Genomic DNA, 72,089 nt, shown 5'->3' with positions numbered 1-72,089 from the left:
GATTATCGAAAACATATATCTAGCTCAAAGGGGCTAATATTTTCACCTTAAAATGGTTTCTAAAAAAATAAAAGCTGCTTTTATTCTAGCCAAAATAAAACAAATAAGTCTTTCTCCAGAAGAAAAAATATGATCAGACATACTGTGAAAATGTCCTTGCTTTGTTAAACATCATTTGGAAAGTATTTAAAAAAAAAAAAATAAAAAATTCAAATGGTGGGCTAATCATTCTGACTTCAACTAGATATACTCTACATGGTCTGTTGAATTTCTTGGTTCTGATTGGCTGATAGGTGTGGAATAAAATTGTTTAAATCATAGTTAGTTCCACATACAGTGCTCAGCATATTCGAGTACACCCCTCACAAATCCATCTTTTAAATTCATATTTTTAAAAGGAAGCTATACAACATTATATTTGTGGATATACATTAGATTAGTCAGCTCTGAAGCCAAATCTGGAGCTTATCTTACAGAATAACCTACGATTACAGTCTAAAAAATTAGTAATACCCAGATTTATGTTAATATAAAAATATTAAATACAAATTTTTGTTGAAATTTTGTAGTTTGTAAATTTTTGTTGCAATATTTTACTTGAATTTAATTGTATTATCTTTCAATTTCTAAATATGTTTGGTGACTAAAATATAATTTTAATAAATATATCTGTTTAATAAATCTGTTTTGTTTAAATGCACCAAATACATTGCCTATATTCACTGAGAAATGAACAAAAATATATATTTTTAAAATGGGGTGTACTTAGTTATGTTGAGCACTTTATATATATATATAACAAAACAAAATACAATTTCTTTCTGATATATATATATATATAAGCATAAACGATTCACAATTCATGATGCACAGTTGGCACAACAAAGCATGAACAGGAATCAGAAAGTAAAAAGCTTCTCTTGCTGTAGCAAGATACAAATCATATCTAGACAGATTGTGTTCACTGTGAACTGACAGCAGCAGTTCATTCACACTTGAAAGCTAATTCATTATCAATTAGAAGTGAAAATGGAGATGGGTGGGAAGGATCCTCGAGAGCCTGGCACCTGTATATTCCTCACCTGCCCTGATGTGCCAAGGTGATGGCTAAAGCTCTTGCTGGTGATTTAGGAGGCGCAGTGTAAACAGGCGTTTCACTCCCCTGTCTTCCCAGGGACTCCAGACCCTAGAGGTTAATGAAGCGTGAAGTGTGAAAACTTCCTGAGATGGGATGAGTTAAATAGTGTTTCCAGATGTTAAGGCAACACTGTCCAAATCTATTTGTAAGTGTCGACCCTTTACGGGTCACAAATAACTCTAGTTATGAGAGAGATAAATAAGCTCCCCTCTGACCATTTATCCCAACTACCAAAACTAGCAGCTCCTTGATCCAGCTGTTTCCTTTCAAATATACTGCTGTATTAAAAATGGATTCTGTGAAGCTAATGTATCCCATCACAGCTCACTGGAAGGTGTAAATGCATTGATGTTCTCAGTAAAGAACTTGTTAACATCAAAATGACTTCACATAACGGTGAAGTGACAGTTTGAAGGGCTGTTGTAAAAATCCGCAACTGGTGCTGGATTTCAGAATAAAGACGTCTGTTGCTGGAGGCTTTAGCACATGCTGACGTTTTGAATTCAACATTAACTATGCCTTTCATTATTATTTTTTCCCCTTAGATCACTCGCAGCTTTTCTGTCTTGCAAATAACCACCACCACCACCATGCTAACTTAGCAGTGCAAGGTCAAACTTTGTTATGAGGATTTATTAGGTAACTTTTGTCATTGATTTGGGTCAAGCCCAACATAGCGGGACATGAAAGCGATTGCCAAAGGGTGTAGTTAACCCTGGGATAATTGGTAATTATTTTATACCTTAAACCGCATTAACCTTCCCTATTTCATACGGAGAGGACGCAGTTAGTCAGATTCATAAAAGAGCCGCTCAGCCTGACGTGGAAACACACAGCATCATAAAGAGACATCTCACAGGGAGAGAATCTCCTTCAAAACAATCATTCCTTTCAGGTGAACTCTGAAAGACAACGTGTCAAAGCTGTTTCTCTGAGCTACTCCAGAGAGGCTCTAAGAAGAGCTGTTTTTTCATGATGCAAACAAAAGGTACAAAAACAAGGACAATGGTGTCATTTAAAATCCAGTTTACAATTGAAGTTTTGAAGTTTGCACAGTTAAAAGAAGACTGAAGAGTGTAGTGTAACAGCCCAATCTCTAAACTATTACACAAATTAACCAAAAGTGGCTAACTTGTAATAAAATATGTGGTTTGTCTTAAGAAGTCCCGTCCCTAACCCCATCCTAAACATAACCGTCTCTGAGGGGGAACCAGAAAAGACTACAAATTATACAAATTATAGCTATTAAATACAACAGTGAGTTGGCATATGAACGCATTGGGCAGATGAGGTCAGTGTAGTGTTTGATGGCCAAAGATTTTCTGTCTATAATTTCATGCAGTTAGATGATGTTAAACATGTTTGCTATTTTAAGTTGGTAATTACTAAATATTAACATATTTTAAATGCACAGCAGTATAAGCATTTCTTTTTTAAGGAATAGTGCACCCCGAAAGGAAAATGAATCCATTGTTTCCGTCTCCATCTCCTTCATGTTATTTTTAAACCTTTATGATTTACTATCTTATACATAACATACACACACAATGATATTTTGACGAATGCTGGTTTATGGGACCCATTGATTTCCATGGTAGGAAAATAATCACCATGCAAGTCATTTTTTACCAACTACCAGCATTTTTTCAAAATATCTTCTTTTGTGTTAACAGAGGAAAGAAATTCCATTAGGTTTTGAACAAGTGAAGGGTGAGTAAATAATGACATTTATTTTTGGGTGAACTATCCCTAAAAATCTTGTGTGTTATACTTGTTTAGGGTATGTGAACATGCCAATGATTAGAAATTCTGATATTGTGATATGAATACAGTTTTAGAAGATGGTTTGAATAGCTTTATTTCATGGTTTTCTGGGGAGTCTATCATTATTCAGGTACAGAAATTGATTATTCACAATGCAAAAATGCTTTTCTTACTTTGTCTGGTCTTATTTCTAGTCCATATATTAAACAATTATTAGATTAAGTGAAAATATTGTTTTTTTTACCGTCAGAATAAATAACTGAAATAAGTTTTTCTGTAAAACAAGCAAAATGATCTGCTAGTGGGGTAAGTGAAATAAACATGTTTTTGCTTTGAAAATGTAGATATTTGGACCAGAAACAAGACAAAAATTTAACCCAGGCTCATTCTGTAAATTTACCACTATATACATTTCTGTAGAGCACCAAATATGTCCCAGGAGCTACGTTTTTGGCAGTTTTTTTTTTTTCGAGAATCAACCACAGGTTGATGTATAGGTTTTTTTTTTTACTAGTGCCATTCACACTTGCTGTTCTCACATTAATCCACCAGAGGTTGTTGTCAATTGACTGACTGACCTACCGGCCCACCCTTCTCATTCCCTAAACCCAACCAATAGTGTTTTTTAAAAGCACAGAATGACCCACCCATCCACTTCCTTAAAAAGCAATCCAGATAAAGAAAAGCCCTCATCTTTTACCACATTTTCAGAACAGCATTATACCGCCCCGTAGCATTCGTTTAAAAGACGAAATGCAGCCATACATACTTCTAGCTACATACTTTGCAATCTCCGGAAATGTATATATATATAGGGCTAGGTTTTCAAAATGGGCATATGTTGCAAAAATTCTAAGTAAGATTTTTTTTTTTGCATAAATCATATAAATTCCACAGAAATACACTGATTAAATAATTATTGTGTAACTCCTGGTCAATTATAATTATTAAATGATATATTGTGCAGCCCTAACAATAATGTACTAAACTATATATATTTTCTCAATTCATGTTAAAGTTTCACACATAAAACACAGTCTAAATAAACCCCATTAACATGGATCTACTAAACAAGGATGGGTAGATTGATACTGCTGTATAAACAGACCAAACGCAGAGAGTTATCTAAGACGAGATAGACAGACAGACAGACATAGACAAAATAAAACTTAAAACTAAAAATGTTTAAATGTTACTTTTTTCTGAACACCCAATCAGAAATTCCTTTTAAAATGCTGACATTTACAGTACTTTGAGAGAACTTGGGATTTAGGAAAATGCTGCTTTAAAGACGTTTTAAAGGTCAAAATGTGCACATTTTATGTTTTTATTTGAATCATAATTATGTCATAATTATTATCATAATGTTATCAATTTTGCAAAATATATTATTTTAAGCTTTTTTAATTATCTCTATATAATGATGAAATAATCACTGTTAAAGGCCAATATGTGATGTGTATATGGAAATCTTTTTTTTTGCTAAAAACTTTAATACAAAAAAAGTATTGAAAAAAACAACAAAAGTATTACTATCTAATTTCAAATTCTGGTATCCCTCATAAGCAGAAAAAAAAAACTAAAATGCTGTATTAAACTCAGGCCCGGCCCTAACCAATTTGGCACCCTAGGCAAGATTTCAGGTGGCGCCCCGTCACATCGCAGTAAATTCCACTGCTAGTGTAAAGTCATAAGAAACTAACCAGCTTTTTGATCGACTACTACAAGCTGGGAAAATGTCAGATATATATGCCAATGCAATTAAGATTATTGCTGAGTAGATCTATTGTTTACACATTTGCTTGAGGAAGGAATGATGGGGTAGTTACATTAATATTACTATTTTCCAAAACATCTATGCCCTTCCATAACATTAGCTGACGTTAAAACTAACAGATAGCACTATAGCTATTTAATGATTAGCAATGTTATGTCATATCTATCAACGTTGGGATGTTAAAATATGGGACAACAAATAGCTTCAAATGATAGAATACATAGCAAACAATAGAAAATATTGACAATAAAATATAAGGTTTAACCTATTAAAATCCATGGCCTATACAGAAATTAAATAAAGCTATAAAATCTATTTAGCTTTTAATTGTATTTGCATATTGATTAAAGTTACTATAGTTACTTAGTGAAAAGCAGCAAATGAATCTTTCATTGTGTTTTGTTTGATAACAGAGGTGTTAATGTAAAATGCACAGATCTATAATGAATGAATGAATTAAGCATTCGACTACTTTAGTAACTGTTGTGCTCATTTAAGAGAAAATTAGTTGTGTTTAAAATAAAACAAGCAGGATAGAGCAAAAAAAAAAAAAACAAAAAAAAAAAGAAGCACTTTTCCGACGGTCCCTTAAGGAGAGCTCCATTCCGTGCGAGCTCAGCTCTCCCGGCTAAACGCATATCCCAGGCTAAACGGAGCAGTGCTCGTAATATCGAGTGAAAAAAAAAGAAAAAGACAGCTGTGAAACATAACCAGCTTTGTCTTTTTGTAGGAAACACACTTTAGATCTTTTTAGGGTAAGAGGTTTTTGAGTTATTGGCATCTATCACTGAATGTGTGTCAGGAATATTGAAAACAAAACCAACTTAACCCCGCTCATTTCTGGTGCCCCCTGGATGTACAGCGCCCTTAGCATTTGCCTATACTGCCTATGCCACGGGCCGGCCCTGATTACACTACATGGTTTCCGCAACATTCATTCTTCCATGGCGGGGCACCACACCATAATTCATCCCACCACGACTACATTACAGCTTCTCATTCAAAACATTCAGTCATTGTTGTAGTTGCTTTTTTATTATTATAAAATTTGGGTTATAATCACACCAAAACATATTAAAAGGTAAGTGAATTATAACAGTGTGAAGTGTTCTGTAATCGTAGTAGTGCTGCGCGTTATTTGTTAAACCCTTTAAGGTGACATGCTGACTGACTGACTGACATGTGCGTGATGTGTCAGGCCAGCGAACACAACGTAGCTTTCAGTTAACATGAACAGTTTCTATAATTATATTTTATTTATAGATAAAGTTCTGTGGCTCTGCATACAATGACTTTATCTTTACGTTGATGCATTAATGCCGCTCTGTAGGTCTATTGGAGACATTCATAAATATTACTAATCCAATAGCAATATCTAATATTCCAAATCTAATAGCTAATCTAATAAATGTTGGACACATACTTGTTACATAAACAAACTATATCACACTTCAGCAGCATTTATTTGAAAGCGCACAAGAAGATCTGCGCTTTAGCAGCTTGTATTTGAGGGCGTGCCAGAATTTTTATGCACAAACAAAGGAAATCGCACTCATGACATTTCTCAATTTGTTATTGAAGTAACACCATAGGCAGTTGGTAGATTTGTGTAAAAGGCCTGCCCCTACCGCCACAGCTGAAAAAAAATCCTAGAGAAAACACTGCTGTACATATCAATGTAGGCAAGTAGTTGTCAATGTAACCAATAGACCTTGGTAGGGTTGCACCAGTTGATCGTAAGTTCTTTCTTAATCTGGAACGTAAAGTTCACACTAGGGGTTTAGTAACATTTGTTCTCGCTCCGGTTGCACAACATGCTCTTAAGGCAAACCGTAGGTTGTAAGCTCTTCGTAAAGGCATGCATAGTCGCACTGAATGACATAATATCCAACAAAAAACATTTAATTGGTTGAACTGCTTTAAAATTCTGCAACTAATGCGTCTATATATAACTGTCTTATGAAAATGAAATTATAAATCAAATTTTTAATGTACATTACATTATAGTCAGTCACTCATAACAGACAATCGGCCCAACACCCATGTTTGTGTGTACACATGGGTGTTGGCCCGATTGGAAAACATTACTTCAACAACGTTTAAAATGAAGACCTGTTTAAAATGATTGAAGACCTACAACACAATATTTCTGTGAATTTAAGACTTTTTTAGGCATAACGTTTTGTTTTTTTTAAAATGTAGGACATTTTGAGACTTTTTTTTTGAGACACCCTGATTATACTAAACTGTAAGTAATAGATGCATGTTGCATAATATATCTTTTTCACAAAATGGCATGCTGAGGTTACACAGGGATTATCTCAATATCTTTTTCTGAAAAGTGCATTTTTAAACACATTTCAAAGCTTTGTTTAGCAGGATATCCTTTAGAATGGCTGTTGGATGAAAAATGGACTAAAGTCTCAAACCCTAATCTAAACATTACTATGGAGTTTGTGAATCCATGTCTACTTTAATATCCCTCAGTTGCAATTACATCAAAAGCTTTAAATATCATCTAAAAAGCCAGCGATTTCCCAGCTATATCATTAAAGCAAAATTGCGAAAGCTTTTAACACAGCTTGGCCAGTAACTCAGACTTTACATGCGCATTACCCAAGGTTTAATCCTTAGGTCTCCCTGCTTATACAGACATTCACTATCCCATTAGGGCTCAGAAAGGCTCAAGGACAGGACCCCCAAAAACTTGATCACCCTTAAACTCCACTTTTTCATTTAACAGTGAAGAAATAGCCTCTGACTGGGTTTGAAATGTCACTTTTCAACGTGTCTGCTACTACAGTCCTGATGCTGGCTCAATCAATCACATTAGAGCAGTGGAAGTGGGGAGATGTGACAGCGCAGAAACACTTCAATACAGACGGTCTCGTCTGTCCGAGAGATCACCTCGCCATAAAACAAAACAGGCAAAGAAAAAACACACTCGAACGTTGTCTTCCAACCCTATAAGTGAGTGTGATTAGTTATAAAGGATCGTATTGCTCAATGGCTGGAAGAAAATTAGAGACGATAGTGGAACTGAATCAATACTGTTTACCTCTCTAAAGTGTGACCATATCTATCAGTAGCTCCAGGTTGCCTCTGGATTGCTTTTATCCAACACTGTATTGGCGACCAGGGGAGAACCTGAGGAAGGGAAGTTTTAGGACATAACACTAATTTCGGTGCTATTGATAAGCTGCTCAGCCATTCAAAATAAACGATTAAGGCAGGCAAGAATTAATTAAAGCACCAGCAATACCTTTCAAGACGGATGCACAGCTAGCAACGGGGCATTCATTTCCCGCCAACAAATCATGATTCCTCTAGTCTTGCTAGCAAATACAAATTCAATTAGAGGATACATATATAAAGCAAATGTCAGGAAGGTTTTTAATTCTTTTCTGGAATAACACATGCATTTGCTTTACTGTAACGCGAGTTTCACCACATGAATTGGAAAAGTCATATTGGACAATAGTGTGAGGACAGATTCATTGTTGATATACCGACTCAGTAATTAACTTGGCCAAACAATTGTGCTTCCGAAGTAGCTTATCAAAACCTAGTTCATTTATTTGGAATAAAATACATGAGCATGAGTGAGGAGTGCGCACGGATAAACACATGGAAGGAATTTCCAAATATTTAGGCTATTAGGGAGGATTTTTTTTCTCTCTCTCTCTCTCTCATTCTGTCATTCACCAGACTAATTCCCTGCATTTGCCAAATTGGAGCTGCTCTTGTGTACGGCATGTGTTAATATCTGTTGCCAGTGATCAAGAACAAAGAGAATTTTCTTAAAGCAGAGTAATCACCTTTATTTGTAAATGAGAAAATATGAGGGCCAGAAATTGTCTATGGGAAAATATTATAAAAACTGTTGTTTCAGATAATTCATTACTAACAGTTTGACTTTTTATTCTTATTATTTTTTAGAAATATTGTTTATTTATTATCTATTAAATAAGTTTAGCATCCTTAAAATCTTTTAATTTGCATAGAGTCTTAAAAAATTAAGCTTTATAAAGATTATTTATGCAAGATTATATTCATAGTGACACCAATGGAAGAGCCATTTTGGTTCCCCAAAGAATCCTACAGTAAAGAGTTTTTAAAAGGATCATTTTAAAGAACATTTTAATAGAAACTTTGCTCACTGAATTTGAATGTCCAATTCACAAACCATTAACAAACCCTTAACTAAGACTGTTATCCTAATAAAGTACTAATTAAGTGTTTATGAATAATAAGGGGAACTTTTAAAAAATTCCAGTAGAATCTACAGTAACTTACTGGCACCAGTCAGATAGTAATAGCTGTTCGATAGTTACATTTATTTACGTATATGTACATACAGTGTTGAATATCTTTATTGTAAAATATACATTAATTTTCATTATCTTACATGCAACATTAAAATACAGTAACATACTGCATAACTGTCCAACAGTAAAATTCAGTTCATATTACAGTTTAGTTCACTAGTAAATCAATTACAACAAAATATTGTATTTACATTTAGAGCCCCGTTTATATTGCTGTATGTGTATATACAGTATTGTATATATTAACTGTAAAATATACAGTCATTTTCATAATGCAACATTAAAATACAGTAACATACTGCATAAATGTCTTAGTAAAATACAGTGTATTTTACAGTTACAGTTCAGTTAGTAACTTACTGTAAATCAATTACAGCAAAAATACTGTATTTACATTTACAGCACCATTTATCTTGCTGTATATGTATATTCAGCTTCACTGTAACATTTACAGTACTGTAATTTTCATAATGCAACACTGAAAGACAGTAACATACTGCATTGCTGTGCTACAGTAAAATTCATTTCATATTACAATTCATTTCGCCAGTAACTTACTGTAAATCAATTACTGCAAAAATACTGTATTTTTTTTCACAGCACTATTTATCTTACTGCATATGTATTTGCAGTATTGTATATCTTTACTGTAAAACATACAGTAATTTTCACAGTGTAACTTTTAAATACAGTAACACTGCATGAATGTTGTACAGCAAAATACAGTTCATATTACTGTTTAGTTTGCCAGTAACTTACTATTAATCAATTACAGCAACAATACTGTGTTCACATTTACAACACCATTTGTCTTGCTGCATATGCATATACAGTATTGTATATCTTTACTGTAAAATATACAGTAATTTTCATAATGCAGCATTAAAATACAGTAACATACTACATAACTGTCCTACAGTAAAATTCAGTTCATATTACAGTTCAGTTCACCAGTAACTTATTGTAAATCAATTAAGCAAAAATACTGCATTTACATTTACAGCACCATTTATTTTGCTGTACGTGTATTTACAGTATCTTATATTTTTACTGTAACTGCATGATGCAACTTTAAAACACAGTAACATACTACATAACTCCTATAGTAAAGTACAGTTCATATTACAGTTAAATACTGTGTAATTTACAGAAATCGTTAACAGTGTAGTAGTCAGGTTTAGATGTTTAGTGAGATCAGGGATGTAAAATAAGATAATATTTTTCTAAGTGCTAATAAACAGTTCATATCTTTACAATAGATAGGTAATAAGCTAGTGGTAAATGGTGTAAATTGTTACTTAAACTAAAGTGATACCACAAATACATCCACTACAACATTTTGATGTTAAAGGAACTATCAACACCAATAAAGAACCGTCATTTGTAAGAGAAAAACATCTAAACAAACTGATGACTTCTTCCTCCTTTTGCACAATACAAGATTAACATTTAATTTATCCCATTACAGCACAATTGCTTTGAGATAATGATCCAGTTGTCCTGCTGGGCTCATTTGAAGACTTGAATTGCAAAGGTGAATTACTTGCATCCCCAGTTTAAAAGAAAATAAAAAGGGTAGTGACGGAAAACTACTGAAGGGGAGACATTAGAAAACAACACAATTAAATTATGACACCTGACACTTAGACCCTACCTCTGTGTAAAATCCTAATAGACTGGCTGTGGAGAGTGAGATGCTGTCAGACGATTAATGTGTGATCACACGCATTAGCACCGCTCATATTCAAAAATCCTCCCATGGAGCTTTTTTGTGCTTCAAATGAGGACATTAACACAGACTACCTCAAATATATTTCACAAGTTTTAAATAACTATGGCACCAATGGCAAGTGCCACAAATGGTGTGAGCGATGATACACAGATGTTTACGACACCTAATGCCTGGAGATGATCTATAAAGTATGTCTAGTCGCATGTGCAAACCTACAGTAGATGCTTTCTGTTGTGCAAAATAAACAGGGAAAACTGAACTAGTGGCATTTGATGGTTAACCAAGTCTAAATGAAATGCCGTTAACAACTATTTCATGTTTGATAATGCCATGTACACTCCACTCAAATCTATTTTTTAAATATCATAACAGTAAGCTATACAATATTATAGTTTTGATTGGTCAGTACTGAAGCCAAATCTGGAGCTTATCTATCTTCGCAGATTGTTTTTTGCTTGAATTTAATTGCATTATCTTTCAATTTCTAAAAATGTTTGGTGACTTAATTATTATTATAATAAATATATATTTGTTAAATAAATCTGTTTTGTTTAAATGCACCAAAATACATTGCCTATATTCACTGAGAAATGAACAAAAATATACATTTTCAAAATTGGCTGTACTCAATTCTACTGAGCACTGTACATGGTTAATAAGAACAATAAAGGGTCTTTATCACATCTACAGTGAAATAAAGAACTTTTAACATCAAACATGTCAATAATCAAAAAGTACTAGTGATTAAATCTTCTCCAGATTTTTAAAAATAGTTTTCTTACAAGTAAAGTTTCACAAACTAATTTCGAGAGGAGCACGTGATATGATTGTGCACTGCTGGCCACTCATCCGTAATCAGTAATAATCCAATCAGAATGATCCTAGCTTAATATAAATGGATCACTTTATTGCTCTATCTTTTTTTTTGGAAGAATCCCCTCTTCCACCCCATCTCCTCCTTTTTCTCCCCTTTTAAAGGGGGGAGCGATCGAGACCTACCTGATCTCGGATGCCCTGATATGCTTATAGACCGGGCGGGAGCCCTGGGCTCAAATATTTCCGAGCTCAGGGTTCTCTCCTGGGACAGCATGCCAAACCTGCTATTAAATGCCAAGCATATCTAAGTGGGAACTCTTGAAATAAAGGTCTTCATAGCATTTTTCCCATTTGCCCCAAGATAAAGTGGTTGTTTAAAAAACACTATTCCCCCTTGATTTTGAGAAAGGTTGTTTCTTTCAACAAAAAAATGCTAAACTAAAAAGATTCAACGAAACCTTTTTTCAACAACAACAACAACAACAACAACAACAACAACAACAACAACAACAACAACAAAAACAAAAACAACAACAACAAACTAAATATAAACAGTAAAAGATTATTAAAATTAGGGAAATAAAAAAATAAAATAAAAAATAAAATAAAAATTCACTTAAAAATAAACAATCACTGTTGCCTCGCAGCAAGAAGGTCACTGGTTCAAGGCCCAGCTGGGTCATTTGGCATTTCTATGTGGAGTTTGCATGATCTCTCCTTGCTAGCATGGGTTTCCTCCAGGTGCTCCGGTTTCCCCCACAGTCCAAAGACATGCGCTATAGGTGAATTGTGTAAACTAAATTGGCCATAGTGTACGATTATGACTGTTTCCCAGTACTGGGTTACACAGGGCATCTGCTGTGTAAAATATGATGGATAAGTTGGCGGTTCCTTCTGTTGTGGTGACCCCTGATGAATAAAGGGACTGAGCCGAAGGGAAATTGATGAATATTGTCATTGATGTACTATGGGCCCTATTGTAATGATCTAGGCACAAAGTCTAATGCATAATGCAAAAGCATTAGGGGCATGTCCGAATTTACTTTTGCTATTACAAAGACAGAAAAATATGAGTTGCACCCTGTTACATGGTCTAACAGGGTTGTGCTTATTCTCTTAATGAGTTAAACCAACCAGAGTCTCATCTCCCATTGCCTTTAAGAGTGCATCGTGCCATGGTGCATTTGCTATTTACATGGGGGACATTGTAAGTGGGAAAACGGAATGCTTCACTAGCGAGAAAACAGTTTTTCAGACCATCTGCAGTAAGGCAAGGCAAGGCAAGGCAAGTTTATTTATATAGCACATTTCATACACAATGGCAATTCAAAGTGCTTTACATAAACAATAATAAAAGAAACAAGTAAAATAAAAATAAAAACAAATAATAAAAATGCGTAAAAACAAAACAAAACATAAAAACAGGTAAAATGTGATATAAAAGAATGAAGAAGAAGAGAAAAACATGATAGTGCAATCTGTCGGACGCAGCACAGTGCTCATTCAGTAAAGGCACAGCTAAACAGATGTGTTTTCAGTCTTGATTTGAATGTGCCTAATGTTGGAGCACATCTGATCATTTCTGGAAGCTGATTCCAGCAGCGAGGGGCATAGTGGCTAAAAGCTGATTCACCCTGCTTTGACTGAACTCTTGGAACTTCTAGTTTATATGATCCTAATGATCTGAGTGATCTGTTAGGTTTGTATTCAGTGAGCATATCTGTGATGTATTTAGGTCCTAGGCCATTTAGTGATTTATAGACCAGTAATAATACTTTAAAATCTATTCTGAATGTAACCGGCAGCCAGTGTAAAGACCTGAGGACAGGTGTGATGTGCTCTGATTTTCTGGTTCTGGTTAGAATTCTGGCTGCAGCGTTCTGGATGAGCTGCAACTGTCTGACTGTCTTTTTAGGAAGACCAGTGAGGAGTCCATTACAGTAATCCACCCTGCTGCTGATAAAAGCATGAACAAGTTTCTCTAAATCTTCACTAGAAACAAAGCATCTGATTCTTGCTATGTTTTTGAGATGATAGTATGCTGATTTACTAACTGCTTTGACATGACTGTTGAAACTCAGATCTGACTCAAGAGTCACACCAAGATTCTTGACCTTATTTTTTGTCGTTTGACCTTTAGTGCCAAGGTACGCATTTACCTTGAGAACCTCATCTTTGTTTCCAAACACAATCATTTCAGTTTTCTCTTTGTTTAACTGAAGAAAGTTTTGACACATCCAATTGCTCATTTCATCAATGCATTGGCAGAGGGTGTCAATGGGGCTGTAGTCATTAGGCAGTAGGGCTAGGTAGATCTGAGTGTCATCAGCATAGCTGTGGTAGGAGATTTGGTTCTTTCTCATTATTTGGCTCAGAGGGAGCATGTAAAGGTTGAACAGGAGAGGTGCCAGAATCGAGCCTTGTGGGACTCCACACGTCATGGGTGTCCACCTCGACCTATGGTCACCTATACTGACATAGTAACCTCTCCCTTCAAGGTAAGATCTAAACCATTTGAGGACCGTGCCAGACAGCCCAACCCAGTTTTCCAGCCTATCCAGAAGTATGCTGTGATCGACAGTGTCAAATGCAGCACTGAGATCCAACAATACCAGCACTGTTATTTTACCTGAATCTGTATTTAGGCGTATATCATTGATTATCTTTATAAGAGCGCTCTCTGTACTGTGATGTGCTCTGAACCCCGATTGAAAATTGTCTAAACACCCCCTGAAGTTTAAGAACTTGTTAACCTGGTTAAAAACAACTTTTTCAATGATTTTGCCAATGAAAGGGAGATTTGAGATTGGCCTGTAATTGCTCAATAGGGTGTTATCCAGGTTGCTCTTCTTCAAGAGGGGTTTAACAACTGCAGTTTTAAGTGAGGTTGGAAAAATCCCTGAGAGAAGTGAAGCATTTACCACTTTTAGAAGATCCATGTCTAAACAGGTAAACACCGTTTTGAAGAATGATGTGGGGAGAGTGTCAAGACTGCAGGTTGATGTTTTCATAACTTGCACAATTTCTTCTAAGATTTTGCCGTTAATTGCCATGAAATCAGACATAATGTCTGATTTCTTAAGTTGTGGTTGAGCTTGTTTGATATCGACACAACTTGGCTGATTGGATGAGCTGATTGCCTTTCTGATATTATTAATCTTATCAGTGAAGAAATGAGCAAACTCATTACATTTGCTTTCAGAGAGGAGCTCACTTGGAATCCGACTGGGGGGGTTTGTGAGTCTCTCTATCGTTGCAAAGAGTGTGCGAGCATTATTTAAGTTGCTGTTTATAAGGCTTGAAAAGAAAGTCTGTCTAGCAGTGTTTAGTTCCATATTAAAGGCATGAAGACTGTCTTTATAGATATTATAATGGACTACTAGTTTCGTCTTTCTCCACATACGCTCAGCTTTTCTGCACTGTCTTTTCATCATTTGTACTCTAGGTGATCTTGTCCAAGATCCCTTTTGCCTGCCAGTCATCTTCTTGACTTTAACAGGAGCGATGTCATTTATGACATTCTCAATTTTAGAATTGAACAAATCAAGGAGAGAATCAACAGAATCTGCAGATATACTTGGTGCTAGCGATATGGCCTTCATAAACTGCTCACTGGTGTTCTCATTTATGCATCTCTTTCTGACAGAGACAGATCTGTCTTTAATAGCTGGAGTGATCAATATATCAAAAAAGATACAGAAATGATCAGATAGTGCCACATCCTTAACAACAGTCGATGAAATGTGTAAACCCTTAGTTATAAGTAGATCAAGAGTGTGTCCACGATTGTGTGTGGGTCCTTGAACATGCTGAGTCAGATCAAAAGTGTTAAAAACAGTCATCAGTTCTTTTACAGCATTGATTTCTGGATTATCAATGTGAATATTAAAATCCCCAGCAATACTAAAATAATCAAATTCAGAGGTTACAATTGATAACAGCTCTGTAAAATCATCAATAAAAGCTGGAGAATATTTTGGAGGTCTGTAGATAATGATCAGTAAGATGCGTGGAGACCCTTTTAGTGCTATACTCAGATATTCAAAGGACAAATAGTCACCAAATGAGGAGTACGAGGATAAAAATCGAGCCTCCTCCATTCAGCTGTACTCTTCACTTTATTCCTTTACATTTGTGGATGAGGAAACGGTGTTGTATTGCACTCTACTTAATACATCAGTTAGTCTACATATTTAATTTAGTTTGTTAAGCGCAAAGATTTGTTTCATTACTATTTCTAAATTCAGTTCGAATTTCCAACAAACGAATAAATGATCAATAGTAACAAAATTTTGTCAAAAAACTGAGTTATATCCAAACACGTTCTATTCTTATGCTCCATATGGTGATGCAGACGTCTCCAAAACCCAACAGATTGACAAATCTGAACTTGTTTTTATTTAAACAAATATAAATATGCATATAATAAATAATACTGATAATAAATATAACATTATACAAAATTGCAAATTGTCATGAATAAACAGAAAAAGCCTACCAAGATAAAGAAGGCATGGAGGTAGTGGTTTTTATATTTATGTAAAAAACATTTTTTTAATCCTTAATTTTTTTTTTCATTTATAAAGATATTTGTGTATTACTGTACATCCTGTATGTATTAAGCAACGTGTAAGTGTTTTGGACCTACTGTACATAGGCGCTCTGCGCTGGACTTTAGACCAGCTTATTTCAGTTCCACAAAATAGCAACTTGCCAACAGTGCACCTTAACACACCTCCTTTATAAACCGGAACACCCATGAGTGCACAAAGTGGCACAAATGGATTTGCTTTTTAAACAAAATGAGGAAACTAGGGTTGCGCTGGTCTGAAAATAGCAACAAATAGCAAACACATCTTGCGCCTTATTGCAATGGGTATATGATAGAACCCCATCTTTTATTTCCACAAAAGTTTCTTTTTTCTGAAAATAATTTCTTCACACACACACACACACACACACACAAAATATATATTTTGATAAATATAAACTTACTAAAATGTTTTTTGATGAACCAAAAAAACAATGGTTCCATGAAAGCTTTCCATTTCACAAAAGATTTTTATTGTGAAAAAATGTTCAAAATGTTTTTGAGCCTACTTTACACAAAGAAACAAAGAATTGTTCACTGAACAGGAGGGATGTCATCCCTCTGAAAAGTTCTGTTTAAGGTGTTACTTTCAACTGTGAATTTCAGAATAAAAAAAGCATTTGGAATAATAAAAAACAAATTTGGAAGATGAGCCAGATCACATGAAAGTTCATGAAAAAATGCAAAAAAATATTCAATAAGCACGTAACCTCACTAATGTTGGCAACAAAATTTGAGTTTGAGTTGAAAAAAAAGGAGGAACAGCCAGATTTTGTATTTCAATTAAATAGTTTATTTAAAATTAAAGTTTATTTTCTTAGGAATACCATGCATTGACGAATTGTTCACAATGCCAACAGTAACTACATGCATTAAAAAAGCAAATAGGGTCATTTTAGATTCCATGGAGATGTTAATAATCTATAATAATACTACAAAAAATATAAGCCACATTTGGCTAAAAAATTGCATTTATAAAATATTCAAATCCATTACCTCTGGGGAAAGTGTGTGTTTGACAGTCAGCTGAACTCACCCACTCATAACACAATCAACACCTACACAAACCCACAGCTCACAGACTGACCGTGGGCATTAGATATCAGCAAATGATTACACAAATCCTCTGTCTGCGTGATCACAAAGCACAAATACACATTTACATTATTTTCCGTCAACAAATCGGGGACATTTTTGATCTAATAACTGTCCCGTCAGGTCCATAAGGCATTTTCCTCTATGAATAGAGTTGATCTGATCCCTGGAAAAACATTTGTTGCACATTTCCTTGATTGAGTAGCTGTGTATATGTGTGTTTTCTTTCTTTCTTTTTTTTTTTAGAACATTGTCTTCTGTTGAGTATCACATACACACTGCATGACATGGAGAAAGAAGAATAGAAACAAAAGCAGCCATATTCATTTCAGAAATCTACTGTTATACAACTGTGAAATCCAGCATGCTAATGCTATAAATACCAGCATACATTACTGGTAATGGAAGCTAAGCCTAGAATGATGATACAATCGGCATAAAAGATAAAATGGGAATGGTATGGAAGGGGGAGACTGAGTTTGGGACACTAGTTGTAGACGGTGGAGTCTGCTCTTTTAATTACACTTGCGTCTCCTCTCATAGCCTCAAAATTAGCCGTGCTGAAATGATCTGTATTTGTGGAAAAGTGAAAGGAATCAATTTGCATGCTAAATATAACCCTGCAAATTCAATAAAAGGCCAATGTTAATATTTCCAGCGGTTAAGATAATGGTGGGCACCACTGCTAAATTTAGTCCTAATGAATCCTTTAAAGAGAAATGACATTCTGAGCAAAAAGATTACGATACCGCATACTTCTTCCCCGTCACTTCAGCCCGTTAAATAGTGTGAAACGCACAATTATGCGTTACCGCCGCATCTTGTCTTTCGAATTACGCAGTCTTCATTTTATCTTAGTGAAGCAGTTGTTGTCTTGCCGTGGTGGTTTGGGCAAACAAAAGAAAAACTCAAATTATAGTCAAGTTGGAACAAAAAGTTTCAAGACATGAACACAGCAGCCATTGTTTCTGTTTCAGGTTTTTTTTTTTTTTTTTACACCTTTTTAAAATAAAACCGAGCATTTTTAATATTCTTTGGCAATTCGTTTACCTGATAACTTCAATTTTGGGGTCTGAAAATGCAAACGAAAGATTCAAAGTAAGTTTTTGGAAACGTTATTAACACATACTTGACAACCAAAACAACAATGGAGGATTACAGGACCAAACAAACAAACAAACAAACAAACAAACACTTTTACCCCGATAGGGTATTTGCAGAAGTACTTTTAATTTACAGTAACCTGGGTCAAGCGCTTCCAATGAACTGTATTTTACAAATCTGCGCATTTAAGGTATGTTTTCTTTAAAAATCAATTATCTTTACTGCCTGATAGATATACGATATAAAATGGTTCTCAGTTTGTACAAGAAGCACTGCAATAAATTAAACTTTCCTGCATGTCTTTAAAATATGAACAATAATTTTACTCCAGTATTTTTTGATTACATTACAACATCGATGCTGTAAAGGGAATTGTGTAAAATTTTAAAAAGTCACACAAACCTTTCACTGAAAGTTTATTGGTATATGAAGAAACACTTCCCTTTAAAAAATGCTGGGTTATTTAAGGTCAAATTGGGTAAAATATGGACTAACCTTGATAAGATTCTGATGATATGATAACCTTGGATAAACTGTCACGGTTTCACAGTATAGTGATTACTGCTCTAAAATAATTTATTTTTAAATGTCTGGGTAAAAACAGGGTTTATGCAGATTTCACCACGTCAAATGTAAGACCTTTTAAGACTATTATCAATGAAATTTCTGACTTTCACAGGGCAAACGCTAATAATTTTCTGTAATAACCAGTGGAATTGTTTTAACTTGCCCAATTAAAATGAAAATTTTGTTATTTCTCACCCACATATTTTAAATAATGTGTCAAAACAAGCAAACTCTATATATTAGCACAACCTTTCTTTGAAAAACACAAGTTTTAAAAGCTATAATAAACAACATTTATGGACAACATAAATACAAAAAATAAAATATAATTTGTTTTCTAATGTTCAATAAAATATTTTTTGAATTCTGAGGTCTAAATCAAGGTTAATATTTATTTTTAGGGTAACTACACCTTTAACTTCTAAATTATTTTAAAAAGCTATATAAAAAAGCAGTAATTATTTGGTGTCATTTATTTAATCGACACTCAGTGATACGACAATGAGATACTAATCTAAAAGTCTTCTGAAAATCAAACCAAAACAGAATCTCACAATGCTATGTAGCATAAACAATATTAAATTAAAGACAATCAGATTGTCTCAAAGTTTTAAAAGCTGTAATAAACAACATTTATGCACAACAAAAATTTATGCATAAAAACATGAAAACATTGAGAACTTTTAAACAAATGTTATTGTAAGGATGTAATGAAGACAATTAAACCATATTGCTAAATAGTTAACGAATGTTAATTTTGTTAAAGTTTTTTTTAGATGGATTTGTTTTTTTGTACTGACATGGACTATTGTTAAAAATGATGACCTGTTTAAAAGTATTTAAGACCCACAACAGCATATTTCAGTAAATTTTTCTTAAGGCCTTAAATTTAGTTTTTGAAATTCAAGACATTTTAAGACCCGGCGGACACCCTGAAAAAAATACAACTTTTTACCCCTTTAAACACAATACATTTTATTTTGAGAAATCTTTAAAAAATTTTGGAGCAGTAAACGTCTGTTTTCTTCGTTAGTTTCAAAAACAAAGATTTCTTTACAATTTAAATATAGCATCTTTGGATATTTTTTTCTGCTGGCGATACTGTTTTCCTAAAAAGCTGAAAAAAATATAGAAACAAACAAATCTTACACATACAGTATAACCAGCCTGATCTCACGAGAAAACGTAAGTATTTTACGGTTTGCCAGTTTAGTGGCTAATTCGTACGAATTCGTACGAGTTCAGTCGTACAAAATGGTACGATTTTAAAAAGGAGGCGTGGCACCTGACCCCACCCCTAACCCCAACCGTCATTGGGGGATAAGCAAATCGTACTAAATTGTACGAATTAGATCGTACGAATTTATACAAATTAGCCACTAAATGAAAAAGTTACGAATTGCCGTGAGATTGTGTTGGTATGACAGCAAATGTTGGCGGTTTTAAAACCTTGACTGTTCCAAACCTTAGAATACATCGAAAACAGTTATCGTCCCATGCCTAACCATAACATTGGGTTAAATTCTGTTCTATGAATTAAATTTAAAAACTAACCTAGAATATGGTTTAGTTCCTATTTCACCCAAAATTGGGTTAAAATAACCCATCATATTTACAGTGCAGCTGTGCATATACCCTATTGCCGAGCTGATGCAAACATGTCCACATGACTGTCATCAGATGCTTTTTAAACTACTGTTTACTCACCACTGTCAATTTTTAGTCTTGTGTTTTTGTTTGCTCATTTTACCCCGTTTTGTAATTGAGTATATTTATACATAAACCAGGTAATAATAAATTCAATTCCTGTTACTCACCAAGTGGAAATGAGTATCCTCCTGAACAGTTCGGTCCATGCCTGCTCCATTGACCACATGATCTGTTAAACTAAAACAGTAAAATAAATTATTGGTGGGAATCTATCTGCAATTTGAAAGTTCAATACATATTAAAGTTCCCATGAACCAGAAGCTGTGATCGTAATTTGTTTTCGTATTGTGACGCAGTTCCTAGAGAAATGGAATTTTAGATGAGCAAACTATGGGCGTGGCTTGTTTTTTCTACCGCAGGCTGAATAGATGTAGTAAACTAGGCATTTCACTCAGAAAGATCAGGAGAGGGGTTTTTAAAAGAGTTATTACAGCCTAACAGACTCCTCCTGCTCACCATTTCTGTTTGTTGTCAAAACTGAAAGTTGAACCAGAGTGGTTGAGTATATTAGGCACGCCTGTTACCTCAAATTCATGTTATCTGATGATTTAACTGAAAACAAACAGGAAGTGCATTTTCAGATTTCAATTAAAGATTAGAAGAGCAAACTATTTTTTTCACCAGCAATGAGGTGATTTGACAGCTATTAAAAAAAAGTCAGAAAATAAAGAATCTTAAATAATGAATGAGTAAAACATGCTATATAATGTTCAGATTAACCCAACACAAACAATTTCAGTATAAAAGAGTTCTTCAAGAAAATTAGTTTTAAATATTACTGTTATGATGTGTACACTCAAAAAACATTAGGTTGATCATTTTACCAGGGTTAAAAAGATTAGATTGCTATGTTGGGTTAATCTGAACATTATATAGCATATGTTTTATGCAGTGGATGCCCTTCCAGCTGCAACCCATCATTGGCAAACACCCATACACACTCATACACTATGGACAATTGAGTGTACTCCCAGACGGAATCTGCGGACGTTTTTTGCTATTTCTGCAGAGAATTTTGGTAAAAGTCTGCGGATTTCTGTGGAATTATTTTGGGAGTATCATAACTAAAACCTTAATATATGAAATAAAAGATAATATCTTTTAAACTTTTATTTAATGTTTAAAATGCAAATCTGATTAAATTCACTTTATTTGGTAAACAAAGCAAGTTTGTCATATAATATATTTAGTAAAAGACAGGAAATATTACCGTACAAACTGCATTGTACATAAATCAGATGAACATTTTCACATTAGTCAATAATATTACTGAAATGAATTAAAAAACTGAACAAATATAGATTTACACACATTTACTCAAGTAAATAAACAGAATTAAGAATGGGCTAAAAATCTGCTGAATTCTGCGTGTGCAGATTCCGGGTGGGCCTACCTATAGCTCATGTCTTTGGACTTGTGGGGTTGAAGATATTAGATTTTTATGTTGGGTTAATCTGAACATTTATTGGTTCACATCCATAACAACTCATCTACTGTAGTTAAGTTGTGACTTAAATGTGTTGGGTAAACATTAATAACCCATTAATAACAGCAGTTTGGTGCCCCCAAAAAAAAAAACCCACCGTTGGTTTACATGTTGAGTTATTGTTATTGTTTAGAAACATGTTTTTTTTTTTGTCTTTTATTTATTTATTTTTTGGACGTTTGACTTCCAGAAACCAGTAATGAGGTGCTTACAAATCCTTACAGATTTGAAAAACAAAAAGGGAGAATATAAAGAACCATAAAGTCTCAAAACAGAAAAAAAAGATAAAAACCCTTCTCCAAGATGATATGGTTTTAGTAGAAATGTTACAATTGTATGTGGAACCAGTTCCAGAAAACCAGTAATAAGCTGCTTTGACAGTTGCATGTTTTAAAAAAAGGCGAGAAATAAATGGTGCTTCATCATTAATGGCACTATTCATTCATTCATTCATTCATTCATTCATTCATTCATTCATTCATTCATTCATTCATTCATTCATTCATTTATTTTATTTTCGGCTTAGTCTCTTTATTAATCAGGGGTAACCACAGCGGAATCAACAGATACATACACTCACCCATACACTCATTTACACACATACACGGACAATTTAGTTTACCCTATTCACTTATGGCGCATGTCTTTGGGCTTGTGGGGGTGACCAGAGCACCCGGAGGAAACCCATGCGAACACAAGGAGAGCATGCAAACTCCACACAGAAATGCCAACTGACCCAGCTGAGGCTCGAACCAGTGACCTTCTTGCTGTGAGTTGACAGTGCTAACCACTGAGCCACCATGCAGCCCCGATCTGTTAAACTAAAACAGTAAAATAAATGATTAGTGGGAATATATTTACAACTATAAAGTTTAAATGTAGATACATGTAAAAACAAAAATCATTTAACAGATGAAAGCGTGTTAACAGGCTGTATCTGGATGGTTGTGTTTCAGAAAACCAGTAAACCAGTGATTTGACAGTTACTGATAAAAAAAAATAAAAAAAAACATCAGGAAATGAAGAATCGTTAACTCTTAACACACAAAAAAGCTGTTTTAACATAAGTTCTTCAAGATAATTAGTTTTAAATATAACTGATACAATGTGTACACTCAAAAAAAAAAACAAAAACATTTGGTTAAGGATTTTACCCAATAGAAGGGCTACAAATATTGGATTGCTATTTGGGGTTAATCTGAACGTTATAGCACATATTTTACGCAGCGATGCCCTTCCAGCTGCAACCCATCTCTGTGATTATTCACTATGGACAATTTAGTGTACTCAATTCACCTATAGCTCATGTCTTTGGACTTGTCGGGTTAAAAAATATTGTATTTTGTATGTTGGGTTAATCTGAACATTTATTGGATCACACACATAACAACTCACCTAGTTGGGTTATGTTTTAATTTGTTGGGTAAACAAGTCTAACTCTATGAGACTGCATAACTGTTTATATGTTAAAAAATAATGAGAATATACAGTTGCAATCAGAATTACTAGCCCCCTTTGAATTAATTTTCTTTTTTTTTTAATATTTCCTAAATGAGGTTTAACAGAACAAAGAAATTTTTACAGTATGTCTGATAATATTTTTCCTACTGGAGAAGTTTGATTTCTTTTATTTCGGCTTGAATATAAGCAGTTTTTAATAAATAAATAAAAAAAATTTAAGGTCAAAATTATTAGCCCCTTTAAGCTATCCTTTTTTTTCTACAGAACAAACTTGCCTAATTACCCTAACCTGCCTAGTTAACCTAATTAACCTAGTTTAGCCTTTAAGTGTCACTTTAAGCCATATTAAAGTGTCTTGAAAAATATCTAGACAAATATTATTTACTGTCATCATGGCAGAGAAATAAATCAGTTATTAGAGAAGAGTTATTAAAACTATTATGTTTAGAAATGTTGAAAAAAAATCTGCTCTCCATTAAAAAGAAATTAGGGAAAAAATAAACAGGGGGGCTAATAATTCTGACTTAAACTGTATATATGTACATATATGTTCGATCATATATATATATATATCATATATATCCTGATCGGGAGGTAACATCCGATTCCGACTGAGTCTTGAACCGTGTGATTGGGCCCGATCACATGATCAGACCTGGACATTCCTAGCTATAATCATCATAAATGGTACTATATATATATATATATATATATATATATATATATATATATATATATATATATATATATATATATCGAAACAGAACTGTAACTAGTGAACGTTTTAAAGATCCAATATTATTTAGAGTATCTAGTTGGTTTTTCAGGGCTCAACCCAACATAAACAGCACGTTTTTATTGGTATTATTTAGTGTGCACCTAGTTTTCAGGCAGTGTCTTAGCTTTTCAAACCACAGAGTCACATGTGGACCCACAGGCACGGCTAAAGACCCCGATCAGGCTTTAGGCAGGCTGGGGAGAAGCATGGCGAAACCTCCATCCTCCTGCTCCACTGGGCCACGGCAGACGGATGATTCCTCAAGGTGAGATTTTTTCTTTTTTTGCTTTCTTCCCCCTGTTCAGTTGAGCTGCATTGATTCGGCGGCAGCAGGCGGATGTCACACATGCGCTGAACAGTGCTCAATGACTTTGCTATCCCATTCCCATTTAAATTGCCTCTACTTTCCCTCTCTGACACCTGTTTAAATCAATGTCTTCCTCTGCAGGTCATGGGCTGAATGTACTGAGGCGCTCACCGACCGCCTCTCAAATCCACTAAAATCAACACAATAATTGAAATATTTTCAAGCTGATTACACTGAGGCCCGAGGCTCGGCTGGTTGCTATGAGTGCGCTCCTCGGTTGCTAGGGGGAGTAAATCATCTTGCATTATTTGATTTTTGTTACTGATATGAAAGCGCTAGTCCCGCGATTAAATGTCTCACAGTCAAACACCTAGGGGACAGAGAGGAGAGACAAAATAAAACAGTCGACGTGAACCTGTCAAATAGCATTTCAAAACTTTCCCTGTCCTGAGGGCTGGGGCGCAAATCTGCCTGCTTATTTATGTTTGTTCCAGCTGAAATGACAAAGCCAAGAGCACAGGCTGATTGAAGGAGAGCAGAGCAAGCATGGTTGAAATGTCAGGGAATCACACATCAATCTGAGCTCCGGTCACATCATCAGCCTCTCTTAGCGCTTTGTCCTGCTCCTAAACTAACTCTGATTGAGTAATTCAGGAGTGTGATCCGGGTGGTAAGTGAAGTGGGATGGGAACAATTTAGGCAGTGCTTGAACGGCTTTTTAAACCTCACACTGAAAGAAGAATCATGTGGCTCACAGTCAGGCCTGCAGCACATAGAGCCTAAATATTTGACTGACAGTTCTTGTTTTTTTTTTTTTTGGAAGATAGTTCACGGATGATTTGTTTAACCTTGATATGTCATTACATGATAGCAATTAATAATTTTGATAATACTTTACCATAAGTTTACATTGTTTAACATACAGTTGAAGTCAGAATTATTCGCCCCATGTTTATTTTTTTCCCCTATTTCTGTTCAACGGAGAGCAGATTTTTTTCAACACATTTCTAAACATAATAGTGTTAATAACTCATCTCTAATAACTGAATAATTTTATCTTTGCCATGATGACAGTAAATAATATTTTACTAGATATTTTTCAAGACACTTCTACACAGCTTAAAGTGACATTTAAAACGCTTAACTAGGCTAATTAGGTTAACTACTGATTAGGGTAATTAGGCAAGTGGTTTGTTCTGTAGACTATCGAAAAAAAAAAATTGCTTGGCTAGTAATTTTGACCTTAAAAAATTATTTCCCCAGAAGAAAAAATATAATCAGATATTATAATCAGATCAGATGTAATCATATATAATGATTTATATATAATCAGATAAATTTTCTTGCTCTGTTAAACATAATTTGGGAAATATTTAAAAAGACAAAAAAAATAAAGCGGGGCTAATAATTCTGACTTCAACTGTATATATATATATATATATATATATATATATATATATATATATATATATATATATATATATATATATATAAACTAACATACTAATTATATATAATCATAATCATTTCTAATCATAGTTAACATTTACTAAAACATAATGTTAAAAAAATCTATAAAAATAAAAAAAAAACGGTCAAAGAAGAACTAGCAGCAGGGCTTCCAGAGATATTCTGTTAAAGTTACAGTAAATAGCCATTAGACAAAATTACAAGCAAAAACTGTAAAAATACAGAACATACTTTACGGTAAAAATTTATGAATTTACAGTTAATTACTGTTGATAATTTGCATTAAAACTAGGCAAAAAAACGAAAAAGAACAACTGTCAAAACAAAAAAATAATCTGTAAAAAAATCAAAACTTCTTACTCCTTAAATTTCCTACTCAATAATGACAAGTATTACTGTCATTTTACAGATTATAACTGTAATGATACAGGTAATTACTGCCATTTTACAAATTATTACTGCAATTATACAGATTATTTTTGTAATCTGACTAATTATTACTGTAAATATATAATTTGTTATTGTAATTATACAAATTAATTAATGTGATTTCCAAGATTATTACTGTAATTTTACTAATTATTACTGTAAATATATAATTTATTGTAATTAAACAAATTAATTAATGTGGTTTCCAAGATTATCACTGTAATTATACAGATTATTAATTTAATTTACAAATTAATTAATGTGATTATAATGATTATTAATCTAATTGTAGAGATTAATTAATGTGATTATACAGATTAATTCAGTAATTATGCACAAAATCTCTAAATATTCCATAAAATGTTTCACTTTTAACATATCTTTAAAACAGAAAAAAAAGCTTTTAAAAAATTATTAAAAACAAAAAGTTAAGTTAACTCCCAAACAACTTTTGTTAAAAAAAAAAACTGTTACATATCTAATTTTTTTATTTCATTTTAATTAATTTTTTTAAAATTATTATTTTTTTTTTACAAATAACACATTTGGTCATAATCGTGTGTAATCAGAGAATTAGAAACCCGGGTGTGCGAGGTGCATGCTGGGAGTTGTAGTTCGTTAACATAGTGTGTTTGTAGTTCTACAGCGATCCGCAGCTGCTAGATCACTGGTGATCTTAACAGTTAGCATAGAAAAATTGTTAGCCACTGATTTTTTTTCCATAATTTATTTGGTAATGCTAACTAAGGGTACATTAGTTACAAGTGTTACCCAAATTTGTATAATCATAATTTGACTATATAAATGCATAGTAAACTTTTTTATTTTTGAAATTGTTTGGAATTCCAAAATCTGTATAAATTTGAATTGTGGATAAAATAGAAGCATTGCAATATAACATTAATAGTATGTACAGTGCTCAGCATAATTGAGTACACCCCATTTTGAAAAATGAATATTTTTATCGATTGAATAGTGAAGATAGGCAATGTATTTTGGTGCATTTAAACAAAACAGATATATTTATTAAAAGAATACTTTAGTCACCAAACATATTTAGAAATCGAAAGATAATATCAATAAATTTAAATAAAATATTGAAAAAAAATACAACCACCATATTGTTTCAAATATTTATTTATTTATTTTGCTTTTATTGAATTTTACTCTTTTTTTAAAAATTTGTATTTAATATATATATATTTTTTTTAATTTTGAATTTAAAAGATAGATTTCTCAGGGGTGTATTTATATATGCTGAGCTCTGTAATTGTTTACTATCAATTTTTAAAAATGTGTTTGAATTTACAAATAAGTCATACTCTTTTTGTAAATGATATACAGCCTGTAAATTGTGTTATAAGACAGATATTTGTAACAAATATTTGTAAATAAGACACAAATCTGGGCATTTTTCGGCAGCTGTTTTTATAGACTGGTGTGTTTTCTATTGTTTTAAAAGTAGTATACTGTATTTCTATGCTTTAAAGTTCAGTTAGATCATCAAAGCTATTTTATTTTTTCATTGTGGCAGACATTTTGAAATCACATGGCCAGCCAAAAGTACTTATTGCAGATCCGGGTCTCCCTTTACAAAAGAAGCCTTTACTTACTTTGTACTTGCAATTAAATAAAGTAAAATAGATCAATAAACACTTTTGTGTCCAGGTATTCCAAAACACTTTTGATTCTACTGAGCTGGAATAAAGCTAGGTTAGGGGAAGCTTTAGTGGTATGGGTAGGTTTAAGAGTGTGTTAAAGGGTACAACTTTGTCATTACAGATATATTTACATAAATTAATCGCATTATAATAATAAATAAGGACATTTTCAAATATTAGCACAATGTAAACTTCTATCGCCCAAAATGCCCATTGTATTAAAGGATTAATTTTATTGTAATATTAATTTTTGAAATGTAATTAATTAACTTTATAGACTGAGCTACAACTTGGCACCTTTGTTTCATTGTATGCAGTTATATTAGTCATTTGAGATTGAGTAGTTGAAAGATGTGTCCAAAATACATTTAACCGAGCAATTAACACTAATTAGAATGATTAGGTTTTAATTATAAATAAAAACAAACAATACAAATATAACTCCTTGAATAACAGTGAGTTAATTAAAAGAAACACCATTTTACTTTCGCTAGAAAAGCGCTATGACCTCTTTGGAATAGAGTTCTAATATTTCTTCAAATAAGAAGAAGTAAATCAGATATAGCTCCTCGACTTGACAGTTTTATTTCATAAATAGTGTTTGTTCTCCTCATCACCCGACGTTTAGCAGAATTTGCTTTGAAGGCATGCGAAACACATCGGAGGCTGCTGGTGTCTGCCTTGCCAAATGAGATCAGTGTTCGTAATAATAGGGAGGTCAAGTGGAAGGGCCACTTTTCAATTCTAATCCGCAGAGCCACTGAACATTAAAATGTGCCTGCTGGATTTACAGTGTGATAAACACAGCAGCTAAGTGAAAATCCAGGTGTAGGAAAAAAAGAAGAAGAAGAAAAAGAAAAAAAAACTCACAGCAGATGTGTATTAACACCGGTGGTGTTTTCCTTCCATTTAGTACCCAGATTGCAGGTTCAGCTGTACAGTAATTATGAAGCATTATGTTTGCAGAAATCACAACACAGTGTGATGTCTACTGACAAATTAACAAAGAGCAAAACTGTTACGCCGCTATCTAAATACTGCGGTAATAAAAAGTATAATGGGTCTAATCGTGTTGACGGTATCAATTAAGATGGAAAGCGGGAAAGGAATAATTACTATAATGACTGTCGCGAGGTGAACGCTCCTAGAGTAAAACATGCACGGAATAAATCATTCTAGTAATATCGGGTAAATGAAAAGTGCCACACTGCATGTGTGCTTGCGTTGAAGAGTTTCCTCCTTGGGAGGAACGGCAGCTGATCTGAGGCCTGCCCCTAAATAAACATGACGCCTGCCGTCCAGAGGCCTTTCATTAGCCTGCAGTCAGCCCAGCGCGTGGCAGTCAGATCGATAAGGCCAGTCCGGCTCTCTTATTTACCAAGCAACACATTTCTTGTGGTGGAGTTGTCTTTTTTTAATAACCAGTCTCTGTTTAACTGCTTCAGTCAGACTCAGTGTGAGACCATCTGGTCCCCAGTCCTGTAAGACTCTCCTAAAGCCCAGGCCTGACAAGCAAGAGATATGTCAATGCAGTCCTCAGCACAAAGCAACATCTGCCGTGCCTGACACCCACCATTGTATGGCCATTTAATCTGTCCCCCTCCTCCCCTTAACGGCACACAACAGCTCTCGGTATTATGTTTTGCCACTCAATTAGCATTATCATCCCGCTGAAATAGAGGCCAATTTACCTTTAATGACATCATTGTTAGATGAGTGACAGCGGTCCGGGTCGCGGCTATCGCTAGATAAACGAAAGGCCGGTCCCCGTCTTCCCAACTGGCCGCGGTGGCGGCGGCGCCAGCCAATCACAGCGGACTTCCCTCAACCCTTCACCAGCAGCATTGTTTCCTCCAGTTCACAGAGGCAGTGTGGTGGAAAATTGAGTCCAGATTCATTAGGTTTCCAGTGTGCCGCTCGAGTCAGTTAAATTGATACATTTCCTAACAAAATTGAAGTGCTTTTGTGCCGCCCGCGGATGGCTGGTGACCTCACTCGGCCCACTGAGCAGCCGAAGCGAGCTGATGGATCCATTAGACCGCTTAGACTGCTTATTCCTTCCCCTCCATCTCTGACTGACACTGTAAATCTGAACCAATTTCAGACTCTAATCACCATTACAAACCCCTTCCACTGTCCATTTGTTACTCTGCAATTCGAATACACTGCACAGATTGGTCCAAAAATCCCAGTTTAAAGGAGCAGCCCTTCGGTTTCCTCCGGCTAAATGGTTCATGACTGCCGAGACCTTTTTTCTTCCGCCGGGGGAACGGGCCTTCTTCGCCGGGTGAGATGTAAGGTAAAGATAGCCTCTAAAACACAAGGCCTTGGCTCCAGTCCCGGCAGATAGGCAGGAAATTAAAATAGAAAAACAAACTAAATGGAAAGAAAATATATGGGCGAAACAGATGTGTGTGAAATTCGAGGGGATGACGGGCAGGGCTCAAGGCTGCACCGTCGGCGGTGACAGAGCAATGTCCTCTGAATAACAATCACTTTACACCTCCAAAACATTTCTTCATCCACTACCCATTTTTACACCAGCTTTTATCTGCCCACTCAAGCGCACCGCTCCGCAGAAGCTGGAGGATATTATTTCCCTGTTGGCCCAAGTCATATAACTCTGCTTAATATGCACTCTATAATTTAAGACACTTCAATAATAACCAGAATGTGCTTTGCCACATTTTTTTTCTTCTTTCCCCGAGTTTCGACTTTGCTCAACTTAGAGAAGGCCACTTTCAGCATTCGTGCAGAACAGGTAGGAAACAGGTTTGGCGCATTCATAATTTATTCCCCATTAATTCTCGGCGCTCAATCAGAGGGCTTACGCGCAAACCCGTCGAGTTGTCTTGACAGTCTCGATATCTAATTACTGCTGCTCCTCATATCCTCCAAGTGCGGTGGAAATACGTTTTAATTGATATTGAGATGTTTATGCCCTCAGAAAGTAATTAAGATTTTCAATTAATCCTGTCTAATTTCTGGACATCTTGCCTGTGTGTCCTTGAGCATCCGCCGATGAATTCCCCAAACCTTTGCGGAAAAGAAAGAACTTCAATTACGCCGCATTGAATCGCAGCCCTGTAAATGACCTCATCTGAGGCTACATCAACATTTAAATTAAAGCCAATGCAAACTCAATTAAATAAAAATCAAGGTGGCACAATCACCCACAACCAATGGGTCACCAGAGATGCTGCTCATCCTGCCTTATTACGCCAGCTACAGTTCTGCCGGCACAATAAAAAAAGCCTGCAGCGCGAGGACTCTGCCTTATGAAGGTGTGAGCGAGATGCCGAGTTAGGCATTAAGACCAGAGGCTCTTAAGTAATCAATACCACAGTTCCATAAGAATCAATTAAACAGCCCACTCACAGAAAGTTCAGCTTCCACTGGGCTGGGAGAAATAATGAGTGCTCTGACCTCTCTTCTCCCACCTTGCTCTCATTCAGTTACCGCTTTTATTTGTTCAGAAACAGTGTAGCAGGGAAAATCTAGGGAAACCGCTTTGTCTCCTGCTACTTGTGTAGCTGTACAGTGTTTCTGACTTGTTCAAATGTTTCTTTGTGGCGTCCATGTATCATCTCTTCCGGTAAGTCTATTCAATCCAGGAGCTCCTAAGTTCCCTGTAAAAATATATGAGCGCAATACCTCTATTGGCGTAGGAAGAAAACAGAACAATTACCTCTGCATGGCTTGGAATCACCTGCCCATCTAGGCCACAAAAAACGCCTGCATTAGGGATTAGGGTGACATAATCTTAGCAATGGCTCGAGAGTGGGGGGCTGAATAGGTTTCAACCCTCTATGCCACGCCGAGATAACATTTGTCACAGGGGTGCCCTGGCTTTCCCATTCATAGATTAGCGGACTGCCTCTTTTCAGCATGCGAAATAGCCCTGGCACTGCGGCGTGTTTATTTCCAAAAGCTAGCCTCCCCCTGGGACGGTGGAAACATCTCGTCTTTCTTCCGTCGGACTTCTTTGAGCAGGGTGGAGCGCCTCCCCTTTGTCTGGTAAGCGGAAACAGGACTTGGACACAAACGGCAGGCTGACTCTGTGGCCTAACCAAGTGAGCGCTAAGATCCAGTTAAGACCTTCCCATCAGCTTACATGGCTGTACGACTGCTGATTCCGAGTGGAAGGAGCCCTTGATATTGTGACAACACTAATTTATCAATTTTAATCCTCTAAAATGGCTTCATAAGAAATATGCTTTCACAAAAAAGTCACCCCACAGCCGAGGATCAAAGAGAGCGGCGTGGATTGCTTACTTAAACTCATTTTCTTGGTGGGAGTGCGAGTGTGTTAACGCTCTTATTTTCAATTGTCCTCATACTAAACGGCGGCGTGTGTCATCAAGGCCCCTTTCAGTGAGCTTTAATCAGACAGAGCAACTCCACACTTCTGATTTAAAGAGATTCTGCGCATCTCCAAAGGGCAAGAGTGTAAATGAGATGTGACATTTTATTTGTGCTGTGCTGTTCGGTAAATAAATAAATATCAGTTCGTGACAGACAGAGGCTTCCTGGCACAATCTCACTACATTGCACTCTCTGGTTAACTGTCACACCATTAAATTGTCTCTTTCTCTGACATGCTGCCCTTCTGATTGGTTACCAGATGTAAAGTGAGGGAGCACTTGCCAAACAGTTTCCGAAAGCATGAAATTGACATTGTGAATCACATGTGACACCCAGGCTTCTCTGGCTTGTAATTGATCTGCATTGAGAAGATGGTGAGAAACACGAAGTGGAAAGAGATGATGCGAGCATTACAGCCTGCATGGGAGTCTCTTCTCTCCTTTTTTTGTCTGGTTGGCTCTGATTTCATCTTCAATTTTACCTGTAGTGTGGAGAACTCAGCGGGGCCTGAGCTATCTTTCGTTAGTGAGACTGTAGTTATTACTCTTTCATGTGAAGGATCTATCCATTCATCCTAATTAAATTGAGCTTTTTAATCTGGTTCTTTTAATCCCGAGTCTTCTGCGTAGGGACCTGGGTGATGGGATTTTGAAAGGCACTACTCCTGATCCACAGAAGCATTCTTATCTCTCATTTGCCTCTGAAATACAACTTGAGGTTTGTGCACTTAAGAGCACCACAATTAGATCTTTGAGCCCGGTGCCTTTGGGTAGGGATGAATTGAAAAGCTAGCCAAACCCGGAGCAGAGCTGAGAATTCATGGCTCATTTTGATTATTTTTCTTATATTCTTTATTTTAGATAATTGGGTTAAAAATTCACGTGGGTTTCGTAATCAATTTGATAAAAAAAAAATAATACAAATAAACATGGCCAAATAAGATTTTTCATTTAAAAAACAGATTATTTCTTTTTTTGTGAGGCATGTGATTAGATTAGGGCATTATTATTATTACCATCAAAGTCAAATTGGATTTATAGATCCAATTTGGATTTAATAGAAAGACTTTAGATATTATTTTTCTATGATTTCCCCATCTTGTTCATCTCTCGATTAGACAGAGATGTGCTCAAAAGTTTAGTAGGGCATGAAAGAAGCCAGCAAACACAATAACTGTCAACCACCTGTCTTATGGCTCTACAGAGGGAACTCGTGCAGTTTTCTCTTTAAGATCGTGATCAGGACCACACTAGATAAGGCTTGTTCTAGCTGGGTATCCAGAGATAGAGGTCTTACCTGGGAGTCATTTTCAGCATGATCGCCCTTATCTAAGCTGAGCTCTCTCAGTCACTCATAGTCTCTGTTTAACCGTGGCCCTCACTTTACCACGCCAGCCAAAGATGCTTGTTTGCGAGGGATTATGGTCTTTCGGCTGCTGTTGCACAAACTATGCATGATGCCATTGTTGTATGAAAAAAGTAACCTTTTGCAATCACCCTAATCAACAGAGCCAAACGCCAAAGCATATTAGCACATGCAAACCTGTGCAAACCAGGGAAAGTGGCCATGCGAGAGGATTGGGAAAATACGTTTGAGGTCAAATCGTATGTTTTTATGCAAACGTATGCCATGGGAGAGGGAAAGAGGGGGGGGGAAATAAATTGATAGGACGAAATGATAGCCTTGAGAGTTCTGTTGCTAGGATGGCTCTGGAAATGAAAGGAACAATGAATCTTTTAGGCAATTACCTCATTAGATTGAGAGCAGAGCTCTATAATTTATCGGGCTGTCGAGATTAAAGTAATCCACAAAGCAGAAACTCAAGAGCTGATCTTATAATGGATATTTTAATCATGTCCCTCAAAAAATGTGGAGCCTATTAACTTCCAATTTCAATTTATAAATAAAGAAATGATTCTGCACCTTTTTCGAAATTACCAACGCATCCCACAAGATATCATAGCGGCGCTTTGAATACATTGTCAGAGGAGCATTTTGAATCATATTCATGACATTTACCCAGTAAACAATTGCAAAAAGAGCCAGGCAGGGGCAAAATTTTTCACTGTTACACAGTACCATGCAACAAATCAAAGGATATTTAAAGAAGTCAATGTTTTTTCTCTTTAGAAATGATTTTATTAGCATAGCCTAGAAATGGAAAGGCACTTCATGGGACACAATAAGGTTAAAAGTCTGCCGAGAATCGTTACTATGGTAACGATACAAGTTTATCAAGTGTATTTACAACCTGCTCTCCAGAGAGGGGCATTAATGTAGGACTGAGTCCCCAAATGCAAAACTGAAGACATACGAGCTCTAATCTATGCCACAAGCTTCCTGCCATCAAACACGCAATTAAACGGACACGCTCACAGCGGTGGGGCAAAACAATTCTTAACTGAGCAGGAACGGACCAGTCTCCGCCAATCGCCCCCTTCGCCATCAGGCCTGATTCAGCTTTTCACAACAGCCAATACTGTGCATCTAATCCATGGGTTTGAATTGAGGCACATTACCAACTCAAATAGCCTGAATTAGCGAGTCTACGTTCACCCAAACAGTCAAAGGAGAGGAAAACAAACAGCAGCAGGGTGGGAATAGACTTTGCTTGGCCCCTCGGTGACTCTCTTCAGGGGCTCTCAGAGGAGACGCTCTCTATAGTTACCAGACTGCTGCAGGGACATCTGAACCGCACTAGGGACACTTTCAATATAGCAACATTAAAAAAAAAAAAAAAAAATACCAAGTCTGAGTCTTGACAACAAACACAAAAATGTCGCACTTGGATGAAAAATCCAGCCTAATTGCCTCGCTTGATCTAACGCCCTTTCATCCGAATTAATAGTCATTTACATCCCTTTTAAAATAGGCAAGAAATATGCTTTTAATTGTGACATTTCCATTTTTTGAGCTGTTGTGAAGCACAAATAAGAAGCACTAAGCAGCTCTTGGCTGTTCGCAGGTACAAATGTGACATCACCCAGATAACGTTCTCCTCAATGAGCGCAAAAAGCCTTGGAAAGCCCTTTATCTTCAACTAAGGATAGTTTTCATCCCGGCAAGTAATTCATCTTTAACCCTCTACTGAGAAAAGAAAGGTTTTAAGCTGACAAAAAAATAAAGCCTGCAGAGGATATGAGCGTGTTGGCTGGGAGATGAGGGAGGGGGGGTTGTATTGGTCAGTGCTGTGACTGGAGCGATTGGGTCCTTAAAAGGCTATTGTGAATTTATATTGGAGAGAATAGCCATATTATCATCTCGTTGCTCGAAGTCAAAGTCATATCCGATGATGATTGGCTTGCTGGAATGTTCTGATGGAAAGGTAGAGCCCCATCGCATCCCCATCTCCATCTCACGTCGCATTGGCATATGCGGCTCACTGAACCCTAGTTTTGGCCAAAATTGAAGAGCTTACACAGAGGAAAATAAATAGATGGTTGAATAGCAATCGCCCGTGCCCCTGCACCTTTTATCAGTGGGAATCTAACAGCCGTGCTGTTTCAGAATTTCAGTTTAGCTTCCGATTAAGGTATGTCCCGGCATTTTATTCCCTACATCTCTATGCTTCACAGCTCCCAAAGACTTGTGGGTAACTGCCTATTATCCAACAGTTCCACTCCACTGACCCTGCCAATAAAACTTTTCATATCCCAATAAATGAACTCGATTGCGGCGTTCTAAACATTTACACTGCGCTAACAGATCATCTCCAGACCTTGGAATTGGCTAAATTCCCTTTTCCTGATGAATATATAGAAGGAGATTAGAGATATGATAGCTTTTCAGATTGCTGCACCCAGAGAAATTAGTTTAGCGAGCGTTTACAGAGGCTAAATTGGAACCATTAAATAGCGGATTGAATTGATGGCACATTCATTGTCTCTCCATCGGTATCACTGTAAAATCAATTAGCCGTCACTTTTCCATTCCCAATAAAGTATGATTGTCAGCCACGGATGGCTACAGAAAGCCTGACAGCCACTCGGAGCGAAACAGCCATTGCAAAACAAATTTGCGCGCTGGGCGACTGCTACTAAATGTGACCTGTAATTGTGTGGGGAAGCGCGCTAGTCTTCATCAAAAAGCCAAATGTGCATGCTATGGATTATTAGTCAGAAATACCGCTCTGGCCATCTGGAGAGGAGCTCATGAATTCTTTAAAGTGTTGCACTGCTCAGACAAGTCCAAAAAAATGTTTATTGATTTTTTCTTAATAGTTGCGCTTCAATGTGTACACATATGGTGACGGCTGCGTTTAATGATCACCACAAAGGTATGAATTATGCAGCAGGGTCCCTTTTTAGAAATGTATATAAGGACAGTTATCAAAGCACGAATGTTCACCACTGTTTTATAGTTAATCATCTCCTCGGAGAACTATAAATTACATGTAACCATGGAAATGCTGTGTACTAAATGCATAATGTTGAAACAGTACTGGAATCGCAGTTATGTGGGCGAGTAAAGAAATCCTGGGCAAATATCAAGGCTTTGAACAACATAATATGTAGGATTCAAGATCATTCTGCATGAGCAGTCTCAACAGCGACAATATAAAACAGCACCCAACATATGTTTCTTTTGGATATTTAAACCCCAAAGAAATAGATGATTTATTAAAAGATGAATTAATGTAATTAATAATGAATTAGGTAAAAAATAAGAAGCCATGTGCAAATTATCTTGAAGATTTATGGTTATGCGTTCAAGTAAAATGATTTTTTTTTATTTAAACTCTACTGATGACATTTGATCCAACTTTTTAAAAGTCTTCATTTCAGTTTTGTTATAAAAAAATTAAAAAGTTGCCATGTTTTTAGACATGCTTATATTCCTTTTTAAACAACTTTAACTTTAAGAGTTTTAATATTTTTACATTTAATAGTTAAAAACAATATTTGTAAAAAAAAACAAACAAACAAACAAAAAAACAAGGTTTAAATCATAATAAGTGAAAATATTTGTTTTCAGGTTCTGAACTAAACGACTATACTTAAATTTGCAGGAAGACTCATTCTCAGATGTTCATGAAGGAATTAAGTTCACTTATTTCTTTTTACTAACCCAGGCTCATTACGATTTTGTACCCCAATATATGTCTCTGGAGAGTGCAAAATGTGTCCCAAGAGGTAAATTTGTTTGTTTTTGCGAATCCACCAGAGGTCGCTGTGTATAAAATTTGTTAAAATAAATTCAAGCCTGCTGTTCTTATGTAAATCCTCCAGAGGTCGCTGTTGACTAACTCACTGACTGACTAAAGGATCGATCCCCCCATCTTCCCCAATCCCTAAACCCAACCGATAGTGTTTTAAAAAGCACTGATTGACCTGCCCACCCTCTTCCCTAAACCCAACTGCAGTGTTTTGAAAAGCAATGCAGAAAAAGAAAAATGCCCTGATTTTTACCATTTTTCATATTGTACCAAATTCTCACAGTTATTTACTTTTTTTAGTTTTTTTTTTTTGGCTTCTGTTTTTGTCTTACCTGCTTTCTGAAACCGTTCTATCGATGTACGTGTCGAGCTACCGGGCAAACTGGTAACAGCAGAAAAGCCATCCATATGGAGGTATGCGGTCAGCTGGTTAGCGAAAAAAGGAATGGCATCAAATCGCCTCGTAGCGTTCGCTTGAAAGACAAAATGCAGCCATTCAAAGCTCTGGCAACATAATTTGCGAACTCCAAAAATGTATATAGGGCTATGTTTTCAGAATGAGCCTATGTTGTTTTTTTTTATAAAGTTAGGTGGATTGAACAGGAAAAATTCAATTGTCCCCAAAAAAATAAGACTTGTGTTGTTTTTAGCTTATTTTAAATAAACATTTAAACAAACAGCAAACATAATTTTATAAGTTATATAACTTAATAACAGACAAACTTGCGTTTCCAGTCTTCCACATTTGCATGTATATAAATGGAGATCCATGAGGTGATCATGGCTTAACACTGGGCTTTTCTGAGTAATTACAACTGAGAAATTCTGAAATAAATTAAATTTTGCAATAGTTAGCTTAAAAATTATTTTAGAGTTCATAACATTTTTTTTAAATTGGAATATTTATATATTGCAAGTCCATATTTTTATTACCGGTATATTTTATCTATTCCAAACCACGTAAATCTTAATAACTACTATTTGTGTTGTATATACATGTTTTATTGGTATAATAGTTAAACGATTTTTACATTAAGTAGTTCTAAAAACAAAATTTGGTAATAAATAAATGAATATTTAATGATTATTAAAAGCAACTAAATGTATATGAATGTGCAGAAAGAAATGTTCTCAGATGTGTTAAAAATCAAAAAAAAAAAAAAAAAAAAGTCATCAGTTCATCAGAATAAACAGCAAAAATCAGTCCAAGGTACTCGTAAAATGTGGGAAAAATTAAAAAAGCCTATATTCACATTGCTAATCCTTAAAGACATTTGTGTTCAGGCAAAGAACTTCTTTGCCAAAAGGCAAACATTTTTCAAAGTTTTTTTTTTTTTTTACCTCATTTTAAATAAATATTTGAACAAACAGCATAGAAAATTTAATAACTTAACCCACAAACATGCATTTTTTCAAATTCACATGCATATGAATAGAAGTCTATGGGGTGATCCTGACAACACTTTTTTACTGAGGAAATACAAGTGAGAAATTCTGAGTTAAATAAAATTTTGCATTAGTTAACTCAAAAATTATATATTTTAGAATTCACAAAATCTTATTTAAATGTGCCTTTTCAAAACCAGTGCAAGTGCTATGGGTATATAATAGTTTAAGGATTTTTACATTTAATAGTTATAAAAACAATATTTGGTAAAATAAAAAAAAGGATTTAAATCACAATAAGTAAAAAATATTTGTAATTTAGACTAGTCTAATTCAGATGTTCATGTTTTGAACAAAATGACAATACTTGAATTAAGAGGAAGAAATGTTTTCAGATCTTTACAAAAAAATAAAAAATACTAAAAAAAAACATTTTACTCAAACCCTTACCTATATAAATTAAAACTTAAATCAAGTGGTCTCATTATTATTATTATTATCATTATTATTATTATTATTATTATTATTATTATTATTATTATTATCATTATTATTATCATTTTATAGCAGTATATTGTTGTTGATAATTCTGAGGATTTCACTATAAAGTTTTTAAAAGCATTAAAGTAATTAAACCAGAATACAAAACTTCCATCAATGCACTGAGGGCAAAGAAACATTTTAGCACATAACATTTATTTCCTCAGGCATTTTTTTAATCCGTTTTATCCTAATCTTTCACTCCATCGTCTGTCTTTGGGTAATATCATGAGCGTATCAGTATCTGAGAGACAGATTCAGTCTGGTCAGCTGTCTGTATCAGACACAAATCAAACTGCATTATGCTTGTCAATTTGCCAAAGGCGTTACTGGATGTCCTCAGAGATCAAGCCTCTCATTTCGCCTTCTAATAAAATCAAATGGGAATCCTGCCGTCCCTTTCCTTTGTGCGCCGGATGCTATTATCTTTGCATTGAATGAGGTTTGTTACCAGATTGTTGAGCCTAATGCCACTATTTCTGTAAGCAACACATTAGGATGTGCCAATGCCGTGAGTGGCTACAGTATCACATATGTTGTGAAATTTTGAAGGGGGAGACACGCATTTCATTAACTAGCCCATAACAGATGAAGACCTAGGGAGGACCGAGGCATCCAACACCAGCAACACACAGTCTGGATGAAGGAGGAGGCTATTAATTGGGGTTAATAAAACATTTGTGTAAAGAGTTGCCAGGACACAGACTGGAGTGCCGCATGTCTGGCCACACACTCAGACAAGCCACTAATCCACCCCTAATTGATGGTCTTAAATTATGTATTTAAGAATATCATAAACCAATTTTATAAAGTTTGCAGAAATGCATGCATTGTGTTTATTTAAGGAAAATCAAAGGATAGAATGACTAAGGTAACACACTTCATGATAGCTTTGTAGTACTGTAAAATCTAGCCAATGGCTTAACTCAGATTTTAGTTCATTTTTAAGTTTAAGTTGTTTTTTGTTGTGTATATCAGTATAAATAGTTACATATCATTATCTTTGCTTTTTTTTTTGTTTTTTAACAAAAAAAAAAAAACAAAAAAAAAAAAAAAAAAATATATATATATATTATAAAAAAGAGAAAAAATAAATAATTATAATAATAAAAGAGAAAAAGAAAAATGGAAACAAGAGTAATAAGTGTACAGAAAATTACAACCAACTATCACAATCAAATGTTTAGATACATTGTCAATGTAGAAAGTAAATATTTACAATTAAACAGTTTAGAAAAGTATTAGATAAAACAAACAAATTAATTTACTACAAAATAAATTAAAAAGGTAAGAAGAGTGCATCTATTAAATGCAAGGCAATACCTTAAGAGAGTTAAAGTAAGTAAAACATTGCCACTTTTTAAAGAAATTAGTTAGAAAGAGCATCTAACCTCATCCAACTTTAGAATATGCATGGTATCTACAAGCTTATTTGATTTCCAGTGAATTAGAATACGACGCCAGGCTAATAGTGAGGTAAAGGCCAAAACAGTTTGTTTTGCAAGTTGTTTAGAATAAAATTGGGAATAAATCTTTGGAACCCCGAAAATGGCAACTTGAGGGGATGGGTCTATATTTACCTGCAACACCTTGGACATAATTGTAAAATAATTAATCCAAAATATCTGTAACAGAGGGCACATAAAGAATATATGACTCAAATTACACCTTGGCGCATGACATCTGTCACATCTGTCATCGATATTGGGAAAAATTTCAGATAACCTGGTTTTTAAGAAATGTACTCTATGAAAGACTTTAAATTGTATCAGATAAAGGCGAGCGTAAATTGTACTACAACGTATTCTTTGCATCGCACCAAGCCACCCTTCTTCCTCAAAACATATTCCAAATTCATTTTCCCAAGATTTTTGATTTTAGTAAGAGAACAATCATCCAAGCTTAAAATGCACCTATAGATTTAAAAAATTTGTGATTTGTGTTGCGGGTTTAGTTGCAGTAACTCTTCCCATACCTGTAGCTTAGGCACAGATGGATAACCAGAGAACAGGGTAGCAGAGCAGTTTAATTTTAACTGTTTAGGCATTTTTGTTTGAAAACTAGGGTTGGGTATCGTTTGGGGTTATTTCGATACTGGTTCTAAATCGATAGTTTTAAAACGGTACCGGTGCCAAAACAGTGTCTGAACTGATACTTTTGAGCCACAATATTACGGTGGATGACTCTAGAAAAATCCATTATCTGACAAAATCTTTAAAAAAAAATTTAATAGACCTATATATTTAAAGTTTAAAGTAAACACCAATACATATTTTATATATTCGAATTACATGAATATATTTCCTTTTATCATTTGTTGATTAGCATGAATTTAATTTATTTTCATCGTTTGCTACTGCCGTCCACATTTTGCTAGCTAGAAATGTCATTACGCAAATACATATTACAGCTTACAGCAACATACAAAATAACTATAATTATTTAAATGACCTAAAAATTATGATATAAGGGAAGCCAGCGGACATGCCCCAGCCATTGAAAACAAAGAGTCCTGCTGATTTTTAAAGTTTTTGATGACTTATTTTAGTTTCTTGGCTTTATGATGTGACACTGAAATAAACGAGCGATTGCTCCATATTTAGAATTTCAGTCGAAAGAGGTCATTTCATTCACACGATGCGAATTTACAGGCCAAAGTTCACCAAGCTTGAACCTTGGAAAGCAGTAATATATGCAAAACTTGTCACACAAACTTGTATTTCCGGTCTGGTGCATTAGCATGTGTATGGATAAAAGTCTAATCTTAACACTTGGCTTTTTAAATGTATTTAATGAATAAATACAACTGATAAATTTAAAGTTGAAGTAAATTAGTTAACTCAAATATTTTAGAATACACAATATCTAATTTCTTAGTGGAATATTTATCCACTGTAAGTTGAAATTATTATCATATTTGTTCCCCAAAGACATTTGACCTACAGTATTCCAAACCACGTTAAACTTAATAACCACTATTCTTTTTGTATATAAACATGTCTCTTCAAAAGCAGTACAAGTTCCATGGGTTGAGATTATATGGGTCAAAATAATACTTTTTCCTTTATATCAAAAATCATTAGAATATTAAGTTATATTATATTAAAGACCATGCTCCAACAATACATTTTATAAATATATCACATAAATCATATTGTATTAATATATCACAACTTATGTGAATGTGATTTGCTGAGAACTTCATTAAACAACTTTAAAGAAGATTTTTGTTAGGATTTAGTTTTGTTTTTAACCAACAGATTTAATTCCAGATTTTCAAGCAGTTGTATCTCTGGCAAATATTAGGTTTACATTAATGGAAAGCTTTTTTATTCAGGTGATACATTAATCTCAAAATGCTTTTTATAGGTATAATGCACAATAAACACATTTAACTATATAGTCAGCATTGCACAATAGAAATTGCCAAATTAAAGTGTGCATTTGATCTTGATTCAAACTTTGTAAAATCTAAATTAAATGAAAGCATACAAGACCTTACAATTTGGTTTGAAATCACCTCGATCACTATAAAGCAACATATCCAGTGTTTTATGGCCTACTCTCGACCACAGACACATCTGCACACAACCCCTAAAACTCTAACATAATGGAAATCCCTTTCAAACTACCTTTATTATTCTTGCGCGTTTATTAATCTTGTGCAATACCACATTTAATAACACTTAATTTAGATGATTTCTCTTTTAATATCATCTGAAGCTCAGCATGCTGGAAACTAGAAATTTGCTGGAACTCAAAATTTCATTTTGACTTCTGCTTAGTATAATCAGTTACCGAGCTAACATAACTGCTTTCTGTTAATTGCAATGAACTTTTAGTCATATTTCAGTGAAATTAACTTGTTTCATTAAGTACTTTTCACTGTAAGTTTTTGTAGTTTGATAATGACTACTGGATCAGACTTTTATCCCTGAGCAAAGCTTCATTTCTTCATTTTAACACACACTGGGAGTACTAACTAATACGACTAAACAAAGATAATTATAAAAATATATATCATTATTACATATAATTATTTCAGATTATTTATATTTGTTTGGACCCTGCTCATAATATTAATAAAAAAAAATCATGTAAATAGTAATAACAAGAAAGAGACCTCCGTGCAAAAACACAATGCCAAAAAATATGATGTGTTGTTTTATAAAAGACCATAAAATGATTTGCATACGTACACACACACACACACACTGGCCATTTGATTAGGTACACCTGTCTAACTGCTTGTTAACGCAATATTCTAATCTGCCAATCCCATGGCAGCAACTCAATGCATTTAGGAATGTAAACATGGCCAAGACAATCTGCTGTAGCTTAAACCAAGCATGGGGAAAACAGGTGATTTAAGTGACTTTGGACGTGGTCTGGTTGTTGATGCCAGACGGGCTGGTCTGAGTATTTCAGAAACTGCTGATCTACTGGGATTTTTTACACACAACCATCTCTAGGGTTTGCAGAGAATGGTCCGAAAAAGAGAAAATATCCAGTGAGTGGCAGTTCTGTGGGCACAAATACCTTGTTGATGCCAGACGTCAGAGGAGAATGGCCAGACTTTTTCGAACTGATAGAAAGGCAACAGTAACTCAAATAACCACTCATTAACCGAGGTATGCAGAAGAGCATCACTGAATGCACAACACGTCAAACCATGAGGCGGATGGGCTACAGAAGACCACACTGGGTGCCAATCCTGTCAGATAAGAACAGGATACTGAAGCTACATTCACACAGGCTCACCAAAATTGGACAATAGAAGATTGGAAAGACATTGATGAGTCTCAATTTCAACTGCAACATTCGGATAGTAAGATTAGAATTTGGTGTCAACAACATGAAAGCATGGACCCCATCCTGCCTTGTATCAACAGTTCAGTGGTGGTGGTGGTGGTGTAATGAGGATATTTTTGTGGCACACTTTGGGCCTATTAGTACCAATTGAGCATCGTATCAACACCACAGCCTACCTAAGTATTGTTGCTGACCATGTCCATTCCTTTATGACCACAGTGCACCCATCTTTTGATGGCTGCTTCCAGGAGGATAACGCACCATGTCATAAAGCGGGAATCATCTCAGACTGGTTTGAACATGACAATGAGTTCACTGCACTCAAATGGCCTCCACAGTCACTATATCTCCATCCAATAGAGCAACTTTGGGATGTGGTGGAACAGGATATTCGCATCATGGATGTGCAACCGACAAATCAGCAGTAACTGCGAGATGCTATCATGTCAGTATGGATCAAAATCTCTGAGGAAGATTTTTGGTACCTTCTTGAATCTGTACCACAAAGGATTAAGGCTCTTCTGAAGGCAAAAGTGGGTCCAACCCAGTACTAGTACGGTATACCTTACTCTTTTACATTAATATTTTCTATAAAATGCTTCAAAATATTATATTTGTGCATATAAATTTGATTAGTCTGAAATTAGATTAATCTAATGTATATGTAATGTATAAATGAAATACTGAGCTAATGTAACAATTTTAGGTAATTGATTTCCAATAACAGTCCAGAAATGAGTAACCCTATATATATATATATATATATATATATATATATATATATATCAATTTATCACATTTATTTAAATGTATTATCTTTCTATTTCTGATGATGTTTTAGTATTTTAATTATATCTGTTTAATAAACCTGTTTTGTTCAAATGTTCAATAAGCAAAATTCACTTGAAAACCATCTGCATTTACTGGACTGATTTGGTTAAAGTAAAATATTCTATTCTTCCAAGAAAACGAAAAGAAAACAAAATATGGCCGAAATAAAAAAAGATTTTATGACAAGTTTAAAAGAAATGTTGTCATTTCTTCTACTTCTGACTAATATAATATAATATATTATAGGCGACGCAGTGGTGCAGTAGGTAGTGCTGTCGCCTCACAGCAAGAAGGTTGATGGGTTGCTGGTTTGATCCTCGGCTCAGTTGGCGTTTTTGTGTGGAGTTTGTATGTTCTCCCTGCCTTCGCGTGGGTTTCTTCCAGGTGCTCCGGTTTCCCCCACAGTCCAAAGACATGCACTATAGGTGAATTGGCTAGGCTACATTGTCCGTAGTGTATGAGTGTGTGTGGATGTTTCCCAGTGTTGGGTTGCGGCTGAAAGGGCATCCGCTGCGTAAAAATATGCTGGAAAAGTTGGCGGGTTATTTCGCTGTGGCGACCCCGGATTAATAAAGGGACTAAGCCGACAAGAAAATGAATGAATGAATAATATAATATAATATAATATAATATAATATAATATAATATAATATAATATAATATAATATAATATAATATAATATAATATAATATAATATAATATAATATAATATAATTGCCAGCATTCACTGAAATTCTTCAAAAACGTCAACAGTGTTTGCATTACTTTCAAAGGAAATGCCATTGTTTTCACTGTCCAGCACAGCTTCTTTTTTTGGGCTTCAGGTTGCGAGTGAGATTGACATGGGGTCGGGGCAGCGGTCAGGTTGGCCATAGTTCGTGGGACATCCAGGCAGCGTGTCATTCTCGCGCCAGCTGAGGAAACCTTTAAAGTGACTGATGCGAGTGGAGGTGTGGAAGGTGAGAAGGTCTACAGGAGTGTTTTCTCATGAACCTGGCTGACCCGTGGCAGCACTTTCTGTGGCACGTCGAGTTGAAGGAGCGGGGTGGAAGCAGGGCCCACAGGTGCTGCACAGATGCCTTAGATGGGGACGAAAGGGAGAGGCTCCGGGACACTGAACCGACAGAAGCAGCAGCAGCTTCAGTCTGGAGGAGGCTCACGCTTCCCTCCTCTAAGAGAGACTCTCACATCTGCTTCTTCATTCTCCTGCAGTAATTACCTCTCACACCCACTGAGCAGACGACCCACACACATACATACACACACACATACAAATACACACAAATACACACACACACACACACACACACACACACACACACACACACACACACACACACACACACACACACACACGCACACACAGAGAGAGAGAGAGGGATTTCTGCTCTGGTAAAGAGGCTATATGGAAGAATTTGTATGTATTAATCACTCTTTTATTGCCAATTTGTGAACAGCTTGTACACAAACTTTAAACATTAGACCTTCCCTGACTTCCTAGTTGCTTATTTGAACATTGCTAATAAGGAATTTTCTCACAACTTTTTTTTTTTTTACATTGTGTTTAAATTTTGTACATTTCCAAATGATGGTTTTATTAAACTTTTGTAATACATTCTTAAAATAAAGTTTACAAAAGTGTTATTATTTTTTTCTCGATGAAGCAATGTAATCATTTTTGTTTCACTAAAGTACAGATTAGGGAAGCTACACTTTTAAAATCAAACATTTTTCTTAGTGTGAAGAAATTTTCATCATCTAAAAAACCTTTTTGCGCCATAAAGAATGTTTTGTGAAATATAAAGTCTTCATGGATTTAAACAACCTACAGGCTCATTATCGATACGTACCCCTGTATACATTTCTCAAAATTTATAAATACAGCCCAGGAGGTATGTTTTTTTGCAATTTTCATTTTCTTAAATCCACCAGAGGTCACTGTTTAGGCCTTTTCAGGTCTCAAATTTCTCTCGCGAGTGCCATTCATGCTTGCTGTTCTTGAAGAAATCCACCAGTCAACTGTCTGATTGACTGACTGACCGACTAAAAGACTGACCAACCGAACCGACAGTGTTTTCAAAAGAAATCCTCTAAAGGAAAAGCCCCCTGGGCCATTTGTGTTTTTCCACATTTTGAAATTTTACCACACTGTCATCCTGTTTACTTGTTTATTTTATTTTTTTGTATTTTGTTTTACCTGCACAAGGCTGTGGGCAGTGTCTTACCCCCTCATAGCATTCGTTTTAAAGACAAAATGCAGCCATACGTGGCTGCATAATTTGCGCTTTCCAGAAATATGTGCAAGGGTACGTTTTCACAATCAGCCTGTGTTGGATTTAAAGGTTGTTTATGGAACAACTGATGCCAATATTGAGTGTCGCATTAATAATCTCTGATATACATTTACAAAATGACAACAAAATGTAAAATAAAGAAATAAATGAATCATCTAACATGCTATTAGGATGTTATTTATGTTATTTGTATTTGCTAAAATTTGATATGCAAAAATAAGTATATGTCTCACTATTGCAAAAATAGGTCACACTTTACAATATGGTTTCAGTAATTAATGTATTTACTAACATAACCTAATAATGAACAGTAATGGTTCAGCATTTATTAGTTAAACATTTACTAATGCAATAATAATGTGCAAATTCATGTTTGTTTACATTAGTGAATGCACCTTCAGTTAACATGAACGAACTATGAACAACTTTATTTTCATTAACTAAAGTTACGTAACATAAACAAATGCTGTATTAAATGTATTGTTCATTGGTTGTTCATATTAGAAAATACATGATCTAACATTACTAATTACAACTCTATTGTGAAGTGTTATCTAAAAATAGAATATTGAAAATATTTTAAAACTTGTTCTTGTACCTTTAGAACCGTTTTTAGAATTCTTAGAATATAAAAATATAAATGCAATGTTAAGTGTGAAAAGGTTTGTTTGTAAGAAACATTCTTGTAAACTTTAATAACATTCTAATTACAAAAATAGGACTGCCGTTTACAGTTTTTAGAATATTAAAAATAAATGCTCAAAGCAAGTTTTATAAGGGACCTTTTACAGCAGCGATAATGATAGGCAGATGATAATATTTATTTAGTTTAACAACAAAACACAAAGAAATAGCGCTATACTGTCTAGCCTGCTTTACTAAGATGAAGTTGGTTTTCTTGGTTTATTTTTGAACAATGACAACCTATGACGCGCTTCTGAAATAGCATGCAAGTATGGCTTAGTAATAAATGTAATTCCTGCACGCCACCGGCCAACCACTAAGCATACAGTAGCCACATGGGCAGAGCTGAGCTGAGCACAAAATTCACACCAAGATTTGCATTTATTGGGATATAAATTGATATGGTAATATAAATTGGGATATTGGTAATCAGTTTTGAGATAAGAAGAGTTAACAGTTAGCCGTATCAAATCCGGTCAGATCCTAAGTAGAAAACTGAACTACACTGTTTCAATTTACTATGATCTTTTATGTGAAGCTGCTTTGACACAATCCAGACCGTAAAAGCGCTATAGAAATAAAGGTGAATTGAATTAAATCTTCAATTGTTAAAAATATACATTCAGGTTTTTAACAACCTTTGAACAACATATTCATTATTTGTTGCATTTTATTTACCACAATTAAAATACCAAACAATTATAACACCTAAATGTGTTACTTGGGAAAGCATTTAGCCTGATTTTGTTGCAAAGGGCTGGATGTCTAGATATTTATTACTATATAATTGACAATGAACTTTAAATCCTATTTTTAAATGAAATTATACCAAATTAAACAACAATAAATAAAAAAGTATTTTGCAAGATTATATTGACTAAAAAAGTGGCATTTAATCACATCTGTTTCTTGTACAGTATGTTATTTATACGAATGCAAGCAATAAAGGCTGATTTATACTTCTGAGTAAATGGCATGCTTTAGCCTTTGCAAAGTCACATAGCCCTCGCCGTGGCTGATGTGCACCTCTCCAAAAAATAAGTACATGTCACAACCACACATAGCGCAAGCCAGGGCCGGAGTGGGACTCCTTTTAAGCCCTGGAGTTTCAAGCCTTAGACCGGCCCACGTCAGTTCACGACTGACTATTAAAATAACGTAATTTCCAATTCAGTTTCTAATGACACTATCACGTCTTTTTCAAGAAATCAGCTGCTTTAGAACTTCAAAGGTTCAACAACCCTAACAGTATTATGTGTATTAACTATAAAAATGCACAAAAAAAAACAAAACAATTTTTTTAATTACTCAGGTGAGGTTCGAACATGGATTGGCGACGTTGTAACGCAACGTGCTGACCACTGGACCACAACGGTGCTGTAACGCTGGTGGTATTTATGGCTTAATCTTTTTTTCCTCTTTTTAGATTACTGTTCAGGTTATTTCAGATTTATTGATGTAGTTAATCATCCGATATTCTTTGAGCAGGTGTAATAATTATTAATATTAATTATTGGAATTCTTATATTTACTAGGGTGCCGCTGTTTGGGGTTGAATGATAGTTACATTATCATTAACCTGCAGGCTGCATTTTTCTCAAGGGGCTGCGAGAACACAAATAAAAAGAACGGAGCTGCGGCAAAATAATGAATACAAAGAGTGAGGCAATGGTCAATTAAATAAATGAAAAAAGTGTGACTGCTGAGAGTGCAAGCAGCTAGGGACACCGGCCCCCGCGGCCAAAAAACTGACCGGCCCACCGGGAATTCTCCCGGTCCTCCCGATTAGCCAATCCGGGCCTGGTGCAAGCTCTGTGATTCGTTGGCTTGGTAGCTGTGACCAATGTAGCCAGAACTGAGAGACGCGCGAATCTGTTGGAGCGAGTGTTTACAAGATTCAAGTGCCGTGGAGGAGCTCCAGATGGAAACTGTTGTTTTTTGTTTATCTTATGATTAAAGTTGTTGCATGTCAGCCGGTTCCCGACTCTAAATGAGTGCGTTTTAGCTACTTGTACAAGGTAGCTTTCAAAAACACCAGCGAGGAAACTCTACACAGAGGAACATAACATAACTGCCTGCTAGCATTTCGGAATTGTTATTGCAGTGCAACACAAACAGCATACAGAAGTATAAATGCACGGCTATGCACAAGGCAGGCACTGTGGGTCACGCTGATCACTCAAAATATAAACCGCCTTAAGTTGCATTCTGCAACTCACTTAATGGCCAGCAGTGTCACTAAAAACAATGTCATAGTATTTTTTTGTTTGTTTTTTTAAGCACAAGCAGCAGTTTGTCATCTGCCACTCTTTAAAGCATGATGGATTCTAAGTGGATTTCAATGTTTTTATCATTCATCATCTGGATTATTCTAAGAGTGATACTAACATTATTGTTCCTCTGTGTCATAAATTATATTAGTGATGTAGACTATGCATTCTTTTATGTATATTCAAATAGATTTATATTGATTTTGTATTGATACAGTTGTTGTCCTTGACGTGAACGGGCCTTAAAAATGCCAAACGTTATTAATTGGCATATTTACTTCAGACTGCTTTCTGAACGATGCCTCTTTACACTGCTCTTAAGTTCCATAATTACAGCACCTCACACTGCATCAGATACAGAGAGCAAGATAAAAAGCAGAGGAGCTGGTAATGGAAATCTGTTTGGAGAGGTGCGGATTCTAATATCTAATTTCCCCTAATAAACTATAACCGATTTAATCTCCACCTTATCAGGCCAAGATTTCAACACTTTCCTTTTTAATTGGCTATTTTGTAATCTCGATTCCCAGCGGAGCTGATGGTCTGTCTCTCCCTCCAGAGGGCTTGCATGAAATCGGTTTGAAACGGTGTGTCAATCTCATTCTGAAGTGACCATCTGGCCGGCATACAGGAGTCGGGGATGGCATGCCGAACCCTGGGGTCTCGGGGAGGCAATCAGCAGCAGCTTTACACAATGTGTTAATGCAAATTTATTAGAGATTTCCTATTGGCCGCTTTAATCTGCTTTGTGTTGTCTTGAGTCTTGGGCTAAGGATCTAACAGAGGACAGAACACATGGAGCATGCAAGACACACGCACACACCCAAACCAAGACCATAAGAGGACTCTGGGTATGTCAGCGCGCATGAGCTAATTTCTTTGGGGATGAATAAAACATTAAAAACAACAATAAGCTTGATCTGAACACTTGGCTCAGCGTTCGCAAACAATAAAACAGACCGGACATGTGGCGATGACCTACGCTGTTTTAAAACGAATACCTCATTCAAATCTACTCCATGAAGAATGGAAATAAACAACAACCGATAACTAATATTACACAAAAACAGCGTATAAAACAATTCAAAGTCCAAACCGGTTCGCTTAAAGACAAGCCGGCCGCATTACACAGTTTCAAGGTTATTTATCACAACAATAACAGTCCGGCGGTTGTGCGAAGGCTGCACTTGTTTGTGTTGTCTGTTTTTATTACGATAACTGTGAGCGCGAGTTTAATTTGCTCAATTTCGGATTCTATTGAGATGGCACTGTAATACTATCAGTCTCACTTCATTTCCAAGTAATTAAACATATGTGCAGGGCAGCGGTATTCTCAAAGTTACATTATCATATCTGTGCGAGACAGGAAGAGGGATTTGTGGAAGTATGGGCACTGAACAGGAGTTCTATGCAAACCTTTGATTTCATTTCAACTCGAAATGTTCCTTAACAAAAGAGGAGAAGTGAGAGATAAAGAAATGGAGAAAAATACATTCCCATTATTTTTAATTGGACAAGCACTTTCACTTGACACTGTGGAGAGAGCCTTTACGAGATAAGTTAAGTGAGTTGTTCCACAGAGACGGAAAAAATAACTATTTCTAATTCGGTTCAAAAGGCTAGGGCTTTAGAGTTTTTTCTTTTTATGGACGACAGGACAGAATCGCTGTAAACAATTGCCTTTCTCTGCCAGGGAACTTGTTCATTTGCGCTTTGGTATGCTCACGTGCATCTGCATTCGAGCTCCTTATTTAGCAGTAAGTTATTACATGAGGCCTCGGTCGCACCGATAAAGGTTGAAAAAGATCAAATAATCCTTATCGCTAAGCTGACCCCAGGAAACATTATGTCGAGATTGTGTGTAAGAAGCGCAGTATGACATTTATCAATACGAGAGACATTTTAAACGGCGTACAGTTACAATCTGGTCATCATCGCTGACTGACATCTGAGCAAATGTGTTCATTCTGTATCGGCTGAGAATAATGGGAAAAGCCCTTGCATTATTGCCAGCTCTTCCTGGAAGCTATAGAGCCTGTCATTAATCCCAACTGTCTGTAAAATTGAAGCAATAAAAACCACTCGCTGTACATCAAATATCTCAGCAGAGATGCTCCAGAAAAAATATAGATCCGCAGACAAATAAAGAGATTTATCCGTGATTGTTTCAGTTAAGATTCCTGGGCTCCCCGCGTTCCCTTTGTTGTACATGAGAGAGACATTACACCCATGGCAGCCCATGACCTCATTTGCCGAGAAGAAATTTAATTAACAAGGCAAACATTGTCTGTGACAATGCCTCTGCTGAGACTCCAGCAGATAGCAGCTACTGCCCAAACCGGCATCGTAACTGTGACAGGCGGCCTTAAAAAACACACACGTCCGCTCACACAAACACGGGTGGTATTAAAGTGCTGTGCAGTTTTTGAACGCCTGGGCCAATAAGAAAATAAACACGCTGCAATAATTGCTCCAGACCCTGCGCAGCAGTCGGCCGTCCACGCGCTCGTGAAAAAAAAAAGATGTGTTGAGTTTTGACTGCAGATGCCAGCTGAGCTGACAATATGCTCTTGGTTCTCAGCCACATAAAGAGAGGGTGGGACCCTTCAGCCTTTTGCATCATAAAGCCATTCAAATCTCTTTGTAGCCCACTGTAAAGTGCTTGGACGGAAAGGGAGGGCACCAATTTGGCAGCACATGGCACAAGAGGCGGCGGACGGCTGTCATTCATGAGTAGCGTCTGTAGCTCTGTGTGGCGGCCCTATAGGGATTGGTGTTAGTCGTTTAGCCCAGGGAGGCTGATTACAGAGTTGTATTGGCCGAGCTCGTTTGGACAGAATGGGAACAAAATAGAAATCAGTGGGCAGTGGATGCTCGGGCCTTGCACAGTTTACGCTGCTGTGACACTGTAAACAGACTATCATTCAGCCACACGTCTGCTGAGGCTACAACCTCCGGCCAGGCATCGTCGCACACAGAGACTTTGATCATAAACGCTGGTTGTAGGCCATCGTGATAATGCCTTTTAAATTCAAACTGCATTTGAATGGGCTGGCAAACAGGAGGAAGTATGGTAATTAAAATTTGAATGGAAGGAAGTAGATTCCAAACATTCAAATCTGTTTCATTTTAGTAGAAAGGCAAAATTTGACATAACGAAATTCAAAGCCATGAATTTCAAGTCAAGCCATGTTTTAGTTTTTTTAAAACAACTTAACACTTGTTTTGGGGGCATCCATCCATCCATCCCATTCAGGCTGAAAGGGATGGTATAGAATGGTATAGGATGGGATGAAATGGAATGGGATGAGATGGAATGGAACAGTACGGAATGAAATTAAACGTAATAGAATCGAATGGAATGGATGCCCTCAAAACAAGTGCACTCAATTACCTGGACTATGCACTTATTTAACTGTAAAAAAACAAAGTGTGGAATGATGGTTACTTCACGTAACCTTTCATCTCAGCTTTAAAGATGTTATGGAGGGGGTGGGGTTTTCAGACTTTTATTTTTATGAATGACAAAAAAATCTTATAATGTTCATACACTAGAAAATTTTAGTGCACAGCATAGTGCCATTTGTATGGTGGCAAAGAGAGCTTAATATGCTGCAATTTAAGAAAACATGCAATTACAAAAACACCAAAAAACACCATCAAATTAAGAAAAGATCTTTATCCGTTTGACAAACAAATAAATAAAAAGCGGCTCATTTTTTCAGATCGCAAACAAATAAATGCGCTGCATTTTCTCGCAACACAAACAAATTAATAAAATGTGCTGCATTTTCTCACAATGCAAACAATTTACAAAAACCCGCTGCATTTCCTCACAATGCAATAAAATTAATAAAACGCACTGCATTTTCTCACAACACAAACAATTTACAAAAACGCGCTACATTTCCTCACAACCCAAACACGCTACATTTTCTCACAATGCAATTAATTTACGAAAACGCACTGCCTTTTCTCACATCGCAAACAATTTACAAAAATGCACTGCATTTTCCCACAAAACGACCAATTTACAAAAACGTGCTGCATTTTCCTACGACACAAACAATTTACAAAAACGTGCTGCATTTTCTCACAATGCAAACAATTTACAAAAACGTGCTGCATTTTCTCACAATGCAAACAATTTACCAAAAAGTGAAGCATTTTTCCACAGCGTAAAAATTATGGAACACAACAGATATGTTTCAACGGGACCCTAAAACGTGACGGATGCCACTGTACCATGACTATTGCTCAGTGAAGTAGTAGGTGATCTTTGAAAAGTGAGTTTTTTGTTTGTTAATTTTAATATCCCGATTCGGGATATACACGAGTCTTTGGTATTTACTAGCCTAAATAACTAAACCTAAATAGCTGGGTCTGTCACATTTCAGGGTCTCCTTGAAACATTTCCGTTGTCTTATGAGAAAAAATGGATAGTTAACTCCATTGTATCTTCATGTGCTTGGAAATGCCTTCCCTGCTTTGTAAATGCATTCCTTAATGTACACACAGGGTTTTTCCCCCACCTATTATTGTAAGAGCAATGCCTGAACAAGCAGAACAATAACAGAGCTAGTGCTCCATTACCCCGGCTTCCATTCATGCTAATGATGTGCACCATTACTCTTCTTCCTGCTTTGGTTCCTGTGCTATTTCCATGACTTATGATGCCATATATAACCTGCAGAATCATACAGGATGTAGAGGTTCTTTATGATGATGTAGGGCAGAAGCCGAATCGACACCAAGGTGTTGCCATGTTGGCGTCGCTCCTCCTTTTTCTTGGGATTATCCAGTGTGAAAGCATGTAATTGGGTCTGTGAGGATATTAAACTCATAGCTAAAGAGGCTGCATCAAAAAAAAGCACAGCAAAACAATTTTAAGCCTAATTTGGTATGAGACACGACCGGCCCAGTGGCATAACGCAACAGAGTCATTTACGATAAGGATTAAGCTTGCGCAATCAAAAGATAGAACAAGATAATGTGGCGAGATACATTTGGAACACAAGCAATTAATGGAGGAAGCATGACACGAGCTGCTAAAGATGAAGGAGGAGAGGAGCTCTCAGCACTTCATCATTATTAATGACAAAGACGCCTGCGTCCCGGCCGTCTCCGGGTGCCTGCCGCTGAGGCTGCCGTATGGTTTGGGGAAGCCAGACGGAGCTGTCAGAGGCCCGTCCGGGCGCCGTGGCTGCTGTCTATTACTCATGTGACTAGTGAACCCACCAGGCAGAAAATGACTGGGTTCACAAGGTGATTAATGAGCTCTCGACCGCCACACGTCAAAATATGATGCCGATTGTTAAGCTGCCGGCCCTCTCCCAGGACGGGCCCTATAACGCACTTTCATTGAAAATCAATTTGGTGTTTCCCTCAAAACGGGAATCGCAGTGTCTTTATTCATTAACACAGTGACATTATGTTTAAACGGTGCAGTTCGTCTCAGTCCCACAGGCAGGATGTGCAATTGTTTTTCATCTCGAAGCACTTCCAACCAGATATTTTGTTCTTGAGACAGTATAGTGCAGAAAGAATGTATTATATACCCTCTTAAAATGAGTGTGGTCCCTTGAAGAAGCCCTAAAGCACCCCTGTTGTGTCCTGTTTTTTTTTTTTCTGATGAAACGCACATCACTCACTTCTCAATCTGTTTGATTCATATACAGAATCTGCCATTCTAAACCATTCAGAGAGCCTGCTCTCCTCTGATTGGTCAGATGGCCCAGTGTGCTTTGTAATAAAACAGTCATTTCTATCTGCTAAGCAGATTTTCTTCCCCAGTGATAATAAGAATCGCCATCAATTGAACTGATAATGTGATCAAAGAGGTTGTATGCACAAGACACGAGTTTGTTTGCAAGCATGACCATTTCATGCAAGTGTCTCAGTGAAGTTTCTATGTATGCAATCATTTCATAGATTCAGGTGTTTTTCTGTATGCAGAAATACAGCGTAAGGGCAAGCTAAGAGTTTAAATGTGTCCAATCATTCAATAATGCAAGATTTTATACATTTCCCTGATCACTTTATAGACAGAAGGTTTTATTTGCAAGATTATTTCATAAATGCACATTCATTCATTTCCCTTTGGCTTTGTCTCTATTTCAGGGGTCGCCACAGTGGAATGAACCACCAACTACTCCAGCATATGCTTTCATGCAGCGGATGCCCTTTTAGCCACAACCCAGTACTGGGAAACACCCATAAACACTCATTCACACACTTATACAATACAGTAAAAATTTAGTTAATTCAATTTACCTATAGCGCATGTCTTTGGACAGTGGGGGAAACCGAAGCACCCAGAGGAAACGAACACGGGGTAAACATTCTCCACACAAAAATGCCAACTGGACTTGAACCAGCAACCTTTTTGCTGTTTGGCAACAGTGCTAGCCACTGAGCCACCGTGTCACCCAAATGCACATTAATTTCAGATATATAAGGTGTTATACAGTATGTATGCGCTATGAGTTTCTAAATTATGACAAGAACCACAAAATCAGAGCACATCACACCAGTCCTTAGGTCTTTACACTATTTGTTCTTTTTTGATAACAATTTATTTTGATGGTACATTTGATTATTAGTACACTGTTTGCTTAATAACTATTGATACTGCTCCTTCAACAGATATTTAATTGACTACAAGAAACTTTGCAAGTACATGTCAACTTACTATGGACAATTATTTCACAGAAATATGAAACAGTTTGTAATTTTGAGCATTTCACAGATTGTGTAAGTGAAATGTTTGTATAGCTGACAATAGAGTTTAGTAGTATCGAGTAATCAAAGAGTTTGTGCAACAGTTTAATAAATGTAAAGTTTTTATGCATATGCACGTAGTTCATAGACGCATGCAAGCAAAATGTTTGCATGCACTGTACATGTACAGTTGAAATCAGAATGAATAAACCCCCTTTGACATTTTTTTCTTTTTCCCCAATGATGTTTAACAGAGCAAGAAAATTTTCACAGTATGTCTGATAATATTTTTTCTTCTGGAGAAAGTCTTATTTGTTCTATTACGCTAGAATAAAAGCAGTTTTTAATTTTTTGAAAAACATTTTATGGTCAAAATCATTAGCCCCTTTAAGCTATATTTGTTTTCAATAGTCTACAGAACAAACACTCGATATACAATAACTTGCCTAATTACCCTAACCCTAATAACTCAGACTTCAACTGTATGTGCTAACATTAGATGTATCTTAGTAGTCTTTAGTAGCTGTATACAGTACACATAGTGTAACATGTATGTATGAGTTTGAGTTAAGTTTGATTTAAGGATAACATTTTACAATAAATCTCTATTAGTTAATGCTACAAATAGAGCAAATCATATAGTAGTTAGTAGTTAATGAACAAATAATAATATATTTATAATAGAATTTATTCACTGTTGTTAACAATAGTTAATGAAAATAGAGTATTTCATTGTTAGTTCTTGTTGATGAGCTTTGGTTAATTATATAACTTTCTCATGACCTTATGTTTATGGTTGTGTAAAAATGTCTGTGTAACAAAAGTAGTACTTTAAAACACTGCTGTGTTAACACTATAAATCAATGAAATACAGTAGGCTACTGAAAGAAGTAGAAGTGGGATGTATGGACTGATTGTGTAAGGAAAAAGCTTCAACGGAGAATGAACTTCTTAAGGAAATGGTTGTCTTTAATGTTGACAACACATTGTTGATCATGTTTTATAGTGCTTTTATTGAAAGTATAGCAATATTTTGTGCAATCTGTTCGTATGGAAATGCTTCTGAGGCCCAGACGAGGTCACTGGGGAAGGTGGTAACAACAGCTAGTAAGTTGTTGGGAATAAAACTACAGAGCATTGACAGTATATACAAAAAAAAAAGAACTAAATAAGGCTATTATAAGTGTCAATGATAGGAGACATCCTTTATCAAACACCTTCCATTTGTTACCACCAGGCCGTTAGTGTTCCCAGATATGTAATAAATAGTAAAAAAATAAAAAATAAAAATCATTTATACCCCAAGCAATTAAGTTTTTTAATTCCTCCTCCCTCATTTGGTGGCTAGGAGACTGGATATTTATTTAAAGTAAGGGTTCCATGTATTTAAATAAATATATATAGTTATTGTAAAATGTCAGATCTCTTCATAAAAGATTGACGATCGCGACTACTGTAGTTGTGTTATCTGTCAGTATTTGTCTTCAGGAAATCAACAAAGGCAACAATATCATGTTATCTTAATGATATAATGTGGCAATAAGATCTCAGCTGTCCTTTGCATTTACACTGTGGCCATATTCATCTATGTAAACACACAAAAAACAACATTAACATCATAGCAGACATTGTAAAAAGCTCATTTACAGCCACTAGACCAGGGGAGTCCAAACTTGGTCCTGGAGGGCTGGTGTCCTGCAGAGTTTAGCTCCAACTCTCCTCAACACACCTGACTGGACGTTTCTAGTATACCAAGACAGAGCTTGATTAGCTGGTTCAGGTGTGTTTAATTGTAGTTGAAGATAAAATCTGCTGGACAGATTTGAGTTTGAGAACCCCTGCACTAGATTTTTCTGACAAGGTATTCAAGTGTCAGATGTGTGGAAGTGTGGAAAACAGGAGTTATTATTATGGATTATAGATAGCAAAATTTAGCGGTTTTTATTTTAGTTTTATTTTAGTATGAGGGCTAAACATGAATGCGGTTATAAATGTAATAAAACATATGCTTGTTTCTTGTAAAAAAATTTTAATAGCAAAAAAAATGTTAATTTATGCATCTCCTGACTTGTATTCTGGGAAAATTTTCATACCGTTTGGTTTCAAGTGTGGTCCTGTAAAATCTCTGTTTCAAGGGGTGTCACCTTCAATCTAAAGAATATTGGGACACCCCTAACCCTTCACGTGAACACGCAAAACAAGTGTTAAGGGTAAGGGGAAGGGCTAAGGTGTAGAATTGGGATTGGGCCAAAATTTCTGATTAATATCGGGAAATTTGATCATCTATGCAATTGTAAAATGAAATTGAATTTAATTTTACAATTGGTTCCTTGCAGTTCATAAAGGTTCTTTAGATTTTTTTTTTAACGGTTCTTTTCACCGTTCATTAAAAGGTTGTTTGGGGAACCAAAATTCATTCCTTTCTACAGCATTGCTGTGAAAACCCCCTTTATTCTGAGTGTGGGGCAGTAAAAGAAGTGTCCAGGAGTCCACAGAGAGCATTTCTCAGCTAGATGTAGATGTGCGACATACACATGGCGCACACGGAATGAACATCCAACCCGAAGGGAAAAACGTAACGACACATTAAATGAATTAGTTTTCCGATGGGCCCGCAATAAAAACCAATGATCCAGCGATCACCTTGCGCTAATATTAGGAATGAGAGAGAAATGTCAGGCTATGAAGAAAATGACCTCTCATCTAGTGTTGCCTATATTTTCTTGGCGCTTACAGCACAAACACAGCGCACAAGCTAGGCCATTCGGGGATCAGCGGGTTAGTTCGCAGGAGACCGTGCGCTAGATGGAGACGTGCATTTGATCTGCGCATCATCGTTGAGGAAGTGAACGTGACAGAGCAAAGGGTGCTTGATAAACAGACGCTATCTGGGGCACACACTTCAGAAGAGGCCTCTCTTGGGGAAGCCTAAAACCCAAGGTATAACAAAGAAACCCAAAGCAAATTACCCTGACAGGGATGAAACAATAGCAAATTGGACAAATGATATAATGTAAGTCCTATAGTCCCCAGCAGAGCGTGGTTGTTGGCGGCGCTCAGAGGGAATTGGAAATAAGAATAGGCTTTGATGGTAAAGGTCAGGCAAGACAGTGGCTCCCAGCATGGCCTCCTCATCGAAGCATCTCACATAAAATCCCTCAGAAACAATCTCTTACCCAGTGTGCCCATTGTAATGTTGTTGTTAATAATGCATTGTATATAAAAGGACCCAGTTTTTATTTCTCAGGAGACAAGCTTGTGTGCTTGTGGCTTGCGAGGGAAGATTTGAGGAACAATTGTGACAAGCTCACAGACGGATTTTTCTAAACTCAATAAATCAAAGTGCTGGTATTTCACTGTCATAAAGCTCTTGGTGGCTCAGTGATAAATAGCCTCGGTGTTAGACAAGTCCTGCAAATGAGTCCACAGCAGAGAGAGGAGGAACGGGATAACTATTACGAGTGGTGAGAGGCCAAGCGCCTGATTTTATGACCCGCCTGTGCCGTTTAATATATCCTGACAAATTCCCATTAAAAATGTATTCATTATTTTGTCTACATGGAAGGCGAGTGCAGAGGTTGTCTAAGCAATTTCACAATGAACCGAGCTCCTTTCAGTTCTGTGATGAGGCAAAATAAAAGGCACAGGATTTGGGAATGAGACTGGAAGTCCTAATATTGAAGAGCTTGATTCAGATATTAGTGCAGTTTCATCAAACACACACACACAAACATACACTGTTTGTTTTATCAACTATGGGTTTTTGACTTGTAGACAAGTAGAAAGTCTAATTTCAAACACACTTGTCCCAGAGGGCAGCGAAATGAGGACAAAAGGGATCTACACTACCTGACAAAAGTCTTGTCGCTTATCCAAGTTTTAGGAGCAACAAATAATCATTTGATTTCTAGTTGATCATTTGCTATCAGAAGTGGCTTATATGAAAGGCAAAGGCCTCTAAATTATGCTTATTTTACCAAAATAAAACATGATCATGCCTTGATTTTTAATTATTTAATTAGGACAGTAAGGTCTGACTTTGCTTAGAGAAAAGTCTTTTCACTTAACAGAAATAATGTTCAGTATAGAATAAAAAGTCATGGTGCAGTGGAAAAATAATTAATTGTGTATGACTATCAGAGCATCCATACATCTCTGCAATGACTCAAATAACTTATTAATAAAGTCATCTGGAATGGCAAAGAAAGCGCTCCTGCAGGACTCCCAGAGTTCATCAAGATTCTTTAGATTCATCTTCAATGCCTCCTCCTTCATCTTACCCCAGACATGCTTAATAATGTTCATGTCTGTTGACTGGGCTGGCCAATCCTAGAGCACCTTGACCTTCTTTGCTTTTAGGAACTTTGATGTGGAGGCTGAAGTATAAGAAGGAGCGCTATCCTGCTGAAGAATTTGCCCTCTCCTGTGGTTTGAAATGTAATGGGCAGCACAAATGTCTTGATTCCTCAGGCTGTAGAGGTTGCTATCCTCTGTGCAGATCTCTCGCATGCCCCCATACTGAATGTAACCCCAAATGATTTTTCCTTCACCAAACTTGACTGATTTCTGTGAAAATCTTGGGTACATTGAAGGTTTCAATAGGTCTTCTGCAGTATATGTGATGACTGGGATGCAGTTCAACAGATGATTCATCAGAAAAAAAATTATGTTGTGCCACTTTTCCAAATGATCAACTAGAAGTCAAGTTATTATTTGCTGCTTTTGTCAGGTAGTGTAAGTTCAGCACTGACTTCATTAACACAAGCAAAAACAAAGGAGTATCCAAAAGAGCAACAATTAAGAACCCAAATACAGAAGAAAACATATAGCAGTGAAATCCACACAAACCAACTTCATCATGCCATTAAAAACTGGACTAAAACACAAAGCACTAAATACAATCAGAGGTAATAGCTATTTCCAAAACCAAAGCCTATACCCTCATTAACGATTCCCTTCATAGTCTATTAACATAGTCCACTTAAAGGAGTAAACGAAAACGAGTGAGTGAATATATGCACTAAGTGCGCTGGAAGGGATGCCATTTTGCTTTTAAATCCCAAAGACTTCTTGGTCAGGCCCTATTATAGTTATTTAACACTTAGAGAGCTGTCTACTACTAATGAAACAAAATACCCACATTTCTGTCACATATACAGGAGTTAATTTAACAATTAATAATTATATAGAAACTTACAAGGATACAATTCCACTGTGGTCAGACATGAAAGTTAATTTGACTTGTGAGGTCTCACAGTGCATTATGGTATTCTCTAGCCTTTGAGTGCACATTAGTTGTACTCTCGTTATTGTGGTGCATTGTGGGATTGATTGAGTGCACTTCAAAATGTCCACTATGATTCTGGTCACCTTAACAAATGGCTGAACCCTTAAACAGTGCACTATTTAGCATATAGAGAGTGATTGCAGATACAACCAATGATTAAATCAGGCACAGGTGAACATAATCAGTAAACCAAAAAAAAAAAAAAAAGAAATACTAACAAAGTCTCAAGAATAGAAAACATTCATACTTTTTATTTTAGCTTAGTCCTTTTATTTATCAGGGTTAGACACAGTGGAATGAACCGCCAGAATATATTTTACACAATAAATGCCTTTCCAGCTGCAACCCAGTACTGGGAAACCATACACACTCATTCACATACATACACTACAGACAATTTAGCTTACCCAATTCACCTATACGGCTTGTTTTTGGATTGTGGGGGAAACCCAGAGCACCCGGCGGAAACCCACGTGAACACAGGGAGAACATGCAAACTCTACACAGAAAAGCCAACTGACCCTGCTGGGACTTGAACCAGTGACCTTCTTGCTGTGAGGCAACAGTGCTAACCACTAAGCCACCATGTCACCCCTATAGAAAACATACTTTAGCTAAAAAACAAGCTTAAACAACATGAGTGCTTTTTCTCACTAAATTTTCTTTTTTCAAAAACAATGTTTTACACAAACATCACAGCACAGTTCTGTTTATTTAGGTTCTCTCCTTTCTAAAACTAATGATTATTCCATCTGCTATCTGACTGGCATTATATCCCAGATGACGGTTTGTGTTTAATAACATCCTGGGATGGAAATGACATTTGGAGTAAAATGGCAGGATCTTTTGTCTTGCTAAGGCCAATTTCATAGCAAATATTTCATGTAGCCTAAATTTAATGAAATAATATTTTATAATGCTATATATAAATCGATTTTGCATGCCTGGAGATAATGTACACTAATGATATTTTGCAATAAATAAATTTTTCATTATTCTTATATTTTTCCCAGTGATGGGTTGCGGCAGGAGGGAGGGGAGGGGCATCCACTGTGTAAAACATGTGCTGGATAAGTTCATTCTGAGGTTCATTCCGCTGTGGTGACCCCAAATTAATAAAGGGACTAGGCCAAAAAGAAAATTAGTATGCTTATATTCAAATTATTTTTATATTAACTGTATTACACACAACAGTTCTTTCATATTCATTGACATTATATAAGCAAATACATGTTTGGGAAAAATAAACAATTAAATAAGTTATATTTGTTTATTTATTATGTTTAGTTGTTTATTTTTTATAAAAAAATATTTTGTGAAATAATATAAAAAAAAATTTTTTGCACTGCATACACAAATTCACTAAAACAATGTTATTTAATAAACATAATAATATTACATTAACTGAGTAGTAATACAAATATTAATATTAGCACAAATAGTAATAATAATAACAACAACAATAATAATGACAATAATAATAATAATAATAATAATAATAATAATAATCATCATCATCATCATCATCATAATAACCATCATCATCATCCTAATTAGCATGGTACTATGAAAAACCGTTAACATTCATGTAACTTTTTTTTATTGCACAAATTCATTTTTTTTTTTTTTTTAAGATTCTTAGATTATATTACATATTTAACACAAAAAAGTGGTTATTTAAGGCTTGAAAATAAACTCAGATTAGTTCTTCTATTGAATCTCTGTGAAAAAAACATTTTGGCACCTTTATTTTTTTATATATTGGCCTAATCTGCTAACATCAACCAGCTTAATGTCCCTTATACATTGAGAATGTGACCAAATGATATCTAAATTACATCTGATCTGATTAAAAATCAAAGTTTTCTCAAGCAAATACATGCTTTCATTGATTTTGGCGTTGACAAATCAATTACAGCTCTGTTCAAAAAGCCTAAATGTCTAAGTTATTCCACAGGCCAGAGGCCACCACTGTGTGGGTTCAGCTGAAGCCTTTCCCATGGCGGGGAGGGGGGCTGCTCCAGTAATCTCAGTCTAGACCGTGTGCTCCACGGCAGCAGGAGGCAGCCATTCCCGCTCATTAATCACCCGCCGCCGACACCAGAGACATCCTGCCCTCTCGTAAGGACTAAATAACTCCTGCCATCATGAGCAACAGCGCGCCTAAGCACCTGGAAAACTCGCCGAGATGCTGCGTTTTTTTGCCTTTGTTTATGTGGGCACTCATCAGCACGGTGAGAGGCTTGGGTGTTGGGGACGGCCAGCCATTTGGACAAGCTCCCTGCTTCCCTTGACCAGCAGGGTGTCCACTATCCAGGCCAGATCAGGCTGAACAGAGAAAGAGAGAGAAGTGAGGGGATTCTGCAAGGTAGCTTTGCCTCATTGCAGACTCATTCCAACACTCCGGTGCTTCCTCTAACGGCAAGATATATCAGAGTTTACTATAAAGACCAGTCCGGGATGTGCTTTCTGGCCATCCTGACAACAGAAACAAATCGCACAAATGGGGAGCGAGTGGAAAACTGAAAGACCCAGGATGGAGGAGGGGGCATTACCATGCATTTGCATCTCCACTCTCCAGACACGAAGTCAGATTGATTAATGGAGACAGGGCTTGCAAAGTCATAACAGGGCTTCTGCTCAGGTTAAGTGGTGCTTAGATTGTTTTATATTGCCTGTGATTAGAGGATGAAGCTGAAGAGTTTGATCGCTAAGAGTTCACACCCTTTCTAATCAGTGGGGGCCTTTCGATCCAGCCTGCCCTGGCAACTTCAATCAGACATGCTTGAGCCATTTCCCTAAGCCTGACAGCCCATTCAAGAACAGAAAAGAAAAAAAAAAGAAAAACTATGTAGGCAGAGCAGCGGACAAATGAACATTTAGTGTCGACTATGATTTTGAAGGAAATGAATAGGGGTAATGTATTTATTTTAGTCAGAATGACCACTTTTTAAATTGATGGGAGCTACCATTTGATGGTGAAGCGTTAGACAGGACTATTTTGCACAGATTTAGGGGGTGTGCATTTATATCATGTAGGTTTATAAAAGGTGACTTGGATTTAATATATTTGAAGGATTTTTTTTTTGCTGATGATAAGAATGTCAAATGAAGAAGACATTTTAGGAATATCTGAAAGACAAATGTCAAGTAGATTTTTATAATGTCCTAAGATAATGTTTAATCTTTTTAAGAATACAAGATAAGATAAGATACGATAAGATAAGTTAAGAAAAGAAAAGAAGATAAAAGAAAAGAAATGAAATGAAAAAAGAAAAGGTAAGATAAGAAAAAAGATAAGATTAGATGAGATATGATAAGAAAATAAATGAATTAAATAGAAAAGAAAAAAAAAGATAAGATAAGATAAGATAAGGTTTATATGTTTATATATATATAACCTTTTATAAAATTAGCACACTTGTCTTGACATTTGAGCTTTGGGGTATTTTCATGATGCTCCTCATCTTCTGTACTTATACCGTCACCTTAGAATTATAAGGTTCTATCTGCGTTTTAAATGATTTTGAGATATTGAGCTTCAAAGTTTTTGCATTCCATTTAGCAAACAATATGTGTGTACCAGTTCTCTTTCATGCATTAACATGACAGAGACCCTAAATGTACTGTAAATGTAAACTAATCAAAACTTTCTTACATTTGCAAATCAGGGTAAAGCAAACAGGGCAAATGCAGATAGAACCTTCTAATTCTAAAAAGGTATTTTCCGCTTGAAATTATAACGTTTTATCTTGCAGATCATTCATTGAATCATTACTTATCAAGAAATACAATCAAAAAATATTTGGTGTTGTATCAATATGTTGATGCTTGAGAAAGTTACATTTTTGCTTACTATAACATTTATTTAATGCTTTAGGATGACTTTTTTTCTTGTTCAAATTAAGCATACAAGGCTGTGCTAAATATTTTATCTGGTGCAGCTGTTAATTTTTATGTAATTAATATGGTAATATTTATTGAATGTTATGCTTTATCTGAACTATTGAACTTTATTAATTGAATTATGTCCCATGAAATAAATTTAGTATTTGCCCTTTAGAATTAATATCAAATTTAAAGACTTTAAAAGAAAACAGATACTGAGCAAATGAGTTTAATACTGAAACATGTTTCACAGGCTATAAACACAAATAAAACTTAAAAAATTCATATTTAATTTTTTTTATTACTGTTTCTTTTTCAACAATGTAAACTTTAGCGTTTCATCTCAATGTCAAAAAATGCTTCTAAATCATCACATTTACACACATCTTTTCAGTTTTAGGTTTCTCCTCAATTTTGCTTGATTCAGCACTATTTAGTTGACTTAAGTGATTTTGTGCTTCTTTTTGGTCTTTCCCTCTGTCAATGGAGCAGTCTGATAAAATGACAAAGAAAGCTGTTCTTGATTGGTCCTTGTGTGCGCATTTGAAATGCAGGCTAGAGTTCGACTTTGTAAAACCTTTTTTGTTTTTTAAATAAAAAGTCTTAAACTAACAACTAACAACAACTAACAACTTATACAAAAACTTCACATCATATAAATAAGTTGTCATTTAATAAGAATATGTCAATAACCTAATTTTGAAAAAAAATGTCAGATTCAACCTTATAATTCTTAGGTGACGATATGATAAAAAACAAGTAAATCTAAAACAAATAATAATAAATGAATAATATTTAAGTGTGGGCGAAGCAGTGACACAGTAGGTAGTGCTGTCGCCTCAAAGCAAGAAGGTCGCTGGGTCGCTGATTCGAGCCTCGGCTCAGTTGGCGTTTCTGTGTGGAGTTTGCATGTTCTCCCTGCGTTCGCGTGGGTTTCGTGCTCCGGTTTCCTCCACAGTCCAAAGACATGGGTAGGCTAAATTGACCGTAGTGTATGAGTGTGTGTGAATGTGTGTATGGATGTTTCCCAGAGATGGGTTGCGGCTGGAAGGGCATCCGCTGCGTAAAAACTTGCTGAATAAGTTGGTGGTTCATTCCACTGTGGCGACCCCGGATTAATAAAGGGACTAAGCTGACATGAAAATGAATGAATGAATAAATAAATATTATTTGAGTAGGATGGCATAGTGCCTCAGTGGTTAGCACTGTCACCTCACAGAAAGAAGGTTGCTGGTTTGAGTCAGTTGTGGAGTTTGCCTGTTCTTCACGTGTTCGTGTGAGTTTCCTCTAGGTGCTCTGGTTTCCCCCATAGTCCAAAGACATGTGCTATAGGTGAATTAGAATAACTAAATTGACCGTAATGTGTGTGAGCATATGCCAAAGTGGTTGGTGGTTCATTCCTCTGTGCTGACCTCTGATAAAAAAGGTACTAAGCAGAAGTAAAATGAATGAATGTTTACGTAGACAGCTTGTTTTCTGTAGTATATAAAAAAGGCAGGGACACATAGAAAAGATGTTACTGTCCTTGAATGTTATTAAACTGTACATGTTAGCCAATTTTAACAATGACGTCTGACAGACTGTCATCTGAACAATGTCATATTTCAGACAAGATGCAGCTTTTGACAGGTCTGTGACTATGACAAACCCTTTAAAATAGAAGTGAGACAGTAAAGGACATCAAAATACACTGAATTCTGTTTGTATAGCATTTAATTTTTTGAGAAACTTCCTTTTGATTGATTTTTAAACGTGGTCTTAACACTTAGAAATCACACACAAAATGCATTCAAATGCATAAATATGACAGAAAAACGGTCATAATACATTTAACTTAATTTATTTTTTAGTAATATCACATATTATTTTCTTTTTCGCCATATTCCCTTTATTAATCAGGTGTCACCACAGCAGGATGAACCACTAACTTCCAGTCCTTCCAGTTGCAACCTATTACTCAGAAACACCCATGCACTCTTGTATGCACACAAATACACTACAGCCAATTTCATCTATAGTGCATGTCTTTTGACTGTAGGGGAAACCGGAGCACCCAGAGATTACCCACGCGAACATGGGCGACATAGTGGCTCAGTGGCCAGCACAGTCGACTCACAGCATGAAAGTTGCTGGTTTGAGTCCTGACTAGGTCTGTTAGCATTTCTGTGTGGAGCTTACACGTTCTCCCTGTGTTGGCGTCGGTTTCCCCCACAATCAATTTGAATAAACTAAATTGGCTGTAATGTATGTGTGTGGATGATTGTGCATGGGTGTTTCTATTTTTGTTTGGTTTTCTATTTTTATTCTTTTTGGAGTTTCTGTTTTTATTTCAAAATAATAACTAATGAGGTTCCATTTCAGTTCAAATACTACATTGGTATAGGCAGCTTTTTAGAGGAATTACCAATCTACATCACACATGACGTTACACGGGTTCAGCCAAGCATTCCGGATGCAAAAAACAAATAGCAAACATGTCATGTTGTGTGGTAGGATGCCAAAATAAAAAATAAAAACTTAAATTTTACTGTACACCATCTACCCACACTGCTTTAAATGACAACCGCAGACGTCTTTGGCTAACAGCCACTAGAAGAGCTGAATGGAGTGAGGACCTAATTAGAAAACTTCAACTCTGCAGTTCTCATGGTATATGAGGCAAGTTCATGCTATGCTGAATCATACACATCACTCCTTTTTTGATTGCAGCAATGATTTCAGCAAAAACAGTTAAATATGGTGAGTTAAACTGCGGACACTGAATGCTTAGAATGAATTGTAAAAATCTAAGTTCACATACACTGCTGTACAGGTGCCGTTCTCTGTCAGAATGCAGTTGTTTTGTTCAGTTCAGTCTTCTTTCCCTTGTCTTTGGCAAGGCAGAACCTCGGTTTTTAGCGCTACAATGTTTTGAATCTGGTAATCATAGAACATTATTTCTTGCACATGACCACATGGAACAAAAATGTTGGCATCCAAAGACTTGTAGGCCTTTAACTTCTCTCTTGTAAAAACACTTGGAGATTTAATGAGACTTGTATATTTCGAGCTGGATGCTTGGCCATTTCATCTTATCCAATATCCATTGGAGGGTGCTATAACAAATGAATCTGTCAGATGAACGCCGCTCACTTTAACGTTAATTTTGGCGAATAACTGTGCTTATCACTGGGTGACAAGATTTTATAATACGCTGAAAGCATTATGTAAAATGTATTTATAATATGTAATCAATATAACTTATCTCTAATACAACAACAAACTCTATACTGCATAGGATGTCATTCCTTTGCTTTAAATGCTAGCGCTCCATTTTTTTTTTCTGAAACCTCGATGCGCGCGCATCCAGAATGTTTACAAAACGGTAATTCGCCTAATGGCAGTAAAACTTATTTTAAAACAGATCTCCTTTGCTAACTTGCTAGCATTAGCCACTGTGTGGTGAATGAACACATCATTTCCCTCTTCTGACTTCTGTCTATAGTGAGAATCCCAGGCAGCTCATCTGTCAGGGGAGCTTCTCATAGCACCGCTCCTCTTCCTTTTCAAACGCACCCGGTAAGTATTTTAATTAGTTGGCTAATTGTCTAAGTAATTGGTAGACAACTTAGCTCTAACAGTAATCAATCTCAACAGGGCTGCGCTCTATCACATCAAAGGATCTGTAATTAAGACGGCTAACTGTGGGACGCTCTTTAGCCTGATGCTACGGCATGAGGGTGGATGATCCCTGATAAAAGCAGACGAGGCCTCCGGTGAGCTCCAGGGTACAGAGAACAGCTTATCCAGATCTGGAGAATATACACAGTTTGGATAAATAAAAGCACAAGAGACGTCATGATCAGGAGAGTGGACACGTTTTCATCTCTCAGCAAACTTTTCACGACAGCAGGTATAATTAGAGCATGAAACCACAACTCTTGAATATATTTATTGTGGGGGGAAAAAAAGACTTCCTTTGTCACTAATAAGGAACAATGTCTCATTATAAGTGTGGAGAAGCAATTTGCCGAATCCATATTTTGCTGTATCAGATTTCATTTTTGGTTTTGTCTAGCCGCAGCTATCAATATCTTTAATTTATTCTCATTTCACAATGCCTTTGCTCTCGGAGCAGGCAATTATATATTTGGGATGAAAAGACTAATCATTTCTTAAATTCGTCTATTTAGGGGAATTTTAATCTACCCATTGAGGAAAACAAGACCCGTAATGAACAATTATACAAACAGTCAATTTCTGTGTTGTGCAGACGACTTAATTAAAATTAGTAATGAAAAATGAGCGAGTCTTTGCGAGGAGCCGCACTTATCAATTTTCAAATAAGGGAATTGAAATGTTTTTTGCCTCCCTACGTTGGAAAGGTAATGAAATCGACCTTACTCGCAATAAAGCATGATTTATTTACAAATAAATGGAAATGTTAAAGGTATTATTAATTATGAAACCCGCAAGCACAATTCAAATGTATCAGAACTATATAATGAGCGAAAATGAAAACTATTATTCATTATGCTACACAAATTCCCTCGTATGCAGCGCTAGTGCTTTTTATAGAGTACCAACGCTCAGTTTTTCTCCTTAGTCTTCATGACAATCAACATTTTTTTTCCTAACTATACTTTCTTTTCCTAAAAGTATCTTTACTTTTTTATTCTGGTACTCTTTTACTTCATTATATTACATTTAACGTTCACTATGTTTCATAAAAATCATGTCTTCCCTAATTATTTTTACTTGGAGAAATCACCCTGTAGTTGTGATATGATATTGCATCACGATCTCACTGCAATTGGCAACTTTTTTATTTACGATCTCAATTGTGTCATTTAGTTCGATTTGCTTCTCCCTCAATGTCAGTTGGGTATAGGGGTGGGGTAAGTTAGGTGCCATGCCTCCTTTTTACAAATCGTACATTTTCGTATGACTGGATTTGTATGAATTTGTACGTTTTAGCCACTAAACTGACAAAGTGTAAAATAAATTTCCTCCTGAGATCATGCTGGATATTGAGGATCAGGGTTTCTGCAGGTTTTATCAAGTCAATTTTAAGACTTTTTGGGACCATTATAATTGGGATTTTAGATGTAGTTACTTCTCAAACACATTTTAATTGTGCCAAAAAAAAAAAACAAAAAAAAAAATTTCAACATAATGTTTCTTTTTTAAATGACAACTTTAACATTGTTCAAAGCATATTTATTATGAAGAAAAACACACACAAAAATGTTATATATATATATATATATATATATATATATATATATATATATATATATATATATATATACTATTAATATATAATAACTCCTATTGAACCCAGTGTGTTTCTGTTATAAAACCTTAAGTTCCATGCCTATTTATAAATAGTATGTCCACTCACACTTTCTTTTGTAAACAGTTTTTGTGTAAATGGAATATTATGTAAAAGTATTTATTGCTGTTATTATCATGAGGAATTGTGTAATTATTTTTAGTTTTCTTTTCCTGATTAGAGATGTTAAAATTGCTTAAATGTCTAACAGCTGTTGTAAAACAAACATCTCTTTGCTATAAAAAGCTTTAAATATATATTTAAAAAAATTATTTAGATAGATTGTTGGTCACTGAATCGGCCCGATTGGATAACATTACTTCAACAA

Source organism: Danio rerio, chromosome 3 (genome assembly GCF_049306965.1).
Source record: "Danio rerio strain Tuebingen ecotype United States chromosome 3, GRCz12tu, whole genome shotgun sequence".
In the NCBI taxonomy this organism is placed as follows: Eukaryota; Metazoa; Chordata; class Actinopteri; order Cypriniformes; family Danionidae; genus Danio; species Danio rerio.
The sequence above is the reverse complement of the archived record's forward strand: the minus strand, read 5'-3'. Positions refer to the sequence as shown.